Here is a 72089-nt window from a genome sequence, read left to right as displayed (position 1 = left end):
AACTGTGTGCAACAGACTGTGCACAAGCCCGGTGACGTGCTTCCGGTCTCGCGAGTTACAACAGCAAGCTAGTTTCTGGTTCAATCCTTGCTTCAGTCATTACAGCGGCAAAATGAATCAACATCAACACGTGAGCACTGCCACTATGGAATATGATGTCAAGGTCCAGTGGAGACTAAGGAAGAGATTGTGTACATGGTTCTTTGCTAAAGCCTTAAAATTGGTGCTGCTGCCCTGCTGCAGACTCTTCAGGGGGAGTAGAGTTTCAGAGTTGTAGATAGTTACAGTTTTACAGTTTTGATTGTGAAGAACAGGGCTGCTGTTGGCACAAATAAGGTGATAAACACTGAACGCGCCTTAATTGTCCCCATGAGCTGTGTGTCACCTCCATCGCAGTTCTGCGTGTAAGACAGCCAAATCATCAAGCCATACGGCCATAGATAACTCTGCCTCACTTTCAGCACATCAGGATGCTCGTGTTTCCTTCACCTTGCTATGTATCCTCGCCTCCCATCTATCCACCATCCCTCTCTCATTTTCATTGCTTGATTGATGTTAGTGGCGGGAATGTAAAACAATATTTACACTGTGCAAGACAACAACCGCGCAGTCCAGTGAGTTCAGCCGTCAGCAGCAGCACATTCTGTATTCATCGCAGGAAGTTTTTAATGAGCTGTGGAAACAACAAAAGTGAATATAAACAAGAAAATCATAGGAGGAGCAGAAACCAACAGCAATTACAGATTATCACTTAATCATACGTCGGAAGTGGGAGGAGGTTGACAATACCTTAATTAGAATATCACAATTCCATGAAGCAATCAGTTTGGTGGGTCAACCACTGTTAAACCAACTTATTTAAGTGAATGCAATCTAAACACAGTCAGTATTTTTGTCCGCGCTCTGACCTTATCACTGCACAGAAACAAACTCTCGGCTCAAAAGAAGCAGAGAAAGGGGAGTGAAGATAAAATGCCAGCACTGGAATATACTGTATATAGATATGTATAGGGAGACCTCGCCATTTACTGTGTGAAATCTGTATGCTGGCTAGCCCTCCAAGTGGTCACCTACAAACAAAGTGCCTTAACATTGGAAATAGAGCAGCAAGATGTTTGAGAGGAATATGTTCAGTCAGCCATCCACAAGACCTTCAACAAACCCTCTGACAAACACACACACATACTCACACACTTGAGAGAATGGTGGTTACACTGAGCAGTTTAAAACATAAATGGGAATTCAACAGATCACCAGCACAAGAAGTAATAAAGACTGACTTCTATTGTTGTGTAATGTGAGTGAAATAATCACAACACTATGGTACATTTCACTGGAAGCTTGTATTTTGTGCTCAGATTTCAGAACAACCCCAAAAATTACAATTGTTCCTCTGAGATTGTACACCAAATGTTCAGAAATGCAATAAAAAGTTCTGTTTTATCATCATCATTATTACTACAATGAACTCAGCATTCCTCTGACAGACAATTGCTTGGAAGATTAATAATGACAACCAGCAAAGTCGATAAAAAGGAGAAAAATCCGCTCAGATAACTCAGAATATTTGTGAGACATTATGTCTTAATGAACAGAAAAGTTCTGAGGGATAACCAGATGACCTGTTTTTCAGATCATAGGTACTTTTGATAAAAAAAAAAAAAAATCTGTTACCTCACCTTTAAACCTAGAAATCAAAGCCTGTACCACTAAAAGAAAAACAAAAAAAAGTTTCCCCGATAGGCTTTGTGTCCCGAAAATAAGTTGCCCTGACAAGACTGAGGCATAAGTGAGATCCCAGCAACTTAACATCCGTAGGAAATGGAGAATACATTTTCACAGTTGTTTAAAGTCTATGGGCTTCTTGCTTGAAAATAATTCACAGAAATATACATTTTTGACATTGTGCTCTTGGCGGGTGTTCCCCAACTCTGCGTCCAATAGAAATGCTTATGCAGCCGAATGTCGTGTCCTCTGCTGTAACAGCAGCAATATTCTGGGATCACTGCTCACTGTGCTGAGGGGGATGACACACACCTACAGCATGTGCATATGCATGTTACCTATAGTTAGAAGTGATTTTACCATTACATTTTAACATCAACTCTTTTCCACCAATTCAACCAATTGACCAATGAAACCACACAGAGAGCGTTACGCTACAACATGAACGCTTGTATGGACAGACCACAAAGTTGGACTGCTATTATGAATAACTCTGAACTACCAAACCACTAATTCCCAGGGGGATATTCCTGTCCTGACAGGTCATATAACAAGTAGCTCTGTGAGACTTCATGTCAGAACTCAGAACTTGAACTTCATTAACATAATTAAAACGCAACGAAGAGGGGTGGCATCAGTCATCACACAACCTGCTCTGACCAGGGCAAAGACAATTAGAAGGGTGAACAAAGAACAGCAGAAACACACACACACACGCACACACGCACACACACACACACACACAAAAACACAGCTATAATCACAATGGCCTCGGAGCATTTTTGACAAGTTCCACCCTGGGAGCCGTTTTCAGTGGCTCTGAGTACAGTTATCATGGAAGCTGACACCCAAAATCCAACATAGGTTTTCTGTTTTTACTCAAAAAATGTGGTGCAAATGAAGGCTGTGTGTATCCCTCTGTGTGTTCAGGTTCACAGGTTTCCTACCACAGGTCAAAGACATGCATACAAGGTGAACTGCCGTCTATAAATTGACGGTAGTTGTGTCCGTTTCTCTCTCCGTCTGCCCTGCGATGGACTGCTGACCTGTCCAGAGTGCAGCACTCTGCCTTCTGCCCACAATGTCAACCGGGATTGGCTTCAGTCTCCAGCCAAACTAAATTGGATGAAGCGGGTGTAGAAGATGGATGGATGTGCTTGTTTTAGTAGCAAAGTCGAGTCAAAGTTCCTGCAGTGGAGACGAAGTAATGGCAGAGTGAATTCTCAAGCTCAAGCAGCTAGTAGCTCTTGAACATGCTATTGCTTTCCTCTAAAGAGTAATTTTACACATTTTTCACTCTTCTTCAATCACTTATTTTTTTTTTCTTGACCATCTTACTTCTGCTTTTCCTGACTTGTATTTTCCCCCCTTTCCTTTTCGGGCTTACCAGACCGTAGCTTTCTGCACAGCTCTCGTCACATTTTCATTCGAGTGATACATGAGTGTAATAATCCATTCTGTTGGCTGTCTCAAAGGCCCAATGAGACATTGCTGAGGTGACACGATCGGAATGTATGCAGGTTGGATTTTACAGGTAGCAGGTGAAGCTGTTTCTTCCTGCAGCAGCACAGTTTAAAGGGTCGCAAGGGAACAGTATCAACAACAAGGAAGAGAGGTAAATCAAGTATTTTGAATAACAAAACTACACATGGAGTTACTTTAATCTGAACTATCATGCGTCCTTTGCAATTTTTTTTCCGTGTGAACATTTTTCTTTCTTCTTTTTTTGTTTTGTTTTGACAAGTTACATACAGTTAAGAGCAATGGTTTGATTGAATCTTTGGCCCTCCTTCACAGAAAAAGAAACATCACCACTTATCTGTTTTTTTTTAACCAACCCTCCTTTGCTGTAATTTATAGCAAGTTTTTTTTTTCCAGTTAATTCAATGCATCAGTTTTGACACTTTTATTTAATCGAGTAAACTGCTGATTCTACACTTTTTAGCCTTTTTACATATTGCACCAAAGCACATCAATAGTGATACTCAAAAGGTATCGTCTCTTCTGATATGCTAATGTAAATGTTGAATGGCATCAGGTTTTATCACCTGAGTCGTGCTCCAATGGTCCTATGGAGCTTTGAACTTGCATCACATAACTTCCACTTTTTCACATAATTGGTACATTGTTGTATTTTATCTTCACCGCTTGGCAATCTCATAATGTCTTGACTTTTAAAAACCCATAATTCAGATGAAAGATTGAGTGACTCACAGCCAAGCTGGGCTGTTTTCTCCAATGGCCTTTTGAAATTCAGCCAAGCAAAATCTCAGTTAATTAGAAGTGAACAAAGAGGAGGGAGTGAAGGAAGAACAGTGGGTTTGACAGTAGTTTTCTAACCCCTGGAAGTAACAATGATCTGTTGTGGGTGGTGGTTCTTTGGGTGCCCAAGGGGGAGAGACAAAGAAAGAAAAAAAAAACACTGATGGCACAAAGTGATAGAAAGGTAGATACAGAGGGATACTTTGATCTCCAGTCAGTATTAATTTAATTGATTTTCCATGAAAATAAGCAAAGCCTTAGTGATTTTTTTTTTAACATTAATTTGCAGTCTGCATGTATGAAACATTAAAGAAACACAATGGAGAGACTGCTGAGAGGAGTGAAAGAAACCACACGTTACAGATTGAGGCTCATTTTACATTGGGTGCATTAGGAATCCGGAAAGGTTGCACAGCGGAACATTACTTCAAGCAGCAGGAGCTGCAAGCATAGACATGTATATGGCTACTAGCATTAGCACCCATTTAAATAAATGGCTGTATTTTCACTGGATGCATTTTTACCTGTGGCTTAACACAACAACAGAATTGCAGGAGATCTGACAGTGGCTTTATTTTCTCCGCATGCGGCAGCCAACACGATAGGGATTAGATGAAAGATGACGAATTCGTAGAGCCTCGGACGACTGGACGCCAGTCCTCCTAATAAAAATCCTCTCTTGCACTCCGCAACGAATATGCATCTGGTGGGGCCTCTGGATCCGCTCGGATTCGGTGGAACTCCAGACCTTAATTATGATGGAGGCTAAATCTTGTAGCCATATGTCTATGCTTGTAGTGCCTGCTGCGTGACGTTTCGCCGCACATCTGTTAAGGATCCATAACGCAGCCGGATTTGTTCACAGTTAGGATATGCATAATGAAGATGTAAAACTCAGCTAATGAAAAAGTGATGAAGTTACAGCAATAATGCTTGCATCCAGGACTATAGTGATCTATGTAAATAACGCATATACTGTAAGTCCAGCCTCGTTTTAGAAAATGATTTGAATTTACATGATAAATATCTGATATATAGAAACATTGTTTAACAACTGGAAAGTATATTGAGTATGTGCATACCATGCCCTTTTCCATTAAAAAAATAAATAAAAAGCTGAAATGATGAGACACTTCTGAGGCTAATTATGTTGAATTGGTACATTTGCTTGTTCTTATTCAAATAAAACACTTTGCAAATTCCATGTTTAAACAGGTTTTACTTTCAGTCAACCACATTTCTCCCTTTAAATCCTGTATTTGTATTTGAACATTAAGTCTTTACATTATCTTCTGGAGCAAAGCTCCATAGTTCCTTTGTGATTTGTATATTTGCTGAAGCCATGCGCTTTACTGTTCCCATGTGAACATGTAGTAAAAACATCTAAGAAAAAAAAAACCTGGTGAATTATTTGCCACATTTCCCCAAACACGCTGGTCCTGGGATAATAAACGACCGGTGTTTCTGCGCCTTTCTCTGAGCATCTCCACTAATTTTTTTAATTGATGCCCTCTTTCTTCCTTCCTCTTCTGGGTCAAGAATAACTGAGGTTCCCGCACAAATAAATTATGAGAACTGCAGTAGCATTCTGAGCGCATGTTTTGGCTCATCTGGCTGCATGGCATTGAGGCTATTCAGACAAGGGGGCAAGCGCAAATTCATCAAAAGAACAAAATCTTGAAAGATAATTCCACGGTTGGCACAGATGGGCGAGCATTTTCCTAAATCACCATGGTGTGAATGGGGATGTTGATAAATGCATCCTAAATGTTTGGAGACCTGGACGCCACTAAATAGGCCAGCCGGAAATCTTGGCTTCGAGATGAATTGCAGAAGCCTACATTCGCCGTCACGAACAAAGCACATATTCAGGCCTCTTCCAGGGTCTATGAGGAGAGGAAATAAACCTGACAGATCCCTGCAATGTCCTGCTTTTCAAACATGTTTGGGATTGTCAAATTAAAGCACATCATTCTTCGAGAGTCACTCCATTTTTTGCCCTTGATGCGGGAAGACAAGTTGTTCTGTGGGAATTGCAGCTCAAATGTCATCCCCGATCGTCCTTCTTGAACACAAATGGAAATATTACTTTTGGCTTCAAGGGAATGAATTGTCAGAGCGACTGTTTAAGTGTATTGCTCTGAATCTCATCAGACGCTTGGCACTGTTCTGCTTCTCCACAGAAGAAAATTGGCTGCAAAGCAAACAGTTTTGGTAGCTCATTACAGATTTTTTTTTCCCTCCCTCACAAGGGAGGCATCAGCTTAGTGTCTCCTCTATTGTCTCGGGGAATAATAAGACACCCTCAGCTACCTGAACTCAAAAGAAACTTTCACCTTCAGCGTAGCTCTGAAGGAACAGACATTTATCACCATCAGCATCCAAAAGGCTCTGCTACTTATTCACACATTACCTTAATTAGGATTTTATGAGAGGTCATTCCTCTTACTCTGCCACTTAAAGGAGTGCAGTGCCGACGTGGAAGGGGGCAAAACAAATCACATTTATTATCTCCGCTAACTCACCTAAATTCACAGTGCACCACGTCGTGCCATAAGAGATGTTTAGAGTGCTACTGTAAAATTGGACTGTAAATGTACTCACTCTGGCAATTACAGACTAATTGATAGCCTTTGGCGAGATTCTGCCAAGACCAACCCTATCCTCCATCATCATCATCAGACGCACTCACCTCAGATGCAGAGCTGAGGCACGCTGCGTTGAGTTTATCAAACCTTGTTGATGCCTGACACTGTACATCTACCATCCATAGTGAGGATTCTGCTGTCAGAGCAAAGTTGATGTGGGAAATAAATGTAGGTGAAATCCAGTTTTCTTTTTTTTCCCCCACAAGAAGCTAATGTTGGGGGCATTTCATGCTGGTGAAAGCAGGAAAGGCAATGTTTTCACACATAAAAGACCTCTTCTCAGTCTGTCTCCTGATTGAATACATATTGCATTGCTTACAGTAACTTTTCACAAATTCTTGCATTGCTGTTGATCCAAACACACCTGGTGGTTTGGTCCAGTTCATTTATAATACACCAATAGTTTAGGGTAAAAGCTCAACAGAAAGCAGCCTGCAGAAAACAAAGGCGCTGTGCATGATAAATTTATTGCTTATTCCAGTCAACAGGCCAGTGGTACACATCGGTAATAATACAGCTACTGGCGTTAAATACACCAGTGGCAGCTGGTCCGCCTGGCTGTGCAGAGTATATCAGTGTCTGACGATGTGGTTATTGCACAGACTCAGGCTTCACTTGAGGTAAATTCTCCAGTCTCACTGTATGCTAAAAATCTGAGTCTGTTGTACTTTGATGATCGATCAGGAACCAAGAAAATGTGTGAGTTCAGTAAAATACAATACAATGCACAGTAACCCCAAACATGCCAATAGATTGTTTTTCAGTTTCAGTCTAAGTTTGAGTCATGTGGTTGACTCACTCTTTTAATCATTCATCACAGGCTCATGCCTGAACAAGTATTATTGATGGTACAAGCAGAGCAGCATTTTGCGCCAAACATTCCACTGCATCATAATACAGCTCAGCCTTTCTAACCTACACTGAGATAAAGCTGAAGTAGCACAAAAGAAAATTAAAATGCGAAAACAGTTTATCCACATTTACTACACTCAGAAATCAAGCCCTTGAGTTGAAACATAAGTCAAAGGCCACACCTCAGACTAGGGCTGCGCAGTATGACGGTATAATACCGTGTGAAGGTGTAAAAGTGTATACCGGTTGTAATTTTGCCATACCGTTTATACTGGAGAGAGCGCAGATGTCTGCTGCAGCTCTCTGAGTCAGTGTACAGTTGTCTGCACTCGCTAACAGGACAGCTGGAGCGCAATTGTTTGGGTGCATTTGTGCATTTTCACAGTGTGTCCCAACGTTGCGCGGGGTTTGTTCACTGCGTTTCATTGGTCAGGTAAGCACAGGGTGCACTCGCGAACAACACCAGTGTATCCAGGAGAGGTGGTAGCCATAATGGCGGATGCAGAGACTAGCGGCTCAGGGAGTGACGCTAAAAACTCAGGTCTTTTTTTTTCTTTCATGTTGTGATTTATTTTTTTAAATAATTTAAGTTATATAAACTGGAGTTGAAAAAAATAAAAGACGAAAATGAGCAAATGTGTCAGTTTGGTTATTTTTAAGCAATTATTTGAATTTACAGGGGAAAAATAATACAGTGATATATACTATTACCGTGATATGAAATTTCTGATACCGTGATATAAGATTTTGTTCATACTGCCCAACCCTACCTCAGACTCTGCAAAGCTGTGATCGTGCATTGTGCTCGCTGACACACTGATATTCATACACATACTGTATAGATCAAAAGAGAATTTACAGGCTCACACAGAAGGGTGGTACTACTAAGCAATAAAATCACTAGGGCCGGGTCTACGTAGGGGCAAGAGGGGGCCTGGCCCCCTCAAATAAATGTTGTGCCCCCTCAAACTAAATCCCCCAAAATATATTAGCATGAGCACGCACCGCACCATCCTTGCCCCCCCCCCCGCTGAACGCACATTTGTGCTCCCCCATACACTTAATATACCCCCCAGAGACGAATGTCTGGCAACGGGTCTGCAGTGGCCAACTGCTACTCTGCACATCAATGGTGGATTGGCTATTTCAGCACCAGGGACAGCACCTTGGATTTATTGGTAAACAGCGACCCACTGTTTAACTTCACCACAACAGTCAATTGGCTCTATCGGCAGCATGGACACCAACTGGAATTCATCAATGAATTGAGACCCACTGTTAATCTTTACCAAAACGGGGGATTTGGGTATTTCAGCACCATGGACAGTGCGTTGGAGTAAAGAGCGGCCCACTGATTTTCTGCACCACAATGGTGGATTAGCTATTTCAGAACCATGGACAGCGTCTTAGATTTTTACCAATAAAGTGACCAACTGATACTCTGCACCACAATGGTGGATTGGCTATTTCCGCACCATGGACAGTGCCTTGGAATCATCATGTAAGAACGAACGACTGATATTCTGCATCACAATGGTGGATTGGCTGTTTCAGCACCATGGACAGCGCCTTGGATTTTGAATGATACATAATCTGCCGTTAATGGTGGATTGGCTATTTCAGCACTATGGACAGCGCCATGGATTTATGGGTAAACAGCGACCCATTGTTAAACTTCACCACAACAGTCAATTGGCTATATCAGCAGCATTGACAGCAAATTGGAATTCACCAATGAATAGAGACCCACTGTTAATCTTTACCAAAACGCTGGGTTTCGGTATTTCAGCACCATGGACAGTGCCGAGGATTTTTGATGATAGTGCGACCAACTGATACTCTGCACCACAATGGTGGGTTGGCTATTTCAGCACCATGGACTTACCTGTAAACAGAGATTTAATATTAATCTTTACCACAACACTCAATTGGCTATATCAGGACCATGGACAGCGAATTGGATTTCCTCAATGAATAGAGACCCACTTTTGATCTTAACCAAAATGGTGGATTTGGGTATCTTAGCACCATGGACAGTGCCTTGGAGTAATCATGAAAGAGCGGCCCACTGATTATCTGCACCACAATGGTGGATTAGCTATTTCAGCACCATGGACAGCCTCTTGCATTTTTACCAATAAAGTGACGAACTGATACTGCGACCAACTGATACTCTGCACCACAATAGTGGATTGGCTATTTCCGCAAAATGGACAGCGCCTTGGAGTCATCATGAAAGAGTGACCCACTGACATTCTGCACCACAACAGTGGATTAGCTATTTCCACACCATGGACAGTGCCTTGGATTTATTAGTAAACAGTGACTTAATATTAATCTTTACCACAACAGTCCATTGGTTATATCAGCACCATGGACAGCGCCTTGGATTTATCTGTAAACAGTGACTTAATATTAATCTTTACCACAACAGTCAATTGGCTATATCAGCACCATGGACAGCAAATTGGAATTCATCAATGAATCGAAACTGACAATTAATCTTTCCCAAATCTGTGGTTTGGCTATTTCAGCACCATGGACAGCGCCTTGAAAACATTTTGAAAGAGTGAACTACTGATATTCTGCACCACAATGGTGGATTAGCTATTTTAACAGCATGAACAGCGCCTTCGACTTTTAATGATACAGTGACCAACTGCTACTCTGCACATCAATGGTGGATTGGCTATTTCAGCACCATGGACAGCGCCTTGGATTTATTGTTGGTAAACAGCAATCCGCTGTTAAACTTCACCATAACAGTCAATTGGCTATATCAGCAGCACGAACACCAATTGGAATTCATCAATGAATAAAGACCCACTGTTAATCTTTCCCAAAACACTGGGTTTGGGTATTTTGTTTTTGTTTTTTGTTTTTTTTACTATGTTTATTGAATTTTTTTCCAATAATAATAAAAAAAAACACACTAGAACATAACATTTGGAGGCATCAGAGGAGTAAAAATAGATGAACTGAAGAAGAAAGAAGAAAAAAAAAGGAAAAGGAAAATATATGATTACATGGTACAATACAGCTTATAGCAATTACTTTGTTGGAGCAAATAGGTATACAATCCTAAGGTCCAGGGCACAATATCCCACCAAGGGAAAGAACAGTAAGATGATCTATTTTCCCCCAATTATGTAGATTGAGTCAAGTCTAGTATCAAAACTTGTGTCCATTTATTCCACTTTTTATGGAATAATGGCTCCCTTAGTCTCAAGATGTAAGTCAATCTCTCCATTGAATAGATGGATTGGATAATTTTTTCCAATGCTCCATATTTGGAGTGACAGGTTTGCACCATGATTTAGTGATTGCCGTCCGAACTGCAGTTAGTAAAATATTTGTCAGATATAGATCTTCTTTCTGGACATGGTCAGATATATTACCCAAAAACATGATGTGACATTCCCTTGGTATATTGTAGCCCAAAACCCTTCATAATGTATTGTTGATCATAGTCCAAAATGATTGAATTTTAGAACAGGTCCAGAATATTTGTGTGATTTGCGCTCTGTGTATCACAGTCCCTCCAACAAGATTGCACAATTCCTAGTTGTTTACTTTTATATTCAGTGTGGTGAAAAACCTTACGGCACATTTCCAGTTAAATTCCCTCCACTGTTGGGAGTTTGTGGAGGTTTGAAGTATTGTGAGAGAATGATACCAATCCTCCTCTGTGATTTCAACCTTTAACTCTCTTTCCCATTTGGCCTTTACATAAAGAGAAGTATTCTTTTTTTACATTTTTTAATAAAGCTGCATAATAATAATAATAATAATAATAATAATAATAATAATAATAATAATAATAATAATAATAATAATAATAATAATAATGCATTGGTTTTATATAGCGCTTTTCAGGACACTCAAAGACGCTTTACATTGCATTGCATTATTCATTCACTCCATACTGGGTGGTGGTAAGCTACTACTGTAGCCACAGCTGCCCTGGGGCAGACTGACGGAAGCGAGGCTGCCAATCTGCGCCAGCGGCCCCTTCGACCACCACCAACCATTCACTCTCACAATTTTCATACTAGGCAAGGTGGGTGAAGTGTCTTGCCCAAGGACACAACGACAGTTTTACACCTGCGGGAGCGGGGATCAAACCGCCAACCTTCCAGTTATAAGACGACCTGCTCTACCAACTGAGCTACTGTCGCCAAAGTTTAGACACAATTTTACCGGTTTTATTGTGATAGGCACCACACATAACTTCAACGAGGGGGTTGATACCTTCCTTAGTAGTGTGCTCCATGACTTTTTTGTTGAAATAATCTCTCAATTGTAGGTATCTAAAGAAGTCTTGATTTCTCAAATCAAATACTGACTTCAGATCTTGGAAACTTTTCATCTTGTTATTCTGAGTAGCCACACAGAAGGCAGTCAATCCCTTATTTGACCATTCCTTAAAAACAGGGTCATACATAGCTGGTTTAAAATTTTTGTCAAACGCTGCCCATTTTAGTAATTTTTGATCATTTTTTAACTTCAAATTTTTCATCAATGAGAGCCAAATTCCTAGTGAAAATGATGCAATAGGATTGAGAGCCTTACTCTGTGTATCATCCAAACATTCTTCCCCCATCAAATGTTGTATATTAAAATTGGGCATAGATGTCTCAATGTCTTTCCATTGCGCCTCATATGAGCTGTCACACCAAAGAACTAGTGGACGCAATTGAGCTGCCTCATAGTACAGTTTTAAGTTGGGGAGAGCCATTCCACCTCTTTCTTTCGGCAAATTTAAAGTGCAATAGCGTATTCTAGCTCGACTTCGTAGAGGAAGTCCCACCCCACCCTGTCAAAGGCCTTCTCTGCATCTAAACTAACAAGGGCTGCGCTCGTCCTGATATCTGTATTGAGGTTTTCAAGTATATGCAGAGTTCTTCTGATGTTATCCTGTGTCTACCTGACATGAAACCACATTGGTCTTCATCAATCAAATCGGTGACAAACAGTTCGAGTCTCTTTGCAATAATTGAGGTGAACAGTTTATAGTCCACATTCAAAATGGATATAGGCCTATAATTTGCACATTCGTTTTTATTTTTCTCTTCTTTTGGAATCAAAGATACAATTGCTTCTTTCCATGATGGTGAGATTTGACCTTCCCTAATCATAAGGTTTAAAGATTTTAAAAGGATTGGACCCAGTTTGTCATGGAATAATTGATACCATTCTGCAGGAAACCCATCACTGCCCAGTGTTTTGTTAAGTTTCATTCTACCCAATGCCTTATTTAGTTCTTCCATTGCAATTTCCCTTATAACGTTTTTATTCTGAAATTTCCCAATAGATGGCAGGTCTAATGAGGAAAGGAAGTTTCTCATAAACTGTCTGTCAGTTGTCTCATCTTGTGAATAAAGGTTATGAAAATAGTCTCTGAAAACGGCTTCTATTTTTTCCGGTTTAATTTCCAGTTTTTGTGATACTGGGTTTCTGATATTATAGATTGTTGACTCAGATTGTTGCTTGCGCAATCTACGGGCAAGTAATTTTGTTGATTTTGGTCCCAATTCTTAATAGCTTTGTTTAACATACCTTGCTTTTTTCTCTGGGTTTCGGTATTTCAGCACCGTGGATAGTGCCGAGGATTTTTAATGATACTGCGACCAAATGATACTCTGCACCACAATGGTGGGTTGGCTTTTTCAGCACCATGGACTTACCTGTAAATAGAGATTTAATATTAATCTTTACCACAACACTCAATTGGCTATATCAGGACCATGGACAGCGAATTGGATTTCCTCAATGAATAGAGACCCACTTTTGATCTTAACCAAAACGGTGGATTGGCTATTTCAGCACCATGGACAGTGCTTTGGAGTCATCATGAAAGAGAGATCCACTAACATTCTCCACCACAAAATTGGATTCGCTATTTCAGCACCATGGACAGTGCCTTGGATTTTTACTGATACAGTGACCAACTGATACTCTGCACCACATGGTGGATTGGCTATTTCAGCACCATGGGCAGTGCCTTGGATTTGTCTGTACACAGTGACTTAATATTAATCTTTACCGCAACAGTCAATTGGCTATATCAGTACCCTGGACAGCAAATTGGAATTCATCAATGAATCGAGACTGACAATTAATCTTTACCAAATTCGTGGTTTGGCTATTTCAGCACCATGGACAGCGCCTTAATAACATTTTGAAAGAGTGAACTACTGACATTCTGCACCACAACAGTGGATTAGATATTTCAACAGCATGGGCAGTGTCTTTGATTTTTGACGATACAGTGACCCAGGACCGGGTCTGCATGTAGCGTCCATGACCATGACCATGTTTTGGTTTAAAGACACATTTGTTCACAGTGTGAACAATGAATTTGTAAAACAAAAAAACCAACGTCCAAATAACTGCAGAATAATAAAGGTATAACATCTCACAGAAGTTGCACAGTAATTAGAGTCAGAATGGGGCAATGCAAAAAAACCTCATTACAAAAACAAGAACAGATGTCAGAGTTGATTGGTGTTAATAAAAGCAGCCATCAGTTTACAGAGGTGTAGAAATGAGTGATGTGAAATGCAATATTTTTAAGGAATGTTCAAGAGTCCTAACTTGACCCGTATTGTAAGGGGATCTTGTGGGTGTGTTTGCAGTTATATTTCAGGTGCACTTGTTCCTTTTGATGGAAAGGTCACTGCAAATCAATAAAAAAGCTATTTTGTGAGATTGTACCTGCCTTCTCATAAAGCATTTTTGTTGAGATGGGAGTGGTCTCAAACAGTAGTCTCTAATTTCTGATGAAGGAGTGGGGGATTTTGGGCCATCGTTTCCAGTTACTTTCAAATACTTATAGATATGATAAGATCAAGATTTTATTGAAAAAAATATCATGCTATAAACCATTTTGCTATTTGCTGTCTGTCTGGCCAACACACACAAACTTCTTGCTCTTGAAACTTTTCGTGGACTTGCCAATAAATCAAACCTTAAGGAGACAGTGATCTGACCATTTTCTTTCAGAGGGCCCTGCTGTTAGGGCTCAAGAAATGGAGAAGCGCTTGAAGTGGCATATCTTTGATAGATCCTGTTAGTCAAAAAGCGCTTTAACATGAGTCATTAGACTATGTGACAGGTGCAGTCAATACCGAGCCAACATCACTCACCTGTAACTGGAAGCCTTTTCCGATGGCACTAATCTGGCAATCAGGCTGGATCAAATACAGAGGTGTCTTGCTTCATCACTCTCCTGTGTAAGTCTGTCAAGAGCTGTGTGAGTGAGGGGACGGAGAGAAGAAAAGAGAAGAGAAGAGAAGTTAGTTCAGGGATTTAGAGGAGAGGCCCTCTGATGCCTCGTCGCTTAATTTCCTCCCATTAGTCAGATCTAGAATCCAGGACGGAGAAGCGGCAGCAGCAGCCTTTCGCTCTGACAGCTAATCATCTTCACATTCATATCAAATGAAGGCACAGAATATGGGTTCCTCATCCACTTAATATTGTGTTATGGCCAGATTTGTCTTAAACTCAAACAATTGAATACTCATCATGTCAGACTTCCATCACCATCGTCATTCAAAAAATGAGCCCATATCCTCTTATTAAAAAAAAGAAAAAGAAATGAATAATCTAATCTGTGGATATTAGATCTGGTTTATTTGGAGAGGGCTTATGAAGAGAGACGAGGGCAAGCTTTGACTAATACACTTTTTTTCCAGCCCTTGACCAAACAAAGTAGACCAAACAGTTCCCTCTGTTTACACATCATTAATCAAGAGGCACAAAAATGGAAGTTTCCTGCTTTCATGCCAAAAGTATTTCATCAAAACACTGTGGCAGGAAAAACACAGTGAGCTTATTAGCATTCCGGGGATGATACAAGAACTGCAGATCTTTGTTGACGAGACAATATATCTGCAGAGATGCAAACCGAATACAAAAATGTGAAGTCTGTCAGTAAATGAATGTGCTAATGCATGATAAAATAATGACAAATTAATTAAGTCTAAATTAGAAAAGAAAGATGGTACATTAGCAATGAAAAAATAAGTTCAATAATGTAAAAGAAATAAACCAGTTTAACACATCACAACTACTTGGCAAACTATTTCCCACTTAAAAATTTCACTAATAAATAGTTTTTCCAAGTGTGAATTCAAGATTTATTGGCAAATAATTGCAAAAAATAGTCATGGTACATTGTTTGAAAAAATAACTGAGAGAAATGCCATTAAAGCCACAAATATAAAGGTTTAGTGTAGTTGTACTTGTAATAAAAAAATAAATCTGCATATTTAAAATAGCATATACCCAAAGTAAGTAAATGATTTAAGGTTCAGAGTCGATAAGTCTGCTGCCAAATCCTACAGTCATTCTGAAAAATATCATCAAAATCCATTGGAATTTTTACAATTTTATATATAGACACACACATATTTATGTGTTTTCTATTTGATAAAGCATTCCGTTTCGGTAGTTCATGGATGCATTGATTTACAGAGTAAATTTCTGGAGAAAGCAGAGATATCAACAGAAAGGGTGAAAACAGGAAGCATGAGGAAGAATACAAGGCTATTGTTCCCTGAGGAAAAATAAACTATCAAAGCACACTGCAGACCACATGGCTATGTTTTTTATCAGCGTTGTGCTGTCGTGGCTGAGCTCTCCTTTTGAGCGCCTGATGAGAACGAATGGTCTTGTGGAGGAAGAGTCCAGACGCATCCATAGCGCCCGTTATTCTGAATCTGGGACTGCCGAGCCCGTAGCAATGGCCCCCGCTCCCGCCTGGATGAGGAAATGACCTGTCTGTGTTTGGCTGGCATTCTCTCAGTCTCCAACCAAGTCCTGAGACCCCGTCCTCAACATAAGCTCATCTGGACCTTTTGACCCGCTGTGCTGCAAAGTCTCCACTCTCCAGAAACGCTCCGCAACACAGCTGCATCTCCTGACCTGTTGTGTCTTGATCCATGGTGCTTTCAAGAGACTCGGCAGGAGCGCCTCCTCGGAAGTCTCCACTTCCATCTGCTCGGGGGCTGCCAGACCTGGCTCAGGACTCATGCGGCAGATAGGAAGAACTTATCACATAAAGTTGTTCCGGGCACTGCGCCTGTCAGTGATTCAGTATTTCTGGCATGGCCTTTTAACACTCTTGTGCAGCGGGGAGAAAATGCCCTCCACATGAGGGAAAGTGTGACCAAATGTGTGAAAGTAATCGGAGGGTTCTTTAATGGCTCTTACCGGCGACTTCAAAAATGTCCTGTACACATGCCAAAACTGATGATGAGTAAACACACATGGAGGTTTTTACATTTAAGAGGAAAACTGGGGCTTTCCAGACGCTCTGATAGTAGTTAGTGCGGGCCAAATCCATATTTATAAGCGACAGCCAGGCGACATTCTTTGCTTTAGCAGGCTGTGCCGAGCAGTAAATTGAATTCTGCCACGCAGCTCTCACTGACAGAATGCTGAATAAGTGAGAGGATCTGTATTTTAGAGAAATGCATGACTGGTGGTCCGCATACACATTAGAATAAAAATGATATGTTGAAGAAAACTCTCATGGCACTTGACAGACAGTGCATACGCACAATAGCAGCTATTCTAAAAATGAACATGGCACAGAAAGTGTTTTCAGGTTGTCAGTAAAGGTTGAGATTAATAGCGTTAGGATTTATTTTGTCTCAGTGCTCTGCTGACTTTGGAATATTTGACAAAATACTGGAAGGCAGCCAGCATGGATTAATGCAATGTAAATAAATATTTTATTTATTCCTTTTCGTAATTTGGTCAAAACTTCACCGATTGAATTTGTTGCAGCCCGGGAGAAAGAAATTATTCCTATGGGCTTTTCTGTGCAGTGCAATTGGCAGTTTTTTCTTCCCTACATTACATTTCCCAATACTATTGCAATGTGGATTATTATGCATAATTAATAATCGGCACGAACACATAATTTATTAAGTGTGGCAGAAAATAATTTAGAGCTGCATAAATGGGAATTACAGCAGCTTGGTTGTACAAAACACCCCGAATACATCGCTGGCTTCCTTGCATGCATTATCTTGCCATTTATCCAGATCAGGTTGCACAGGAGCGCCGGCTAAATCATATCGCGCTCTCCATATGTTCCTCCTGGCTGCTGCTGGAGACTCCCAAAGCAGCCCAAGGTCAGACCCCGATTATAGTTTAAACTGCGAAGACCACCAACAAACACTGGACTACTGAATAATGGATGCACTGGTATGAACACAACTACTTCCCAGTGCTACTATCGGGGCTGGCTAACGCCGAAAAGACTTCAGCTTTAAGATAGCACACATCATGAACAACAACAATATTTATACACCCTAAAGGGCGTTGAAGACGGCCCTAGACTTTGTATAAGCTGTATAAGCATTGGACTCATTTGTTGATGCAAAAGTTCACCCAGTGATTTAAAGATCACAGAATGACTTCAATTTAGCAAATCAGTACATGTATAAAGGCAGCAGAGAAACAACACCAACAGTGTACAGCAATTACAGATAGCCTCTTTAATTAGATGTTTTGTTCGCTGTCCCAGTTTAAAATTCCCTCGCTGCCAACTTGGGATTGTTCCTTGGAACGTTTTCTGCTCTATGTTTAACCGCAGTGCCTTGATTCTTACATCAGGATAGTTATTTGATCCTTCCCAACCCATTTTATTTTATTGAAGATACTACCGCAGCTAAATTTTGTTGTTGTTGTTGTTGTTGTAAACACAACTATAGAGAGGCAACATTGATTGGCAGTAAAAGCATCAGTGAGTGCAAGTTAAAAAAGAATGAAAGAAAGAATGGCATCCGAGTGCGAACATCGTCACAGCTCAGGAGAACTCAGGCTGGTTTCTCAGCGAGCTTGTCGATGTGGATGATGGACCATAGTTAGAAGAAAGTGAGGCATTTTGACGAAAAAGAAAGGAAAAGGAAAAAAAAAGAACTCTTGAAGACATGTACAGCTCAACGGTCTTTAATCCACTCTGAGTTTTCATGTTTAGTCACCAGGCAAAGGCTTTTGTTTGTGTGGCTCCGGGAGATCTGTCCATCACATGTCAAAAGCGCAGTCAGTCAGTCACTGGGTGGATGGCAGCGTTTGAAACTGCCTCACTCTTTTTCTAGCTTTTTTTTTTTTTTTGTATATTTCTCATCTTCTCTTCCTTTACAATTGAATTACTTAAGATCCTGCAAACATAGCAACACATAAAGAGATAAGCGCTGCTTTTCATTGGATCATAAAGGGCAACCTTCACTTGTCATTTAATAAAGCAAAACACAACATCCTCTTGCATCCTATATGCAATAAGACGATATCCCCCGAGCCTGTCAGGCTGCTAATCAAAGGACTTCTACAGTTGTTCACTGTCTTCCAGCATACAGAGAAGAAGAAGAGAAAACACAGTTCACTTATAGAGGACGGCCACAGAAGTGCTTTAGGATTTTGCTGTGTGATGAGCAGAACAAAAGAAAAGAGGCAGCATATAAAGAAGTACAGCAAGAAGCAGTCATCTTCTCAGGGGTCAGCCTAATGCTTGAAAATAGAACACAACAGAGTAAAAGAATAGCAAATGTTATGACTTGAAATAGATGGCTTTTTGAGGTTATTTATATGATGTTTGTACTCCTTCCCTGAAGACTGAAATATAAAATAACTGGGAGGATAAAAGATGGGGAGAGAGCAAGAGAGGGGGGAGGGACACCTCAAAAAAATGCCAGGCTTGAATCCGTGACATCAAACGACACACTCGTCAGCTATTGGTTCTTCCGGCCCTGTTTGTGCTTCAACCTTTGAAAGCTGTGGAGCTATTTTCTACTCGGAAGCTCTTCAGGTTTCTTTTTCATTAGTCTGCATTTGATTCAGAGTTTCTGGATCCCTCGCTTCCCTTGAAAACCTTTTCACAGGTATTCCATAATCACGAATTGAGCAGCTTTTTCACTCAGGTTATTTACTCCCACTATAGAGGGCTGTGAGAATGAAAACTGAAACTTGGATTTGGGTTACATGTCTTAGAAATGACAGATAATAACCAAAAGCTGAAGAAAGCTGTAGAAACTGTCAAACTCGGTCAGAGATTTGTCTGTTTACGGCTTTGTTGTGGATCTATTGTGCTCTAGCCAGCAGCAACTTGTAGCTTCATCAATCCCTGATATATCTGAAGTCATACGAGGAAAGCCTGCAGAATGGATAGCTAATGCATCTCTTGTTTTGACCATATCAACTTCCTCTTTGCGGGGCTCTCACTGGAAATCCAGTCATCTGGAATCCATCACAACTATACCAAGCAGACAGTGAAAAGTTCTTTCATGCTTTCACACGTAAATGGAATTTTTTTCTAAGGAACAGCGGTGTGCATAGGAATAAAATTAAAGAATAGAAGAGTTTAAAGGAAATTAAATTGATGCCGTGTCGGTAGCTCTTTGTAACTAAACTTTGCAAAGATGAAATCTGTAACCTGGCCCTGAAAACAGAGAAATACCATTATGTACGGAGGATTGCAGGTTGTTGTGGTGAATTGCATCCACCCATTGTCTGCTAGAATGGGCCTCAGCAGTCTGCTACCCTGATCAGGATGAAGAACTATTAAATATACATTGCTTGCAGGTTTCACTGTGGCTTCTGTGGGTTTACTGTAGTTAAAGTCAACTATGAATAGCTTGTACTGAATGTCAAGAATCAATAGACCAAAAGGCATCAAAAAAGCATCTAAAAAAAGTGGTGGTTGGGACCAATAGGAGAGCAGTACTGGGTGTTGGTTCTATTCCGATGTACATCTTTCTGTAAACCTGCTCCATTATTACCCAGCCTACAGCTGCAGCTGTGAAAGACCATAAGAAACATCCTTCTTCTAATCCATACCATTTTTCAACTTGAGGTCATCAGGATGCTGCAGCCAATCTCAACCATGAGCGAAGGTCATGCACACTCTGGACAGGTCATGAGTCCATCACAGCTTATGAAACACTTTGTTCTGAAAACTAGATTTTTCCTTCAGTGTAGATTTTCATGCTTTGAAGACCAGAAAACTAGAAACATTTCTAAATCTCAGCAGTGACTCAGAGAGAATCAATCTCTGTCGAGTTTTGACAGTTGAAAAACTCTAACTATGTGACATCGATTCTGATTTTATGAGGGTAAGCCCATGAGACTGTGGACAGTCATGGAGAGGTGTGGTTTCCAGTGGATTTAACGAATTACGTCTGATGACCTTGATTTTGAATCCAAGACATGGGATAAGATCTCATACAGTCAGCAGTATAAGGGCAGTCTCAGTACAAACTCCAGGGGTAGCAAACATGTTTCTTCAGGGGTCACATACAGTACATTGTTATCTTCAGTGGGCCGGACTAGTAAAACACTGCGATAAAAACCTCTAAGTCTAAACTTGAAAGGTTTTCTTTGTTGTGTTGCAGACGATAAGTGATGGAAGTGTTTATATTTTTGTAAAACCAAACAATTACTTTGAAAAAATGACTATAGTTTCAACACAAAATCAACATTGATGATACATTCTGGTGCCGAATACAGTGAAATATCCAAAAACATTCCCTTGTAGCAATTACATTATGCCTGTTTTTTGTTGGTTGCTGGTTGGTTGTTGAACTTATAAATGAAGGAAAAAACAAAACACTGTGAATCCAGGCCAGTCAAAAGTTGGAGAAAGACCAAAACAGGTGGACGGCTGAACATTGACCAGTCTGATGCACTTTCTGGATCAGTTATTGCAACTTTGCTTTGCATTTTAAATCCAGAACAGACCTAAACCTTACTGGTGCTAATCCTGATGCTTCACTGGCACTGACTGAATAAAAAGCAACTTTTTGTTCAGTGAAACCTTTGCCCTTGGTTGTAAAGTACTGTATCATCCGAGACTTGTCCACACAGACAACAGATCAATACAGCTTGATTCACTGCTGATGTCTCCTGTGTGATGTGAGGTAATATAATACAATTCACTAGAGAATGATGGTAATATTACTGTGTTTGAAACAGCACCTGACTGAGTGTGCATGGGTGTGTGTGTGTGTGTGTGTGTGTGTGTGTGTGTGTGTGTGTGTGTGTGTGTGTGTGTGTGTGTTTGGGGGGGAGCAATCTGAGTTATTGCTCCGTGCTCCATTATGGTTGAACAGAGATTGTCACCAACATTTAATTTTATTTTATTAAGATTCATGCAACTTGAAAATGAATCATTGTCCATATGTCTGCTTTCAGCCTAATGGTATCTTCTCTGCCTGTCATCATATGTAATAGACTGTAAACACATATGCACAGCAACACGAGGCAGACTGTGGTTTGATTGTGGTTCACTCAGACCAATAAATCCAGGGAAATATTTGAAATGCATAGCCAGGGCTTTTATTCTTGAGGTGGAAACACTTAAAGAGTCGAGTGGACAACATAAATACTGGGGAAATTGTTTTGACGATGCCGCTTCCGTCATTTTCGTCGATAGCTTGCCTCTGATGCGGTAAACAGTGGGAAGTAGCAGTCACAGGGAGCTGAGAGGCTTTTAATTGACTGAGTGACCATCAGCCGTGTGCGACTCGCTGCAGTCCGAGCTGCCATGGAGGTACAGTACTTCAGCTCCGAACGACTGAGACAAAACACAACATGCAGTGAATTATGGCAGCGCGCATCTCTGACCCTCAGGCTGTTCCTGTCCAAACTGTAACTTCTGTCCGGTCATCCTCACCCTTTGACACATCTGTGCAATTTTTATGGTCCCGGCATCAAAAATGTGGTGAAGGCAATTTGTGAAGAGTGGGTGGTTCACAAGAAATTATTAAAATAATAGAAAAAAATAGACATTCCTGTGATTATTTTTAAAGAGAATAACTTATTGTTGTTTCAAAGCAAATTTGTGGGAAAACAAAAGCTAGCAAAACACACACTAAAAAAAAAAGCTACAAAAACATGTTTATTCAAAAGTACCTCTGAATGATTTTGTTCAACTATAATCCAAATAACGGTTTTTCAAAACTATAGGACAAAGCAACAAATGAATAAGTCAAACTACGTTCCTCCAACAAACACAGCATGGATTAGGTGGCAGCAATGACGCAGAAACATAGATATGTATTAAAAAGCAGACATAGTCATTTTTTTAGGTGCAGCTTAACTGGACTCGATGGACAACGACTACAAAAATGCCAATGCTATTTTATTTAGAGGCAGGTTTATGTCAGTGTTACTGAAAGTATATTGCAGTGATAAGGACTCAGTTTGGATCAATGTGGCGCTCATCTTCCAGTAATCTGGAGTTTACATAAAGAGCAACTGGTGAAAGAGTCTTGGCTGACGATAAAGTGAAGAATTGGCTCATGATCCGGACGGAGAAGCAGCAGCTGTACAAATGTGTTCATACTTAGTAAAATGAACCTGTGACCAGCCCAGTGAAATTTCAGCTGTTGTGATTGCATGATTCAGGATTTACAGCGTCGAGTGAAGTGTGCTGTTGCTGCCCATTAGGCAGCAGGCATTTTGAAAACGGCTACATCTCGAAAAACTCAAACTGCTGAGTATTTGTATCATATCTCTTTTGTGTAATTGCAGACAGAAAGAGTGATGCTGCCGGAACCGTACTCACCAAACATTACCCAGTAAGGCGCTTCAATAACAGTGACATGTTAAAACTGAGGGTGCAAATGCAGAGTTTACTGCATCTATTGAATTTGATTATGAGCTTACTGAGAAGCAAGCTGTTTGAAGTGATTTACATCAGTTTTGAAGCTGGAAGCTTCACATCACATCTGTTCCACTGCGGTTGGAATATAATGATGGGGTTAAGCGTATCCAGGCTTTGTTTGCTGTTTTACCCTCTCCCACATCATTTCCTGCGGTGATTACAGCAGTGTGTGCGTCAACACTTTACCTTTGAGTTGAAGTACGGTGCAGTTCCTGGCCTCAAGAACTACCGTGCGTTTGTTGATTACTCGTTAGACGTGCATGTGCTCCTCCCTGCTTCGGCGTTGATTGTGAACTGGATTGTGGTAAATGTCTGTTTAGCTTCAGGGGCTTTCGTTTTATGCGCTCTCATTGACTCGTGCATCCAAGCACATGCCGCGCCCCGATTACACCTCTCCCGTTTGATTATCATTATCTGGAGAACATGGGTTGTATGTCGATATGCAAACTGTAATTGGATCCTCGGCTAAACAAACTCCCAGGACTGTTCCACGCAGGTTGTTTCTGCGTTTGACAGACGGTGGTTGTAAGATTGCTCCCCTACAGTATTCTCCCAATTTTGACAAAAGAAAAAGATTTTCTGTGCTGTTTGTTTCTGAACATAATGTAGTTGGCTTACTGTAAATAGCTGATGATAATTCAGTGTTCACTAGTGCAGATTAAAGAGGTGGCCTGGCAGATTTGCATTTAGAATGGAGAAGTCTGGATGTTGAGGATCTGGCTGTGGGGTAGTTAATGATGCAGGACAGGTAGGAGCAGAAGGAGGCCAGCAAGGTCAGGAAAAGTTCAAGACCATCTCTGAATGGTTTGCATCAGGCTTGGATATATATTTCACACATGCTGAGATGTGATATTTCTCCAAAGTGAGCCTAAAGGAACGATGACGCGCCGGCATGCAACAACACTCGGAGCTCGAGCGACGCCGAGTTTAATTTAAGGTCCAGATCAGAGCTGAACATTGCTACATGAACACGTTGAGATAGAAATGTCAATGATACAATGTTAGTGTTTTATTTTGGTGAAACTATCAGTGGCGTTTATCTACAACTACACAAAAGCACTTATTGTGTAACGCAGATACTGATCATAACCTTGTTAAATCTCCATATTTTGTAACCAAACCGTTTTTATCAACACCACTTTCATTCTTACCTGTAAAAACAATGTGAGTAAAGCAGTTGTTCTTGACAAATAACAGTTTACAAGTTAAATGAGTCACACATTCAAAATGTGAACCTTTCACGCGTCAAGATTCACAAACAGATAAAGTGACAAAACAATGTGAGAGAAGCTACAGAGTCATAGCAGGCGGTAGTTAACGCTTCAAAAACACAACATTGGAGATGTCTTTGAAAGAGTTCCAGATGAACTCTGCACTTATATTCTTAACACATCAAAGTCAAGATGGGTAAACATTTGTCAAGAACTCTTTGTACTGTATTTATTCCTCCTGAAAGTCAACACTGTTTAACAAAAAAAAGTTGTGGTTTCATGAACTGTTACACTCCACTCTGAATAAATCAAGTGTTTGTGGTGGAATTACTGTCAAAAAGAAGAACTGAATGAGGAATGCAAAAACAACAACAACAAAAAAAATAAAATGCAAGCAGTGGGCATTACTGCAGTGACACCTGCTTCCCCCATGTGGGTTGAATAAAGTTTTATCTATTCAATGTGATGTGGAAAGTCCAAAGTAGGTCAGTTTTATTCTCGCTCCTGTGTCTTTGTGAATTCAGAGAAGATGAATGGCGGTGGTATTTGGTTATGCACGTCCACTTCTGAGGCACGGCAAATGACGTACGACGGTGTTGAAGGGGCATCAACGGCGGTGACGCCGACCGTGATTAATCTAGAATTCAAGGTGACGCTCCCCCGGCAACATCAGGCTGCGACACGGCGTCCCATTTATTTTGTGCTTAGCGGGACCGCTGTTTGTTTGTTTTAACATGACAATGACCCGAAGGAAGCCTCTCAGCAGACTTCAGGGCTATTCCACCAACAAGTACATTGATGGAAGCTCTTCATCAAACCACTTGGCCTCCACACCCGCCTGACCTGAGCTCAGTTAAGATGAGTTGGAACACAGAGTGAAGGCAAAGTAGCTAATAAAGGCCGAGCGTACATGAGAACTCCTCCAAGACTGTTCAAAGTATTTGAGGTGACAACGTCATGAAACCTTGTTGAAGGATGTCACAATGAAGATTCTGTGGATACCATCTGGCTGCACGAGGGATCATTGTGGTGCTGCAAAAATGAGTTTGGGCCCAATTACTCGCCTCCCTCATGGCAGCCCATTCGATTGATGACAATCGAAAATTTTAAAGTGACATTATGAAAATTGGTGGCCCACTCTGTCTGCCATATATTTGATGAAAATCTTCATTTTTGGGGTGTAAAATAACACCCAAATTTACCATGATTGAAACTGACATTAGTGTTCCCCTATAGTACATCAGGGAGTTGTAAATGGGTTTTGATGCAACGCAGAAAAGCTCAACATCCATCTTGCAATGGGAAAGATTAAGTTTTATGTAGCACATGGGGACTTTTCATCTGTGATGAGGAGACCTTGCTTGGAATGATTGCCTCAAGATAAACAACGCAAGTTTGGGCCATACCGACAAGCTCGGTGCTCATAAAGGACGAGAACGACAGCAAATCAACTGATTATACAGAACCCTCCCTCGCAGCAGGAGCAGCTCATTCTGATGCCTGCTTGCACAAAATCATTAATCAATGAACGCCTCCAATTATGCAGGAGACAACCCATTCATTCATGCTTTGCTCTTAGTTTCTAGCCTGTTTAAAGGGGAAAGACAAAGTGAGAAAAAAACAAAAAAACAAAAAACCAGTGACTGAGTGGGAAGGTAAGCGCAGAGAGAGAAGTATTTCAGTACACTACAACACAGAAGGACTGACGAGTGATCATTTCATAGTTTTCAAGTTTTACATTTTCCAGTCATAAACTGAGTGGATGAAAAAAGTAATGCTTTGCTGCATGTAATATGTAACAGGCTTGAGTGAAAAAAAAAAAAGAAGCTATTCTTGCAGTGCCAAAGGTCAAAGATGTCTTCTTTGGGGAGATTTTGTCTGCATTTCATCTTTTGTTGTTTTTGCAGTCGTTTCAGAGAAGCTTTACGTTTACCCAGCAAAGAATGTTCATTTGCATAGAAATGGCTGAAATGCTGAAAACAACGCAGGCAGCCTGCCAGGCAATGAGTTGACACTGTTTGTTTTTAATGAAACCACACACACACACACACACACGCATGCACACACACACACACACACACACACACACGCAGAGCACAAAACACTATACACATGAAGAATGGTGAGTACACCAGCATTCGTATGGACAGACAACAAAAAGCTGCTGTTATGAGTGACTCAACTGCTCAACCACCAGGTCTAGGAACAATGCAGGCTGGGAATCATGACACTGTGGAGGCCGCCATTGTCACTGTCCATCTACTCGTGCATAAGGAACTATTTACTACAGTGGTGGTGTGCATGTACAGTGGCGCTGTTTCAGAAAAGTGGCGTTTTCTCCCATTTGAAGGAGCCGGAGCAATTTGGAAAAGTTCCACCTTGGGAGCAGTTTTGAAAAAGGTGAAAACCACTGATGTGTAAGGTTATATTTAAAGTGCAACAAAAGTTTCCCAGAATGCAGAATGATTGTCATTTAAATTAATAAAAGCTCACAATTGTTGTAGTTGGATTTGTTTTCAATGATTTTATGTGCTTTTGCTATATCAAATATCATAAAAACAGCAGAAGAAAAAAAAAGAAACAATTTTTTCAGTTTCAAACTTGAAATATGTTGCATCAAAGTTCCCTGAAATAGATTGTTTTTTAGACCATACCACCCTAAAAATTAACATCTTTTACAGTTTGTGTGACAGCTACAGTCACAATAACTACTATTAGTATTGTTTTCATAGAGGCCTTAATATTGATCGAGTTTGAAAAATATATGGCGAGAGGCTCTTTCTTTTCAATTTCAGTGTTTTCAACAAATATTTCAATACATAACTTATTGATTCCCCGTTTTTTCTGACCTATGTTGAGGAAAAACTGTTCACTTTGACCGATACAGTACTGTTGTACATTGTAGTGCTGTGTGGGAATTTTATACACTTTCTAGCGCCTCACGATGAAAATGCTGTAAAGTTCATTAGTAAAGCCAGAGAAGTGTGACACCAATCAACTGTAGTTTCATGAATCACAAATCATGTGCACCATCGCACTCGTGTTTGGGTCTTTTATTCCCGCCCGTCACTGCTGCTGGTGCGATCCAGTATATTCCACACGATGGCTGCGACGTCGGGAGGCAGCGGCGAAGACGAGGAGAGGAGCAGATGGTGGAGAATTCTCGGGGTTTATTTCAGGAGAGTTCAGTCTTTACGGCTCATATACTGACTTAATTATGAGACAGAGTGGAGCCTGAACCCCTGGAAGGAGGATTTAAAGAGGCAGGGAGATCTTCAATAAAGCCAGGAGGATTCCAGATTTCTGATAAAAATGACTAGAAACCTGAAAAAAAAAAAAAAAAAACCCTCTGCTAATACATCACTGACAGTGGGGGAAATCAGGAAAAAATAAATAGAATCTACCATCTCATATTTAATAATGTATACAGTACAAAAGGGAGGAAATTTTAGGGCTATATTAGACAATGCTTTTATGTAGTTCTCTGCATAGTGCCTTGTCTTAATTTATTTTTAAGACAACTGGGTGTGTGTGCCGCGAGCCACTGACTGTACCAACGGTCCCTGCAGGCAGGGACTGCGTCCATAGTTTTAGGAAGCTGTGGGATACGATCATGTTATGACTTCCCAGCAGCCCTGTGCTCCTCTCAAATCTCTCATAATTTCTCGGCATTTACAGCAAACAGAGAAATACCACCCCGTTTATCACGGGCCGCGCTGCAAATTCAGTTTGTTTTAGCTGGCAGGCAGGCAGCCAGGCAGCCAGGCGCCCGTCCTGCAAAGCCCAGCTTATTGTTTGTTGCTTCACTTACCAGTCTCTGCAATTGTAATTGCGGGGTGGTAAGCATTTTTCCATTGATCCGGATAAATATTAACTGGCGGCGCTCACAGTTTTTGATCGTGGTTTGCAATTATACGCATAAGCCCAGATTCTTGCCAGACTGCTTCCGTAGCCCACGATTTGCATTCATGCATTTTTCATGTATGTAAAGTACAGTACTAGCGAGAGCGATTAGAGAGAGAGTTGAGGGATTTTGATGTCTAATCTTTTTTTTTTTCATCATGCAAGTGTTTAAGTGGCGATCTTATAGTAGAAAACTGGATGCTAAAAAGAGCAGTTAATTAACATTAAATATCTCAATAACATGAAAGCGAAGCATGATGTTGCAGTGAATTTCATGGATTTGACCGCTGAATTGAGCAGTGAAAAACAAGTCATTGTCTTTCATGCACTCTGCCGCAGAGGCTCGATTTCCTTGCAAGTGCCATCCTCAATAGTGTGATGACACTCACAGCAGTGAAAATAAGCTCCTCATCGCTCAGGGTATTCAAACAGCTGCTCCAATTTACACTTTAAATAGCGTAAAACGCTGTAAACATCAAGTTCACAAATGATCTGTAAAAGCCTCGACATTAGAGCAGAGCGATTAGGGCAGAGCCATGCCGGGATGTTATTTACATTTGAGCCTTAAATAACGGGGAAGTGCCGGAAAAGTTGGACAACTCTCAGAGGGATTCGACGTCAGTGTCTTGATGGCGTGATAAAATCTCATATTCAGTGAGAAGCCTCGGAAAAAAAAGAGCGCCTGAAAGTACCTCTGAGCCATTATTATGCCGTATCAAAGATTCTTGAAGTCATCAAAAAAAGACCCTGAACGTTGGCTCATTAGAGCAGCTTTCATTAAAAACATGGCTGCAGCCTGTTACGTTATCATCCCAGGAGCAAAAGAGTGGAGCCGGGCTCCAGCCAAACAGGGACGGAGCGGGAAAAGAAAGGGGAGAAAGCAGAAGCAGTCAGTTCGCAAAGGTTTAAAAGCTCTGAGTGACACTGCTGTACAGGGCATTCAAGGTTTTTTTTTTCTTTTAACTTTAAAATGGCATTACAGATCAACATGCCATATTTTTCAATCAAAGATGTGACACTGACGTCCGAGAGTGAAAAGTGTCCGTCTTTCTGTTCAGGTGAGTGGAGTGTTCTCGGTTTCAGACCTCTGAAGTGACCTCTCTGTTCTGTTCACCCAACGTTCAAAACGTCACAGGCCGAGAGAATGACTGCCACACTTAACTTAAAAGATGGAAACCTGTTAAAGGTGTCTACAAACCAACAAACCGTGTTTATTAGTGAATTGCTCCTCCTAATCTTCCACTCTTTCTCTCATTGGCTTAGGAAAACTGAAAATGGAAAACTTTCATTATGTTTTTGTGGGGGTCTGTTTGTGACAACTGTGCTCAGAGCAACTGAAAACACTCCGTCTCTGTGTAAATGGTGAAAGTGTAACCCTTCTGAAATGTTGATGCAGAGCAAGGTTTCCACTTGAAGCACTGTTGTTTGAACCAGGCCTAAAAATCGCCAACAGCCTTGAAGAAATTAAAGAGGTAATGCTGTGATTAACTTAACAAGGTCTTAAACATTAGCACTGAATTTACAATCGTGAGTTGATTTTTTTAAAAATCTGGAGCAGCATCTCCATGTGACTATTTTTCTTTGTTTTACTTGGCAATAATAAGAAGTTCAATCATCAATGTGTCATTTATTTGCTGTAATAAAAATGCTCTAAAAAAAAGTCAGTCTAAAAATGGTGCATTCGAACACACTTATTGAAGCAATAATGTAATTGTCACTTCTTTAAAGATAGCAATCCCAGATAACCAAAAAACACAGAGAAATGGAAGTAAAATTACACCTCAAAAAATAAAATTAATTCCAGTTTTACACACTGCGTATCCCACTGATAAGCACCACTGGCATTTGTTGCAAACATACAGTATAATTGCAAGAAAAATTGCATTCAGTGAGCTTACTGAGTGAGATCAAGATGATCTCTGGAAGATCATCAAGCTGGTAATGCTCAGGTAAAAATACAATAAAAGTTTTGATTTGGTTGAAATGATCACGATATATGTTAGGCTGGATATTAACGCTTAGTTCAGTTATATATGTTACTGTGGTCATATTCACTCTACCTATTGTCTAGTTTCCAGGATTGCTATTTAAAAGTCTGGATTGATACAGCTGGTTTATAACCCATGCAACACCCACAGATAGAGCGATAAGCAGCACGGAGCAACAGACTTCCCCATACATGCCACGAAAAAGCTTGAGAGCAGCCACGGTGCTGAAAGAAGAACGGATCCAGCTCAGTGTTTGTGCCAGAAATGCCACACACCCACACAACACAACACTGATAGCCAGCATAGTGGTTGTTGACATTCCTCACCAGAGAGCGTTGGATGTATCAGTGGTTTCTCTGTTTGTCCTCATATTTCGGAGTCTCTCACACACTCAAACGTCCGCTCTCATCTCGTCATCTTGGTTCATTCACTTTTTTCCACAGAGTGTCACCCAGTGTTACTCTCTCCGGTCCGAGAGTTTGGTCTAAACCCGGAAACCACAGAACAAGTGTGAACGCAGCCTCGAAGACATGAAGTAACTCACACTGCAGCCAGTCTGTCACTGGACGTTTACGTGTTGGTGGCTAAAGTTAGGTTTGCACGACCTCGGCTGGGAACAGCTTCAGTGTCCCACGATGTATTGAAGACATACCATTAGCAAGACTACAAACTAAAAGCATTACATGAGACTACATCACAGTTACAGCACCATTTACAGTTGAGCGTTTTTTTACTCATAAGAGCTCCATTTTAAGTGCTGCCAACTCTCATGTTACTGTGAAACTGATGCAACTGCTGAGAAACTCACGCTGTCATGCCATACGTGCTTTGTCTCAAGTTCTGGAATTCCAGGCCTCATCATATGTTTCATTATCACATCTACTGTTGGGGAAAAAAGCCAGAAACAATGACATTTTGTGCGGTTTTGTGACGTGTGAGTACACAGCGTGAAACACAGGGGATTGTTTCTAACATGAAAAGCACTTTGGTTAATAATGAACTTTTATTGATTGACTGAAAGCCAGGTCTTTTGCATTAGAGCCAATTGTATAACTTGGATTTTCCCTTGTTGCATTCATCACAGAAATTTTAACCCCAAATCAATGAATTTATAAAAATGAATATCACTGCTAACATTACTGAAAATGGAAAACATTTGTTGCATTTTGGGTGTTTGTTTCCATGCCAACAATGCTCAAAACCACTGAAATAACACATTTTTGGAAACTGCTCCCAAGGCAGAAAGCTTTGAAAATGCTCGAACTCAGAAATGAGTAGAAAAGCACTATATAAAGCACTGTAGATGGACAATGACAAAGGTGGACTTCAATATCCTCCAGTCCCTGTATATGTGTATTGTTTCATTACAAAAACAAACAAGACTGCCACTTTGTGGCCTGACATGCTAACCACATTGTTTTTAGCATTTCTTTCATTTCCATGGAAATAAATGTCAAAACATTGCCATGTAAATGTTAAAAGTCCAAACAAACAAAATCCTAATGCCATAATCCATCTTTGTCCTGGAGCTTAAGTTCTTTGCTTTTTGGCTCTTATAGTGAAAGTGAAATATCTTATTGGAAAAAACACAAAAGGAGCCATCATTCCATTGGCAGGTCACCTGGCCAGCTAAATATTGATCAGCGTAAAGGAAGAAGAGGTTAACGCATGCAAATGCAACAAACTAAAATCAATGAGGTTCAACATGATAGCTTCAATCTACAACCCACCAGCTGTTTATCTAACTGTTTTCTTGTGAATACAAGTGACTCATTTCAAAATCTGAAGAACTTTTTTACTGTTTTCTGTCAAAGTCTCTGGTCCACAATGGATGACACATTTAAACTGGTGTGAAACATTCTCAGACACCCTAATGAGTCCAAACTTCAAGATAATAGGGAAAGATGGCGGCGCGACAATAGCTTCACCTCGAGCGATGATATTTGCCCTTGACCCAGATTCATCCAGCATTACAGATGTTGCCATAATCACTGCAATTATTTTCAATTTGCCACCATCTCCTTTTTCTTTGGAGGATTAGCGAGAAGTCCAAATGAACAAGACTGCGGAGATTGTCCCTATGAATTTTAAGCGTCGTTCCCTCGTTTAGATTAGATGAGCTGTGGGTCACCTTTTCCAGTGTTCACAATTTCTACAGTCTTTAGCTCGTCTGCTGGGGTACCATCATCAGCTCTCTGTGGAATATGTACGATTAGTTATGCAATGTCAATTACATCAGTCATCAGTTATGCCACGGTGAACATTAGATCAGCTCTGAGTGATGGTCGGGGTATCCGTCGTGACCTTCGGCTGGTGAAACCTCTGTATTCCTTTCATCCGCGGTCTGCACGGAGCAGCCCAGAGGGCGCGGGAGGTTTCTGTGTGAGGAAGCCACAGTGTCAGGTCCTTTCCGAGCTCCAGGGACAGAAACCAAAGTGGACAGCTGCCGATGTCTGAACGCCCGAGCACACAGGAAATGGCTAAGAGACACACACAAAGCTGTCTGCCAGCATTAGCATGACTGACAGTCTCACCACCTTCAGAGTCGCGCGGACATGCCTCTCCAGTCTCTGTGTCAGAGGAGAAATGATACTTAACTCCAGGTAGGTACAACTGACATGTATGGTAACTCTGGTTTCAGGCAGGCGTTATGCCTCAGGACGCCGCAAACAAACCACAGTGGACTCGAAAGGACTGGAGCGCGGGAATTCAGGGAGGCGTTGAAACAGGACAAGAGCATGATTTAATTTCTGCTTTAATTATTTACAACCTCAATGTTTCCCTTTCAAAAGATTAGTGTAACCAAGCATGGCAAAAGTGTCTGGATGAGATTCACCACACTGGGCACCTTCTCCTCCCTCCATGTGGCCCTGAAGTCTTTGCTTTGAAGTAATCATGGATTTCACTTAGAAAATTTGTCTTAGTTTTTCACTACTGATTTCAAATGGAGGGGATCAATCTGATATGCTGTTTCCATGAACTTTTATTAGATCTTAAACAGGGTTCCTGAGTTGATCATAATTTTAATCAAATTGAGCTAATGTAACACAACGGATTTGTTTACTTGATGTGATTTTTATCGGATCGGGGTTTAATTGGATCGCATAATGTCTGTTAAACTGGAGCTATTGTGAGAAACTCCAACTGCAAGATGACATGAACAGACACTCAACATGCCGCTAGTGGCAATAACCCGGATTTTAATTTCAATCCCAAGAGCAAAGCTGGTGTAGCTGACAAAATACCAGTACACTGAAAGTTAATTTGTACAGAAAAGCTAATAAGATAATATACTGTGCGTTGAATGGCAATAAGACTCATGTTTTCTAAAAGTCACTCGTCAATAACCTTTAAATTTAAACAAAGTTTTACTTTGGCGCAGACTATATGTGATGAAAATGTCTATATTTTCACAAAACCAAACAATGATTGCAATCTTAACATAAAGCCAGATTTTAATGACACCTTCTGGTACAAAATACAGTATAATGTCCAAAAAAAACCTTCTCTTATAGCTGTTTCATTATGCCTGCTTTTGCACACTCATCCTCGCAACGTATTTGAGGCTGCAAGGAAACCATCTTTCATGGCAGCATCACTTTTTCTGATAAAAAAATACATTTTCTTTGAAATTCCTGCAATTTTCTTGGTAGTTTGGCATTAATGAGATGTGGAAATATAACCTGTTACTCAAGGGGAAATAGTTCCTTTTGTGGTGAAAAAACTTAACTTAAAATAGAGAATTCCTTTTAAAACGAGAATTGACACATTTAGGATTGAAATTATAATTTTTTTCCCCTCGTCAAATCAACAGCAGCGAGCTGTTCCTGTTCAAAACATGTTTAAAATCTATGTTGAAATCTTTTGTGGGGCGACTCAAGATACCACAACATACACACGTTTACAGAATATAGCAGCTTGATATAAAGCAGCAAAATCACACACGGTTAACTACTTAGCTGCTCACTCGGCAATGGATGGGTTGTCACTGCTGGCCTGAGTCGGTGCAATGAAGTGAAAACTTCACTTCAAAAAAAAAAAAAAAAAGCACTGTGAGTCAACACATCTGTTCAATAAAATTGCCTTGGTCTTTCTGGCCCCGATCCTTCCAAAAAAAAAAAAAAAAAAGAAAAAAAAATGTCTGCTGGTGAGGAAAGAGAGCTTTTTCTCCAGAGTAAGTCTTCATTCTAAATGACTCTTTTTCCCTCCACCCAGAAACTTCACCTGAGGTTTGCTTTGCTTGCATCATCCATCCAGGCTCTGTAAATACACGGCTATATTGATTGAAAACAGTCAGAGTGAGGACTCATCCCTTGATCCTTCTGCTGCTCTCCTATGCAGTATTTCCCCTCTCCACCGTCGGGTCATTAATCTTCCCGTTATTGGAGAAATGCACTGACATCTCTCCATAAAATGGCACTTAATTTATGCATTATTTATGCCTCATTTATGTGCTCAGGTCCTCCAACTATTTATCAAATGTCCCCTCTTATGTCAAAACATGGAAATTGAGTGCCGTTACTCATGATACTCGTAGCGAACACATCAGTGGATGGGAAGTCACTGGGGATCTCTGCTCACTGTCACAAGAAAGTCTAATGCAGAAGACCGCATGGCAGGAGGAGCCGCTTCTCAGCCAGCTGGTAACCACAAGAGGGTGGTTGCAACACGCTATGATGCAACTCAGCTTAACTGCAACATGAATATAGAAAATGCTGCTTGTTTTTCTCTGAGATTAAAGTATTTTTTTATGTGCTTTGTATCAGACTGAACTTCTTTGTTTTCTGTGTCGGGGCTGCTATCTGTATGCACAGATTTTCTGACAAGCCCAACAAATGAATAATTCATGCAGTACTTTACCTCCATAAATGGTCCATGCATGGAGAGACCCTGACGCTGACTGCACCGAGCAGTGCAGCAGTGTGTGACAAGCCAGAAGGCAATGCTACTCCATCCTTTGGCCCCCCCCCCCCACCTCCCTCCTCCCAACCCCGACTATCTTCCCCACATCGCCCTGGCGGGCATAGGTGCGTCACACTTGGCGGAGCACCCGGGCGCTCTCACCTGCACTGCCACCGCCGCCACGCATCACCAGCCAGCAGCTCCACGGGAAGCGAACCCTCTGGATAACCTCCGCAACCCCGGCTGTCGCTGCCTCCACGTCAATCTGAATTCAGCTCCGACTGAAAAGCCCGTTTCTTTCACACATTTCACTTTGGATTCTTCATAATGCCTCAGTATGAAGCTCAGTGTTCCGCACTCTCAAGACCTTGGAAAATAGCTTTAAATGGAGGTTAAAGGGAAACAGAATGGGAACTATTAAAGTGCAGATGGAGGAATATACTTCAGCAACCTTTTTTCACAGTTTGGAACAAAGGATTTTTTTTTTTTCTTTCAGTGCATATTTTGTACGGGAGCAAAGTGAGAGACAGTAAAAAAAAGAGAGAATGTGTCGGCATGTTTTTAATTCTAACTTCACAACTTTTCACCTTCTCTCTTTTCACAACAGTTTGACCTAACTCCGTTCTCTCACCAAATGTTTGGTAGTTAAAATCAACACGTTTTCACAGCAGTGTTCCTTTAGAAGTAAAGTTTTCTTTGACCGTTTGTTTGTTCTTTGAAACCACAGGAGAAAAGACGACCCTGACATGACAGCAGAATATGAGCACACCGAGCTCAGGACTGGGAAGCCCATTCAAACTTTCAGAATGGGAAAAATGTTGCTGCTCAAAGAGCATTTGTAAATAAGAGCTCCTCTTCAGTTTCTTTAGTTTATAGTTGTGCCACAAAAGTTTTGATTGATTAGCATGCACTTTTCTTTTAACCAATTTCTATGTCTTAATTAGGGCTGTCAAAATTAGTACGAAAATAACGAGTTCATTCAAATTCCTATTGACGCCACTAATTTATTTGACACGCAATTAACTCTCGCACCGTAGTTTGGGAAACTGACAGGTACATGATGTGATGCTGCACATTCCTGTACAATAGGTGGCGGCATGCACCTTAAAGCTGTTTGTGATCTGCCAAAACAAAAGAAGAAGGAGAAGCAGTTTTGAAAAACAAAAATCAGCCATAATACGTTGTGAGTGGCAGCGAGTGACACTCCATAAGATGGCCGCCGCAGTGTGAATGAAGCGTCTACGTCTACGAGTCTGTTATTGTGATGCATGAGCTCAATCAGTCTGTGTTAAAAATGTTTGGAAAACTACAAACGTAGTTAGTTGGACACTGCATGGTCAGATTATTACTAAATCATGTTCTATTCAGGGCAAAGTAACCTTCCAGCCTATTTTCCAAGCCTGCAGAATGTTTGAGGTTATGTGGAGATTACTGTGGACAGTATTCGATATTGTTCTGGATTGTGGCAATAATAAACATATACAATAATAACAATAAACATGTATTTACATAAAGCAAGCATATTGGTCCACTCCCATGTTGATGAGAGGATTAAGAGTTTGAAAATTTTCCCTTTAATGTAAATTTAGCGTAGATTAAAAAATGTGTGATCACTTTGCGATTAATTGAGAATTAACTATGGATAATCATGCAAATAATCACGAATAAATATTGTAATTGATTGACAGCCCTAGTCTCAATAGATAAGAAAACAGGATATTTTAGACACTGGTCGTAATTACCTAACCTTGCATAGCAGATGGGCCTGCCTGATTCAGTTCCTGAAATCCTGCAGTGGCGGACATATGAAACTGTCCATCTGGCGTGTCAAGTTAGTAATTACCAGCATCTGAGTTATTTCTTTGGATAAATAAGTTTTGCAGTACTTTTATTTAAGCCCTTTAACTAGGTTTGCATGCATAGCATGAACTAAGTTACATTATGGCAGTGTTGCTCTGTGTTATTCTCATGACTGATTCTTTCTTTAAACTGAGCTGAAGCTGAATCAGTGTAGTACAGATCAGTATAGTAGTGTCAAAAACATTGTAGATCAGGCATCACACACAGTCCAGTTTCAACTTGGGTGTAAAGGACCAGTGAAACAGTGCCATAACAACCTTTAAAATTTTAAAGGTGCATTAAGGAGTTTGCACGTTTTATGCGAAACAGCGCCCCCTGCAGGCCTTGGGCGTAATGCAGCTTAGTGAAAAACTCGTGCCTGTGGCTCGCGTGCACGGAAGAGGGGAACTCCTTCCTCACTCTTTTAGTAGCGCTCAAGTAAAATTTAAGTTTCTTTTACCTGGTGGAGTCTGTGCTGGAGCTGTGGCAGTGCTAGAAGCCAGTCTTTTCTTACTTTCTGGAAGATCCTGCTCAGTTGTTGCTCACTAAGCATCTGGCGGCGTAATGGCAGACAAAATGAAACCTAAGGAAATCAGGCCTTTCAAATTCTCCCCAAAAAAATATCTGGTGCCGGACCGGCACTGCAACTTTCAAGTGACAACTTAGCGCTGTTAGAGGTACTTGCAATGAATATGTCAGGGCACATTGTACACATCATTAAAAGTGTGTAACATATTTATGGTGGAAAATAAGTATTTTGAGTTGAAAAACTCCTTAATGCACCTTTAACTTTAAAGTTTTTTTTGTTTTTCTTTCCCTATGGGGGCAGAGTGTACTTAATGAATCTGTCTATACATTCACAAAAACAGTTAATTACTACCAAAAATGACTTCAGTCTCAGCATGAAGCCAATTTTGATGATACCTTATTGTGCAAAATACAGTGACAAGTCCAAAAACTTCCCCCATAGCTTCTTACGGGCTGGTTTTAACCCACGAGCCACATGTACGACGATGTTTAGAGCTGGAAGATGCTTTATAATCTGACCGGATCAAAGTGCACCTTCCTCAGTAATGTGAAGCTCAGTGAAATAACGTAACACCAGCTGGTTATTCGCGATGTCTAGAACCATCAGTCTCGTTAACTTTACAAACAACAAAGTTCACTCACCATTCAGCACTTAATGGCAACTGTTTTATTAACTACCTAACAGTCACTGTTTGCCGTGCTACTGACACCAGCAGTGGCTGTACACACATAGTGAAAATCAGTAAAAGTAGATCTCCTTTGTTGTCACTTGTGAGTATCCACACTGATGCTGGCGGTGTTTGCATTTTGTTCCTATACGCGGAAACATTGTTAAAGAGGTTAAACAAATCCCCTGAGGCCAATTCAACAGACCTTATGTTTGTGTTTACACAAACACTGTTGTGTTCTTTGAATGAGACTCGGGCTGGCTTTAATGAACGCATGTGAACTTGAGGCGGCGCGCAGCCTATGACCTCTTCCTCCCCACACAGACAGATCCATACGGTCCTCTTACACAAGCGAAGGGTCCAATTTGTCTCTTTTCCCTGAGAGCATGAATCAATGATGAGAAGACTTAACTCAACCACAGAGCGTCTTCTCCCCCAGCAGATGAGGCAGCTGCAGCTTATATAAACTGTAGCAGATGTGGAAGCACTTACAGCACTTGCCCGGCATAAAAATGACATAAAGCAGAGGGGTAACAAGGGCTCAGATGTTTTCTTTATGAAGAAAATAAGCATCTGTTTACTCTTTGGCCTGACTTACTCTATCTCCACATTTTAATGACTTTCGCTGGTCTTAGCCCCATACAGGTGAAATGTATTGTTTAATTCATTTCACTATGAAAACGGGTTGAGTCTGTTTGTGATCCAAGTACAGAAAGAGCAGAATGCAACTAAAATGGTATTTTTTTGGTTCTAATTTACTTTTTAATATTACAGTGTGACCTCTGGTGGAATTCAAATCTGGTGAAACGCAGTCATTTTTAATATGGTCTGTTTCATTATGTTGATATCGATCCAGGAAACACAGGGGACTTTGAGCAGGCGCGCTCGCCCCGAGGCCAGTGATTTAGAGGATGGAGAGCCCAGGAGGGAGCGCGCGCTTACTCATATAAGTAATTAACACTGTAAACTTCAGGTTTTGGCCTTCCTTTTAACCATTTGTTCAAACTATGATAAATTATTAAAGCATCACAAGCCGCTTTGAATGTTCGTAGCCTTTACATTTATAAATAAATCCTTTGTGAGGTGACATGTGCAAACAGAGATCCTCAAGCATCATTGCATGTTATTATCATTCAATCCATGCGCCAAAAGCAATTAAGATTGCATTTGGGTGTTACTAAATTTTCAATTTCTGCAATGTAATTGAAAGCCAGAAAGCTAATATGAGATGCAGCCTGTGGATATCTGGAGCTGTGATACTGAGACCCGAATGATCAAAATTTCAAGAAGTGGTTGGTCTTTTTTAGAAAGAAATCTTCTCGGATAAAGAAATGATTTATTTCAGTGTGATGAGGGGTCCAAAACTTCCTTCACCGGTTAAAAAAAAAAAAAAAAATCCATTCCCTTCAGAATATGAAAAGAAATAGAACCATATAATTTTAATCAAGTTTACTGAGTGTATTTGTGAAAATTAGGAAAGGAAAGTACTGCTTATTGTCCTCGGCTGTGGAGGCTTAAGCATTTATATGCAGCTCTTGTTTTGACAGGGTTTTTTGGTTTGTCTGGTATATGTTACAGTTTTTGAGTGGATCATGGAGTTAAAACACACACACGCGCACAAAATCTATGTTGGACTGTTCGACCTTTGGTTCAGAGGTGAATCTAGTGAAACCAAAGTATTAGAGAAGCTTGAATTTCAGAAATAATAAAAAAAAAAAAACAGCATCAAACACTTTTCTTTGCTGCTTCAACCAATGAGGAAAACACAGAATGCAGAATGTATTATTAAAATAGATATAAAATAAAGATTGATCTGCAAAATAAAACATTTCCACTTTTAATTAGACATGTGGAGGTGAAAGGTTGGTTTGTTTAACTTCATTTTAGTTGCATTAGAAGCTATTGAATGCGGCACAATAGTGCTAAAACTACAGTTGTCCCCTACAACAGCTTCAATATCAAAATACTAACTGATGTAATGATCTAAGGATTTGAAAATCGGTTATTAAAGTCCTTCCTTAATTTATCAAAGGCATCGTTTTGGTGACCATTCCAGTCAGATAAGTGGACAATGGAGGACAAAAAACACAACAGCAGCAGGAGAGGAATTCACAGCTAACAACAACAAAACAACAACAACAAAAAAAACCTCAATGAACAAAATGGATAATCAAAAGACTAACTGAGCAAATATGATTGCAGTGACGGCCATTATAACTCTCAGCAGGGGCACTGGCGAGAGACAAGGCCCCCGAGTGTTGCTTTTGCCATACATTTATTATAAAGTGTCTCTTTGATGAAAGCAAGGAGAAATATGGCTGGATTGCACGTGTTTGCGCCCCTCTGGCCTTGGGCCTGTTTATTAATACACATTACTTTTTAATGTCCCGTAGTAAATAATGTATTGGAATTGTGACAATATGCAACTTGGCTATTACCTGCAGGCGATCAGATTGATGGCAGAGGCCAGAGCAGGCCTTGGCCCCTTGATGACAGCATTAAGCTATAAATTAAAGCTAAGATGCTAAGCATGAGAATTTATAACGCAGGGTACGTGGAGGGGGGTGGGGGTGGATGAGAGCGCCATGTGCAGCTTACAGTGCAGGACTTACTGTATGTTCAAACAATATCTGGCCCAATGGGTGATCTTGCAAAGATTAAGGCTGTCAAGACAATGTTATTTTAAGTTTTCCAATATAAACGTTTTATTTATTCATTAAGTAAAGAACCCGCTGCAGTAAACACTGCTTCTTGATGTAGCACTAAAAGCCAAAGCGAGGGATCAGTGATGCAACAGTAAAAGCATCAGCATTAACGTCAAAGATCACACTTTTTCATCACATTTAAAATCAAACGGTATCATTTTTGATGCAACATTATTCAAATATGAAATAGGAATCACATATGAAAGACATCAAAGAATGTACTTTCATCAAGAACTGTCAGTGTTAATACTGCGATGTATTTATTTATAAAGCACCTACTTTCCTTAAATTTCTTCGGTTGTGTCAAAAGATAATTAACTGGAAAATAAAAATAAGAATCGCTTCGGGTTTTAATGTCATTTTACTAACCCAACTTTCTCAAGATCAGACTGAGCTGTTTGTGGCCTCTCGACCTTATAGAGTCACCCCAGTTTATATTTAATAATGGACCCAATTAGTGATTGAAAATGTTTAGGGTTAGGGTAAAAATCAACACCTCTGAATTGTACTGCTCACAACAATAAACATGAAGGCACACAAGTCACAATAACAAGAATGTTTACGAGGAGGATGCTTTAGGATTGGGACTGAATCTCCCTCAGCGGTCTCTTAGTGTACGTCCATTGTTGTCAGCGTCTAATACAGTAGCTGGCAGCGAGCCCAACAAACACTACAGTCACTGTGTGCATATATATACTGATAGATGCCAACATTTTATTAGCTTGAGGCTGTTAATGTTTGAAACACTCCAGTTTGTCCAATCTTTGCCAAACAAACCTCTGAAATCTGACCGCAGATCAACATCTTGTTTGATTATTCAGCAATAATCTTTTTTTTTTTTCCATGAGAAACTTAAATGATTAACTCAATGACCTTCTGATTTGCTCTGTGTTCCACTTCTCTACATTGATTCTGTCATAATTAGTGCAGCCACCACAAGTCACTATGAGATTTTATATCTATCATTAGATACAGTTGAGTCCAACCATCTCATTTAAGTAGAGTTTATAGGAAAGTACCGGCGGCCTAAATAGCTTGCCAAGAACATAATCGACTTAATGTTGGAGCTCAATGGTCAAATAATATTTTCTTCTCACATCATTGACATTTTCTTTTTCTCCTGGCTAAGTGGAGCTCCATCATCTCTTTTATGCTTTCCAATGCAAAGAACAGTACGCGTTGACAATATGTTCACTCAGCAGTATTGCTTTGAATCTAGCTTGAATTGAAGTACAGACGGCTGTGAAGCTTACGCAATGAACAGCATAAGTTGGGAGAGTATTTTAGAGAAGGCTGCTTTTGATATTGTGGGGCATTGTTTATATAAATGCATAAGAGGAGCACAATGTGGGCATGACTATGTTTAAAAAAAGTACAGTGTGTGGGCTGGCATCACCCATAATGTGGAATAATGCGTGAGAGACACAGTGAGAGATAAAAACTGCAGACTTCTGATGGTTTTTGATATAAAAATCCTGAGAATGTGTCAATAAAAGCAGAAGAGGGAAAAAAAAAAAAAACTGACATGCGCCAGCCGAGCGTGGGCAGTCTTGGCATTGAGCGCTGAGCCTAAAAGCAGCAGCGATACGGAGGGATCTATATGTATGTAGTCATAGTGGGGGCACCGAGACGGGCTGGCAGGGGTTAGTTAGAGCATCTGTTCACAGTATAATGAGTGTATGTGTTCCTCAGTCCCCCGCCCTCTTCCTCACTCTCATCATTACCAGTGTTTAATTAGAGACATTCCACTCTGGTGACGGTTAGATGGGAAAGAATGATGCAAACACGACAGACCGCCGGACAACACAGATAAATAATGCAGGGCTGAGGCCAAACAGAGTGAAGGACTGATGTGAGGGTTTAATATCTAAAATATCCAAAAGTCCAGTTCTCCTTAAAAAAAGGTGAAGCAACAATACAAACTCTCAGTCTGGCAAGGCCACCACATCAAATCCGAATTAATACAATGTGTTCGAACATCAAAATAAAAGACTTGCTTTCACTGTAAATGAATAAAATCATGACTGCAAGGTTGATTATATTCATTTGATGTCTTTTCAATACAATTGCCCAGCTGTAGTTATCCTGTTTTATAATGTTCTCAAAACACAAAAAGACTTCAAATACTGACTTTTGGCAATTCTGTCATGATTTGCTTCATTTTTTAACAACCAAGTTTTAGACTGTCATTCTAAGACAGCTGTGTTTTGTGCTCAAGCCTCAAATAGCAATAGGAAGGGAAAGTGTATTTTCTTCAGTTCCATTCATTCTGTTATGTCATCCCTTTTTTTCCAGTTCAGTGTCGCCGATCCTGGTGCCGATCCCAGCAAACACTGGGAGACGAGCAGGATCCACTCTGCAAACCAATCACTGTAACACAGCAAACTGTAAATACACTAGAACTGTTCCTCCTTCAACCGTTAATCTTTTTTTTCTATTCTAATTTGGCGGGTTTTGAACTTCTGCTATCGCCGCATTATCCATTATCCATTCATCGTCATCCATACATTCTTCAGTCTTCAATACCTTTTGCTGCAGTGTGCATTAACTTTAAAAACCAGGTGGCAATTCAGTTTATTATTTTATTTTAATGATTTGATGAATTGTATCAGAAACTGAAGCAAACAGCACTAAAGTCAAATAAATGTCAGTGCTAATAGGCAAATGTAGGCTAATGTGGCGATCAATAAAATTTAATCTTATGTTATCTACAGAGCTATATCACAGTCACACCATAAACGATGGCATGTGGTGGTTTTTATTGTTTTAAATCTTTCATCAAGCTTCATTACTCAGCCTGACTTTTATTTACACATGGCAATTTTCCACTTCGTTGCTTATTTTTATTACAAGCAGACATTCAGCATCCCAGCCAGCACATCTTTATCGGCCTCATGGGATTTACCAATGGTTCTCCTGGGACTGAGAGCGCGTGTGCTTAATATGGAACACTTACTTAAGATCCAGGCCTGTTAAGGATTGCATTCAACCCCAGGGAAGCTGATAACACCGGATGCAGAGAGCACCGACGGCTGGTGGACGGCTGTGAGGTGAGGTGAGGCGCATGGCCATCTCAGATGCTGCAAACTCACAAAACTGTGATGCTTTCAGTGTTGGGGGGGGGGGGGGGGGGGGGGGCGGAATGGAGACAGGACGTCAACCTCCCCTGTAAAATCTGTTTTGGTGAATGTACTATGTGAGATTAGTGACGGTAGCACTTAAATACTCAGTAATACCCAAGTAATGCGCGGTAATGCCGCTGCTGCCTGACGCTGAATAACTTCTCTAATGCATCAACTTTATGATGAATGTTTAATAAAACACGATCACCAGTGTCTTGTTTATGTTTTGAGTGTGTGAAAATCAGTTAATTCTATATTCAAAACTGAAAAGAAAAACATTTTCTCTTAAGGCAAATAGGCTTGATATGTTGCAACTAGAAATACTGGATCACAAAACACATGTGGGTGAAGCAAGAAGACAATGCAACACAAAAATTTTACATAAAAAGCAGTGCCAAAAGGAGACCACTAAGTGACAAACGGGAGCAATCAAACAGAAAGTGTTGAGAAAACGTGAAATCAGAACGCTACAGGATGGAAAACCTGGAACAAGGCCAGAGTCTCCCACACTGAGGAGGACCACCACAAACATGGATGATGGAGACGGTCGATATGAGGAACCGAGGCCTGAGGACGATGAACTGGGGTGAGGGAGGCTACATGCTGTCGCACACCTAGAGCAGCGTCCTGACGGAGCGGACAGACGGCAGGGGGTGTGGCTGTCTGTCAGATGTGACAGGCCAGTAACACCTCTGTACCACCAGCTGATATGAAAACAGTCATCCGCCACCAACAGATGACATTTCTGATTAGGACGGGAGATTCACGCGGAAATATTTCACGGGCTTATTGCAAAAGCTGACTTCCTTCAAGAGAAGGAAAATAAAACACTAATCAACAAACTAAAGGCAAAATTAACTCAACTGAACTAAAATGGGAGCAAAGTGTGTATATTAGCAAAACATTTTTGTTTAACTCAAAAATATTCAAATCATGGGGAATATTTACTTTTTCAACATGGTTCCCATCTTATTTTGGGGAAAAAAACAAAAAAAAAAAAAAAAACTTTTTTCCCCCATTCTGGAAGCGTGCCAGTTTGGCACCTTGACTACTTTACTAACGAGTCACACAGTTGTGGTTTGTGCCGATCCTCATTTGAACTTCCTTACTCCAAAAAAAAAAAAGAAAGTACAGTCCTCATTAATACGTATGATGCCTGGAGGCAGGACCTGTCGCTCCAACACTCGTGTGTTGCCTTCAGCATAAATGTTTTCTTCACAGATGTCACGCTGTGCGGACTCTTGCACTCGAATTGAGCAGAATTTCAAATGATAAATTTTTGAGCAGAGTGCTGAAAACAAGCTGAACGGTCCTTCTAAGTGGATTAAAGGACATCTTTTCTCAAGAGTTTTAATGTTTCTTAAATGAGCAAGCTGAAAAAAATAGAGTTTTTTGGGGGGATACTGTTAGTATCTGGTTTCTTGTGGGAGAGCTTTCACTAAAGAACAGTTTTTAGTCTTTCATTGTGCATGTTTTACATCGCATCGTTCGGGGACGTCTGGTTATAATTAATGGTTAAACGTCTAAGATGAGGATCTTGAGCTCAATTTAGGATCTCTTAACCTGATATAGTGCCTCACCTCTCTCCACATAATGTCCCATCTGGACAAGCAGCAGAATCGGCGGCTTGATTATCCTCTTCAAAATTCACCCGCTGACCTCCTTAACACCCCCCTTCCCACGCGCCTCGCCGCGCCTGGCTGTTCGAGGACGGTTACAGAAACGCTGAGTCAGCTCAGCGTTGGAGGTGACAAATGTTTCTCCGCCGATGTTGTGCTGGTGATTTACAGGCCCAGTTAATCGGAGAGGTCTGCCAGGCGCGGATTGTGCGTGTGTGTGTGTTATCACAAGTGTGTGTTGTGGAAGCAAACTCAGTAATGCAGCACAGAGCTAACACGTGGCTTTAGATCAGCTTGTATAGGATTTCTGCTTGAAATTAAACTGATCAGATCTTATAGTAAAGGAGCACAGACTGTTAATTAGTTAGGGATAAAACAAGACATGGAAATCTACTTCGAATAAATACTGACAGATCAAACCATCCTATGCTGGATACAGTGGAATTGTTGCTGGAATGAACATTCAAACGACAGTGTCTATACTGCTCACAGCATCAGCTGTATTTCATTATCAATATTTCAGTTTTTTTCTTTCTTGTTTTACTTTGCACATTAGTACTTAAACAGGACAGAGCTGAAGGAACAAAAAACACCAACATTCCAACACAATGGGGCCAACCGAGGAGCAGCCGAACGCAGCATCACACTCACGACCGGCGCTGCAGTCAGACTCCGTTCTCTGTTCTTCAACAAACTGCTGGATCTAACTTCTCACCATCAATGGCTGACAAAACGTCCTCGTATCCAAACACACCCACTTCAATTTGGTCTGTTTGTCATCCAGGAGGGGACGATTGTAAATCAGTCAGTAGCTATCAGATTTATCTTGGGTGTGCTGCCGATGGAGAGACGGCCAACGTACTTCTGTGATTGGGGAGATTTAAGGTAAGCCTGGAACATTTTCTACAGACACAACTTAACCCTAAATATCCTGTTTTTGCGTGCGGGAAGTTGAAATGAATATAAGCACTCTTCAGAATATGAATTCAAAAGGAAACCGTCGGTGAAGGGCAGATTGGGTCCTTCCTTGCATACATCTTTTAAAATTACACCATGACTTCCCTCACTGACTTCAGGGCAACCTTTTGAGATCACTTTCCTCTTTCCGAGGCGTGGGTCTTATCTACTCAGAAGTCCAGATCAAGGGAGGGTTGAAACTGTTTAAAAAGTTTTTTTTTTTTTTTTTTTTTTTTCCATTTCAACAGGCAGGCAAGAGCGAACTTATTTTTTCTTTTTCATTTTTACAAGGATCACACTGGAGATGATAGCTTCCAAAATGTCACCGAAACAAGTGGGAATATCTCCCCAGCTGGGGGACGACGTTTAATGTGACACCGTATTAATAGAAACAGTAAAACTGAAATGACCTTCTGATGATCTTTGGAGCTGCAGTTCTAAAGGTTTATGGAGGAGGAAAGTGGTTTGTTACAACAGGTGGCCGCAGACTGCATGCATAAAGACCACTGATTTATGTCTGAAGAGGTAAGGCACTCAATACATTTAAGGAATATGGACCGGTTCTGGTGGGAAGGGTCACAGTATAAAGAGTCGAGTGGCAGTAATCAAGGGAACCGGTACAATTAATTCTCAACTACATCACAGTTACAATATGATGTTATGGTGGAAAACTTCCGATGATACTTCAGCCAGTAAACTTGTACAAACCACAATCATGTTGGCATTTGACTGACTTGATACAATATTGCTATGGGAACCACTGCACTGTGACAATTGACCTATTGACCTCTAGTAGTTTGTGCCACTGAATGCAAGCAGGGTGAAACGTCCAAGTAAGTTATCAGAGATGAGACTTTTTTGTTTATGAAAGCAGACAGATTGTTTTTTCAATTTACTATTCCGTGCGTCACTTCTCATGCTCAACTGTAATTGGCAACACATTTAATTTAGCGCTTTGAGCATCTGGCACAGTAACTTTATTTTATAACTTCTAATCTTACTTTTGATTAGATTATGGAGTTATTTGCACAAGCTGAAGATACGTGTACGTGTTTCACACATCTTTTTTTTCCAAGGCTTTCCTCACCAGCTATATTTACACTTAATTGAGGATTTCAGCACAAACAATTACAAGGAACAAAACAATGTATTACATAACAGAAAATGATTGCCATAACTTTTGTAACTATCCTATATAATGAAATATAGTTTGTGCTATATCACAATATTCTTACATAATGTCATATCCTCTTTTTTTTGTAGCTGTTCTAAAATAGAAAACTGGAATTTGAGCAGCCAAAAATGCTTCAAGAATTTAGGATATTCATTGTTTTCTGAAAGATTTATGGCACTTTCAGTGGACGTGGTTGCTGGTCTTCCAAAAGTGTTTGTGTTGCCGAAACAAAAAAAGTACTGCTGCAGCAGAGAAGTTAAGTTTTGCGGCCATGAGACCTCAAGGAGTCCCAGTGGACCCGAGGTTTATTCAGGCCTGTTGGCAGATCTCCTAACGACTCTGCAGGGTTGAGACAAGGTCTGACTATCTGCTGTGACACCTTCTTATTAGCATGTTAGTGCTTTTCTCTCGCCTCCTCCTTTATATCTTTCTTTTCCCGTCCCAATGTTCCCCCTTATTCCTTGTCTAATGGTTGGTGGAGGACTGTTTTGCTTATGGGAGAGGACATAAATCCACAGAGCGGCTCCAGGCAAGGTCTTCATCAGGAGCTCATTTCTCATCACTTTCCATGGAGTCAGCAGTCCTAATTCATAATTACACAGGGCATCAGCAAATGTTGCTAAAGAAAATTGCGCAGGTACGACTGCTTCAAAGGCACATTATGATGCCCCGAGTTCAATGTCTTATCTTGTACACACACACTCGTGTCCAATGGAGATTATTCTGGGCTTTAGTAACAGCCTCGTTAAAACATTCTTTTTAGCATATTATTAATAAAATGCACTGCCTCGCATCCTCACACTAAAATGGCAGAGGAATTGAGCGTCCAGTGACAAGGCATAAAAGAAAGTGTCCCTAAGAACAACATGTCCTCAACACTTCAGCAACAGACTGGGTAGTTTGTCTTGCGAGGGCACAACACGTACACACAACAGGCAGACTGATATTAAATGTTATAGTACAACTAAAGCTGATAAATCCTCAGTTATGTGAGGTTATACCCCACACCTGCACGCAATCTAGTGTACATTGGGCACATATTTTATTTGTATTGCACATGCTTTTAATCCCATCTACCAGAAGGCCAAAGGCAAAGAGCTAAAGAGCTAGCTGATTCAAAGTTTATGCACTGGATCATTTCTGCCATGCATTTACTTTCATCATTGTGAGGAACAGTTGCATTTTACACTGGGTTCAACATATCGGGAAATAATCTCACAGCTATTAAAAAAAAAAAAAAAAAAAAAAGAGAGAAAAAGACTACTGCTGCTTGCAGTCCTGCTCAGTCCCTCCATGTCTGCAGACGGGATAACACTGTTTATTTTGTGTACTGCGGTGCAGAGCTGCAGTTATCACCCGCTTTTCAGCAGAGAGCGACATCATTCAGTCAAACATATTGTTATATACAACTTTACTGAATCCATGTGGCACAGTGTGGCAAAGAAAGAAAGAAAAAAAAAACAGCCTTTCAGAGTCTTCTCTCGTGTGTATCTGAAGACTTTGCTACAGATTGAAAATTCCCCTAGGCTATGGAAGCTGCAGTGTGTGACATCGAATTATGTTACATATCTGACCCTAAGCAAATTAACAAAAGGAACGCACAAGGCCAGATAAATGGAGCATTTAGGTTAGATGAATAAATCAACCTCCACAATCCTAACAGCAACTGATAGGTGACTGTTTTAATTGTTGACTGTGTGAACAGTAACGATCCTTCGCCAGTTTTGAGACGGCTGTGAACGTCTCTTGCGAGCGTGCCGCTGTTGACATTTTAGCTCAAAGCGCTGTCGTGCCGAAGAACGTCTTCAGAGCCGAGAGGCTGACTTCAGATTCCATAACAAACCCCTCACCCTGACCTGCGATGCCGTTCGTTCAGTCCTTGTAAACATTGCTCAAGGTTGTTATCAGTGAGCGAATCGCTCCCTCGGTGCGCGGCACGTGTTTATTTGTTGTTTGGATATGAGGTGGAAAAGCCAACAAACCCCACGGTGGCTTTGACCTTAAACATCTGTTTGGAGTGAGGAAAAAAAATGTCTAAAGCAGGGTCAGTTTAGGGTTTGACTACCAAATCTGTTTTCTGCTTCTTTTTTTTTTTCATGTATTCACTAAATTCAAATTAAATTATTAAACTGAGTTTCAGACCGCAGAATGTTTCCTGTAGGTCCCTTTGACATAAAGAGTCCAACGTCATTAATCTACACTGAACTGAACTCTCACATGTTTTTGGACAGCTAGTGAACCAAATTAATTGGGGAAAGGAGAACGCAGAGAGAACCGGGAAATTATACACTTCAAAGACAGCCAAATATTCTAAAACCTAGCCAAATTGTCTTTCTCGAGCCAAAAAAAAGAAAAAAAAGACAACAAGCAGCCAATAGGGTAACCAGATTCCCCTTTCTTGAAACTAGCGCAAAAAAAGAAAAGACTGTTTCCCATATCTCAAGCAATGAAAATATTTTTGAGACAAACTTCTAATTCACATTGCATGTGATTTGATGAGTAATAACCTCAAAATTGACAAAGAAAATACTTGTATTACAGCATACTATAGTTAGCTAAATGAATGAAAACAACAATACACCAATCACAATCTTAAAATACAGCACCAGCAATAATCTTATCTTTTAGCATTTAATTAGAGCAAAAATAAAGTTATGCATAGGCTCCAATATTATTCTCGCTATGAGGCGAAGGCTTTGTATAGTCGTTTCTATTTTCATGATCACTGCCTCATAAAAAGAACTGATTTGTTGGCTGGCACTGTAACGGCACAATTGGCAAGTGAAAACTCATTGTAAACACAAGGGAAATAATGTGTGATGCAAAACAGAAACGAGGAGAGGATAAAAAGAGGAAGACAAAGATATGAAAACTACCTGGAAAGATATATATTTTCTTCTTCTTCTCCTTCTTTTGGATGAGTCAGCATTCACACTGTGTGCTTAATTACTTCATTAATTATCCTGCCAAAAAGGGAGGATATTTAACAAGTAGTCATTAGTTAATCTTTAGTGACAATGCACATTCACAAAGGACGATATTAAAAGTCATTTTAAATGGAAAAACATGTTTAGTTTCAACGGTTTTTTTGGGGTTTGTGCGTGGATGGATTTCAACACTGCCGCCAACAGTAATTTGTCATTTTTATGCAGCCGCAGCAAAGTACTACTGTGAATTTTCACAACAGCAAAAACACTGCAGGTTTCCTCGACACTCTGCTAAAAATATTAAAACCATGAGTTTGATGGATAGTTCTTTGTTCGTCCCTTAAAAAGCGTGTGAGCAGAAGACCGGCCGTCTCTGGTGGCGTGCGCGAACCTTCGCCGTCCCGTCTCTGCAGCGCTTCTGGATGTGCGTTACAAAGCTTTTGCCGGTGATTAATGTCCCATGTCCCACTCGGTGATGGCAGATGATATCCTGTAATGGCCTTTGGGTTGTAATTTAGCGCCTGCACTGTGAAGGTGTGAACAACTAACAACAGCTTTGAACTTAGAATAAAGCAGCAAAAGCCAAAAGAAGAATCCGGGAACAAGGTTTGCCACATGAAGATAAATTCAGTGGATCTGTTTAAAACATTATTTATGCTCTACGAATGCACAGATACAAAGACAACAGAAAATACACCAGCAGTGCTTTATTTACTTGAACTTAACAGCCAAGTCCTCCGCCGTTTCAGCAAACAACAACAACATAAAGGCAGCGTCTCAGAAAGTATAAAGTGAGAGTGACAGCTCGCGCTCAGGACCGACGACGGTCACAGTGCAGCAAATGAACTGTGATCGTTTGACAGCTCACCTGTCTGAGGGGAAGAAGGCTCGGGACTTTCTCCCTTCAGATGCTGACCACTCCTGTCCTCCAGCCGAGGATGAATCAAATGAGAAAATAGTGAAGCTACTTCTGCCGCACAAATACTCAGGTCAGTGTTTGAAATGCATGTAGAGATTCTGCTGCAGGTGCTTAATAAGCTCATTTCAACACTAGATGAAGACAATGTCACCGACTGAAAATGTTTTGGGAGAACTCTTGAGTCTGACGGGCGATTGTGACACACTTTAAAGTGTCGATAAAACTATCGTCTGCAGTTTGTGCCCAGAGGCACTCTGCTTCCTAAAAACGGCAATGACTAGTCGAGATCAATACAACAAATACTTGAACTAAATAAGCATTTTAGAAATGATTCTGGAGAGAAGAAGATCAATATTTATACTTTACATTCTAATTTAACAGAAATGACTTTTTAAAATCGCCAAGGAACGTGGCTATGCTACCTGCATGACACATTCCCTGCGACCAGAAAGTTCTACAACTACTACTAATAATAAAACAGTATGAACAGCATTATCAAGTGAAAATGGGAAGAATTTTTGTTGCATTTTGGGAGTCAGTTTTCATTACACCTCAAGTTTACAGTCTTGGTCTTGATCAAAATAGTTTATTATTGTTTTTTTAAAGGTTAAACCTGCATTGTTTGATGTTTCTAATCCACTTGTAAGTTTCACTGTATCCCAGTTCTTCACTGCCGGGCTCTGTGCTCACTGCGTCTGTTCATCTCTCAGTAACTGTTGCCTTGTTTGGTTTTTCGTACAGTGTAATGTAAGCTGCATGTAATTATGCCATCATTTGAATACTCTTGACTTCCCGCAACAAATCCTATTGTTTGCCGCCGTTATCCGATGTATGTAGCGTCCCGCGGCTTCGTGTCGCCACTGCAGGATTTCTGCAGGCTTAGCGCTCACTGGCATCTGCACCGCTGATGGAACCATGCGATTCATTTCCCTTCCTGGGAACAGGACTTACAAATGTGGTGAGCAGAGAGCAGATGGTTTTTGGGTCGGCTTGTTTATTAATGGAAATTATGAATTAACTTTGATTTTAGTCTTCACGGTACAAGGTTGTAAAAGTGGCTTGACACATAAACTGTATTTTTTTTCAACAGCTCTAGAAGTAAAGCCATAAGGAAATATTGAATTTAGCCTTTAGCAGAAAAAGAGAAAGCATAACGTTAAAAAAAAACAAAAAAAAAACAAATTCAAAGGATTTGGAGACAAAGTTAACGACTGTCAATCAATAGTTTGCTTTCTTTAAAGTAATCCTGCACACTCCTTTCAGTTGTACCCACTCATTTATGCATCACGACGACCTTGAAGTCTCCAGTATTACCTGCAGTACAAGAAATTTCTCTGCAGTTTTCATCTATATTTGTATGCGCCTACATACCAGCCTTTAACGATCCCAATAAGGCCAAATAACTGGACACTTTCACCCTGCGATTTTCTCTCCCCCTTGATCTCGGCCTCCGTCTCTCTCATTGTAACTCATTGAAGTTCTTGAACGATGTTCACAAGATTTAATGTAACTATTAATCCATTCTGTGTACGAAGTGAGCAGTACGTAACAAGGTTCCCTGAGGTTAGATTATAACGGTAAAGACAGGGATCATAAAGTTCAGGATGAGCTGGCAGCTGATAAAGAATATGAAAATCCAGCCCATTTGTCTCAGTGCTTCATGGAGCACCGGAAAGCAGAAATAAGATGGTTCAAAAGTGTAAATCAAGGACATATGAAATTCAGCGAGACGGGGCCAGAACACACACATCCCGTGTGAGCGAGTGTGAGAGAATGCACATAGGAGTACACCTGTGAAGTGAATAGGATGCCCAAAGGCAAAGGCACAACGGTCTGTGGCAAAATCCGGTGAATTATGAATGCAGGAAGGTACAAATGGAGTCAGAGTTAATGGAGCCTGCGGACTTTTTGAGCTTCTGCCTGTGGAATTCTTAATTATGGCCACAAACACACTGACAAGAGACATTAATGCCACGTTGACCTTGTATGCTTGTAAAAGTTTTAAAAAAATATATTAAAAGAAAAAGCACCCTGCATGTTTTTCAGATATTCAAATATGAAGAGGGTTTGGTCTAACATTTTGTCACTGTTATTTACATGCATAGCAAATAGCTATTCCTGACTGAAGAGTGTGTGTGCATATAGGGATTAGCCATGTAAATATAAACTACATGTTAAATAAACTGAAAATATAATACAACAGATTTGGTGATAATAGATTTCATCTTCTTCCTCCTTTCCAGGCATGACTAATGTTCGTGTCCACGTGTCAAGAGTGGATGTAACTTATAGCTGTGGGATTCCATACATTTGGACCTTAACTCAGTAGTTAGTTGTTTATACATTTATCTGTAAATATGTGAATTTGTTCTGCTCTACATTTCTGAAATTACCATTAATCATCATCAAAACAGGCTGGATGAGAGATGCTGTGGGGAAAAGGTTCAGGCTAAAAATTCACCTTGACCCATTTAAAATAACACAAAAACCCTGCTATTGACCTCAAATCTCTCTCTCTCTCTCTCTTTTTTTTTTTTTTTTTTTGGTCATTCTTGCTGATGCTGTGATGTGGCACTGACATTTTAATGTGTCAGTGGGCCTGCAGGTGTGCATGGATCAAATTACATTGGCCATGGTGACAGAACATTTTCATTCATTCAAAATGGACAAGTCTATAACCACTGAAAGCGGCCATTGTGATGAACGAATGCAAAGCAGGTTTGACAGTAAAATTACTAATAACTCTGTGTGTGTATGATCTTTTGAGAAGCTTAAGCGTCGGCCTACATGTGTGGGATCACAGAACTTTTCTTGTATCTGTGGTATTTAATTGGATCTTTTTATTTGCCCTTAACCTGTTTACTGTCTCCGATCACACAGCGGTAAAAGCATCCTGCTGCTTTCCGTCTCTCACTACCTTTAGTCTGAGCCTGGAACGTTTCAAAGTACAAACATTTACTGATGTTGTGAGGGACGGCGCTGAATAGCATGGGAAAATCTTCACTTTTCTCCACAGAATGTGTGTTACTGATGCAGTAGTTGTGGAAATGTCAGGCAGAGCTCTCATGGGCGGTTGTAATGACAACTACATGAACACATCGGGCAAACAATGAATTGATAGTATTTGCTATGAGACAAAACATACATGAATCAAGCAATTCCTGCAGAAAATGAGTACAATCTCAACATAAAGTCAGTTTTAATAAAATTATCTGGTGCAAAAATACAGTGAAAAGTCCAAAAACCTGTTCCTACACATAGAGATAGATAGGCCGGATTGGAACCTCTTGTCTACTTGTTTTGGCCCACAGGCTTTATGTTTAACAAAGGGGTGTTAAAGACAGAGTGTCAGATTTATTGTTCTCGATTTCAAATAAATAAATCTCATGTTTCATTTTTGTTTGTCTTTCCTGATATCGGCTTCTAATGCCGGAGGCTCTATTTGGAGCTATCATCCATTCTCTCTGTGCTACATAGAAAAGGCTGCAGGATTTCCACTGACGTGTTCGTGCTGTCCTACATATAACCCACATGCATCACCTTGCTGTAATTTCTAATTGCTGTTCAAACATTGAAAGAACAACAGAAGATAATTCTCTGCTCCCCACTGCCAAAAATAAATGAATAAATAAATCATTAACATGAGATGGGGATGTTTCCTCAGCTTCCAATTACGCTCATGAGCTTCTTTATGCCCCTCGTAAGGATCTTGCTATCATTAGATGTCATTTGTTTCGAGTCGAGTACATAGGTAATTGCAAAATGATGCACACGAGAGAGAGTTGGCATCCTTCTTCCCCCACATGCAGTGGGTCAAACCGGGAATTCTGGCCCAGCTATGGACCTCATCAGGCGCAATAAGTCATCTTGTCCTTATTCCCTCTCGAAAAGTAGAGAGATGGATGTGATGAAACTGGACAGAGTCTGGTGGGAGACAGAGCGGTGGTGTTTTCTAACCGAGCCGCTGCCTCTCCGGCGTGCGCACGGCGAGCTGCTTTGGCTGTTTTCACGGACAGACGAGACTGAATAAACCTCGCCGTGAAATCTCATTGCACTGCATGATGTTTAATAAAGTAAGACAGCCTTGCTTGTAGTTGCCTGGTAAGTCTTGTACTGCGCTCAGCACAGCCGGTGCCCCAATTTAAGGATTTGCGTGAGCTCTTTGTTTCAACTTAAAACCAAGGAAGCCAAGTCACCTCTCCAGACAGTAGTTAGAAACCCGAGGCCTCAACCGGGTGGGGTATTTCTTCATGATCTGACTTCAGTACATCATTTAGGTGTTCCACAGGAGCTTTTTCAACAAGGCAGAGGTCAGCATATTTGAAATAAAAACACTGATCAATCAGACACAACACTTCCACTGCCAAAGGAATGCTGGAAGTAAAAGGCATGAGTAGATCTCATTCTAAGAAAGGAAAAATAACTTTTTTTTTTCTTCTTTGGATATACTGCATGTGTAAGTTTTTTTTTTTTTTTTTTTTTTTTTTTTTCTCATGCATGACTTGCTTTGCTTCTCAGCTAAACCACACCAAGCATTGACATTATGTTGCTAATTTTAGAGCAAAGACTGTCAGGCTTACCTTCCTTTTCATGGTTGAACACCTGAACTCAGTAATGGGCCTGACAGCTGAGAGTACGTCTGACTTCAGTGTGTGTGTATCCCATAAAGCAGAAACAGGTGTTTTGACTTAGTCTGCCTCTTGGACTGAAGGTGGGCGGAGCTTCATTGGAGGATTTCTGATTTCACCACGCCACATGTACCAGTAGGAGGGGCGAGGGAGTAAGCTACGTTGTTGTGACAGTTTCAGAGAGGAGAGGAAAGTGTCAGTCAAGCGCTGAGCTCTGAAGCACTCCAGCGAGGCGGAAGAAGTGAAAACATCTGTGTGGGTGGACCGCGGCATGTAGATCCTGTAAGGTTAAAAAGAAATCTGATGGAAAGCAACAAATGAGAGAGCGAGAGAACGACGGGAGAAAATATCTGCAGGGGGTTGACGGGGTCTTTTGATCAATAGCAGTGACTCAGCGAACACTTGACTGTTCGGTGAGAAACAATTTCCTGACTGCATTGTGTTCTGAAGGGAGTGTCTGAACACCAGAGGGAGGATGTTTACTTCAAAAGGAGAGGGACTTGCAGGAAAATACTCTCCACATTTTGACACTCAGCTCCTCTCAAACGAAATCACCACGCTTATTAAATGTTTAATTCTTCACAAAAGGTATATTTGTTCCTGACTGCACCGACTCCAAAGCTTTCATGTGTCAGGGATTAAAGTCTCCCCACCTCCTTCTCAAAGACAAGCAAGTACTTAAGATGTTTTTTTTTTTTCCTTCTGCTTAACAAATGACTTCTGTTTCTTCAAACCTTCAAAATCATCCAGAACGGTCCATGACACGCAACCTTTTTACACATTTTAATTGCATTACGCAGTGCTACATGTTTGCATAACTGTCTCTAGAAATGAGAATGCGTCCATGATCCATCGCAGTTAAACGGCATGATAAGACAGGCACATAGCAGTCGTGAAAACAGCAGCTCGCTCAAAGAAAAAAAAAAAGAAAATGCACTGCACTGTAGATAACTTGAACGTGCTTAATGAGGCCACGATGCCGCTTCACACATGCTTGCTAAGACACACAGCGGAACACACGGGGTCTCCGGATGTCACTTTCATAAATCACATTCCTCCAGGTCGGGATTTAGGAGTTGCGCAGATTCTAAAATCCATTTTGATTTCCAAGGTGGCACGAGGTAATAAATCATTAAGTGCACTCCCTTATGCATCCTTTTAAAGAGCAACAAATGCCGCCTCGTAAATCTCCCATAACTTTTCCATCGTTTCACCCCCTTGGTTTCAGTATAAAACAAAGCCCCCGATTCACCCTGGGATTCTTCTGGGTTGTGTATAATGTCTGGTGAGCAGTTGTCTTGTAGGACAATTGAAAAGGAAGGGAAAAAAAAGGCCACATACCACAGAACAGCTTTTATTATGTGCTTTGATTCTCCTTCTCTGACTCATGTCTTATACCGTTGCATACGGCAAGCCTTTGAAGGTTTGAAAAGAGAGCTGCTGCGCTCTTTTAAGCACGCTCACACACAAAATATAAGACTTTGATGAGCAGAGGGAAAATGGCTGTTTTTCCACAGTCACTTGTATGTGATGAGGAAATGCTCCTGAATGTATTGCACTCTGCTGAGGACACAAGATAATCTTTTGGACAATGAATAAAATGAAAAAATAACTTTCCTTCGACGCAAACAATACATGTCTACAGCATTAGTCAGTGCAGCAATTCGAAACCGCTTGCAAATATCTTAGAGTTACAGGTAAACTGATGATACACAGATTCTTATGTAGCTCGGCAGATCTGACTGACTTGCATCTGCAATCTTAAAAAAAAAAAACAAACAAACAAAAAACACATACCTTTCTTCATAAACCCACCCAGAAATGCAATCTGAATTATGCAGACAGACAACAACTAACTGAACAAGCAACTGTTGCAAAGACTCCGGAATAGACAGCTGTTTAGGCACATGTAAACAAAGCAACATCTGTTCAATGGGGAAAGAAGATGTAACATCACTGGCGAGGTAGTTAGTGAACGATCACGTCTCAGGCGAGCACACAAATCACTCGAAACATCATCACCACCTGATCACGTTGTCCAGATCCCTCTTTTGTCACTTTGTGCATTAAAAAGCATCAGTGGCTTCACTGCATCACTTCTCTTCCATCCTCGGACCACTTTTGATACATCCCAACCCGAAGATCTGCCGTTTTTAAAATGCCATCACAAATTAGTAGTTGTCAAACTCGATTCCCTGGTTTTCCTGCTCTGAACACTTTAACTTTCTGCCTGGTAAATTCCACCTTCGAGTTGCCAGTACAAAGGGATAATCACTGTAAATAATTTCACCTGTCAGTGGTAACAGTGTTGTGGTTTAGCTTTGTGAAATTCACCAGTATAAGCTTCTGATATCATGTCAGAATGGTTCTGAATAAGTTCTGAAAAAGAAATGTTTTTCTTCACAAAACAGTCATTATTTTTCAACCGCACCGAGCTGCTGTCATGATTAAAACCCTCGCTGATCCCTACACTTTTACAGAGCAGCTAGAATGAATTTTGTTTTAGAAATGTAGATTTCCAAGATGCCCATGCTTTGCAGAGATGTGCAATTAGGTTAGTCACCGAAACACTGTCCTTACATTGAACTTGATATATTCAGAATAAACACCTGAGTTGGGGAGATTCAGTCCCTGCTTATGTGACAGTGTTTTCAAGTGAAATCAAGAGAAAAACAACAACTGTCACTGTGTTTGAGGTGTCTTTTTCCACAATAACAGTGCTCAGAGCCACTGAAAATACAACATTTTGAAAACAGCTCCAAAAGTGGAACTTTCTGAAAATGCTCCAACTTGAAACGTAAAAAACACAATAACAAATCATTTCCACGTGGGATATCGTGTGAACACTTTGTAATACCAGACTCATCAGTGCAGATACTCAGTCATGATCATTTAAGATTTTTGAAAGGTAAACCTGAAACTTTGCATGATCATGTTTTAATGTGTGGCCCAGTGAATTTGTAGGCTATTAGTCGGTCACTTCACGCTGCTCCCGTATTTTGGTAATCTCAGGAGTAGCTTGTGTCTGTGAATCGTTTGTCTGTGAATTGTTGCTGCCCACAATAAACTGCAATGAAAAACGGAAGAAGAATAAGAAGGAGAAGAAAAACAATACATAAAATTTTTATTGTGACCTATTCTCCCTGGTTCATAAATACGTCTGATCAGGTTTCAGTGTTTCTCAATAGACCCGTAAATAATTGTCTTTTTATCGTCTGTTTGTTGCCGTGTTCTTATCCATCTGCTGCCAATGCGAATGAAGTATTCAGTACATTTAGCACAGCTATCAGTCTTAATGTTCTTTCAAATATCAGATAAACGCAGCACGCTGGCACTGACTGGTTTCAGCCTCTTATAATAATGCTGCTGCATGATGCATATCAATTACGAATACTGCGAGGCCTTTGTGAGAGTGAATATTTAACACATATATAGCTGTGAATTAAGCAAATATGCTCCTGTGCATGTACACAGAGTTGTACGCTAATGAGTCAATCAGCGGCAATGTACTTTCACTTCAATGTGGAAACAGTGGCATTTGATTCCACCAGGAATATTCACACAAACACATGCTGAAAGCTTGTGTAAAAAGTAACACATATGCATTCCAAGTTTTTCACTTCACAGAGTTAATTGGGATATGAATAACACAGCCAGTTTTCAATGGTTCAATTAAAATGCCAAGTGCATAAAAAGGGGCCTCACAAATCCAACGTTTGTGTGCTCATTGCTTTCCAACAGTGTGCGTTATAAACATGCCTGAACTTACTAAACACGCAACGACGCAAACGTCCACAGCTGCTGACGGAAAGCGAAGTAGCAAGCTGTTTTTGGAATTAAAATTATACATTCACACAAATTCAATTACAAATACATGTCCTTTAACAAAGTAAGGTCGGGTAATCACTTGGGGTTGGCTCCAACATCCTGCGAACCTGAAATCGCTGAAGAAGGTTGATGAATCAAACTGACTGGGATTCGTCAACAATTACCAACACCTAATTGTTCTGAGGATATATTTACAGAAAAACAAAATTCTCCTGACACGGGCATCAAGGAATGATTGATTTAGTGGAGCTACTCAGCTCTCAAGTGGTAAGTTTACCTGGTGTGTTATTAATTGTACCAGTGAGCTTCATTGGCATCAATACTGGATTTCTTACACAGTGGAGCAAAAACCATCAACATATTAATCATCATAAAAAAACAAATCTATAAAAGCTGTGTAATTTTAGCAGCCTCATCCGTTTATCCATACGCGTTTGACAGTAAGTTTGACGACACACTCTTGCTCTTGACCTCATTCAACGTGACGACCTGTATGCCATCCAAGTATGCCACCTGTCTTCAGGGAAGACATTAAAGTGAATAAAGAATTGAGCTGTCGTGACAGTCAAATTTATGTCCAAGGAGTGTAAGGAATCTGCAAATTTTGACTTTGTTGCTTTTTTTTTTTTTTTTGACAAAGTCAGTATATTATCTAATGTAGTCTTATAGCACAACCATGAAAACAGCCACTGCAAACCTCACTTACTGTAGGACATAAGAAAGAGGAGTCTAAGACTGATTGCAAGATTTTATTTTTCTGAAACAATTTTTCTTTTATGTCCATTTACACAGAACTTGCAGAAATGCTGAAAACAATGTAGTTAATATGCTATGTTGGAGGTGCTGGTTGTTTTTGTAATAAAATAATACACATATATGGCAGATGAGTTAGTAAAGTCCTGATTTTGTTGTGTTTTATTAATAGTAGTTACAAGTAAAACTGATATTTATGAGATATCTTCTTTTCATTTTGTTCCCAAAGCATGTTACACCATTTCCCAGGACTTCAATAACCACTAATAAAATGGCATACTATATCACCATTCAAATTTAAGCTGGAAAGCTTAAATCGCATACATGACTTTGAAGCATGGTCGCTCAATAACAAATAATACAGCAGCCTTTTTCTGATGTCCTTTCTTTTATCGCAGTGCGAGCGTCACCTTGTTTTAAGTAGAACGTAAAGTCTTTGTCAAAATGGATCCATTTATAAATGTGCAACCGTGAGAAGGCGACACAGGGATTTTCTCTTTTCATCACCAGACAGTGACATAGTAAACTGCTGTGAGTTGCTTCACCAGCATTGCTAATGGGCTCTGCTAAAACGAATAAAAAGGACAAATAAATAAGTCTTCATTTGTTCCAGCCAAAGCTGCTCATATTTGTTATGTTTTCCTCTGTTGGTGATAAAACCGGTTAGTGAGACTGCCACCATAACTGATTACCCACTCGTCCCACTGTGGAGCACAGAACAGCCTGCAGTGACACGTCTCTGCTCCGACTTGTACATTTAAAATGCAGGATTGCTAAGAGCTTTATTGTAAAAATACACAAATAAATATAAAAAGCAAGGTGCAGAGAGCAGACAGAAAATGAGACGTACGGATGCACTTGAGCCGTTTAACTGAGCTCTCCTATGAACCTATTTCCTCACACGACGAGCCAGCCCAATTACAGTCTGTTAAAAATAGAGCTATGTACTACATTAAGTGCCATATAAACCTGTTATGTAAGTGTGTAGGAAGAATACCTTATATCTTCTAACAATACAGCTTTGGTACTATAATAGCTCTCCTACTGAGACCGTTCTGCATGATACAGCCAGTGGGGAGAGATGCATTTACAAAAATACTCCTCTCAGTAGTAAAATTCAATCAACACAGTCATGAAGAAAGGTTTGCTATGAATCGTGAGACGTGTTTTCATGACAACGTCCTCAAGTGAAAACGGAAAACCATTAATTTCATACTTTGCTGAGCTATTGCACCTTTGAAGAACAAAATATGAATGGGTCATTCTCGGGTGAGAGGAAGAATGTTTTCCAGGTTTGAAGAACTGCACCACTGAATACCTCAGATATTGTGTTGAAAATCATTTGGGAGGTCATAATGGCTTTTGGTCACCAGCATTTGTTCAGTTTTTCTGAGTCAGAGTAATTTGTGCCAAGAAGAAATTCCATCAAGCCATTGAAGAACAAGAACATATTCTTGCTGCAGTAGTTAGACATTGTGGGATTGTCTGTCTGACGTTCCAAGGCATCCTGGACTTGGCATTAATGACTGATTGTTGTTAAAACTTATTTTCTTCTGAGTATTTTTCATCAGCTGTTTTTTTTTTTCCCCCTCATTATTTGTGGGATCTTTCTATGACTATGCAATAATGGTTGAACCTTTTGTGTTTGAAGAGGAAAACTGTTTTGGCTGTGAAGTGAGAAATAACATGACGGCATCAGTGAAGTAACTGTGTGAAAAAAATCACTCTTAATTTTAACAGAATATTCTTAAAAAAGTTACTACTTTGTTATATTTTGAGTGGTAGTCACCCCCCCCCCCCCCCCCCCCCCCCCCCCCCCCCCCCCCCCACACACACACACACACACACACACCTCCACCCCGATCACCCCCTGCCACCCAGGCTGCAGAAAAGTTTTCAATAAGTTACAAACTGATGAATCTGTGAGGGTCATAAATACTTTCCATTTGATCTGGATAACATTTTGAATTATACACCAGGTTCCTGAAGTTGCTGGCGTGGTAGCAAAGACAGGAAGTACTTTAAACGTACTGACATTAGGGTTTTGCCGGTCTTTGCTTAAGTCAGCCTGTTCCTGCTGTCTGTCAGTGCAGCCTGCTCCTGTTTAGACTCACCAGGAGTGGTAGGGTTTTTTATTTATTTATTTATTTATTTATTTATTTATTTACACCTTTGCCAGATCTGCTGAGTGAACGTTCAGAATTGCTGCAGCATAATCAGCGCTGTGGCTGAAGGAAGTTGGTTTTTCAAGGCATCTTTCAACCCCGTCTGATCCCAGCAAGTGAAATCTAATGACATGGAGCGCGGCGAGTCTTCACAGTTGCTCCAAGTGATCCTGCACAGGAATTAAAGGGGGAAAGAGTGCCCGCAAACCTTAATTATTCACAGCGGGGAGTCTGTTGTGTGGCACAGAGGATGGAGGCACAAGAACTAATCAGTAGGTGACAGTCTCCAGTGGACCCGTGGGATTCAGCATCCTGGAGTACGGCTTTCTCCTTCAGGCCACTTCAATGGAAAATGTAACCTTCTGCTTAGGAGTTAATTAGTTTTCCTTTCTTTCCCTTTTTTTTTGTGGGTTGGGTATTCAGCAGAGAAACCTGACATTTACCTTACATTTGCAGCTGTTAATGAAATAAATTCACAAACAAGGTAGTTTACATCTCCTCTGCTGATGTAAAAACACTGAGATGATAAAAGCTCAGTCAGCCACTCCAGCACCATTGAAAAGCTTCCTTTTATACTCTGTCTCATACCAACTAGCAATTTTTCGTTGTATGCCAGACTTCCTGTTAGTTTTTTGCCATTTTAAAATAACATTGTTCATGAGGTTAACTCTTATCTGCATGTTTTTAATATATTATCTGCAGTACCTGAAACCCATTCCGATGATTTTCGTTTAAGTGTTTTATCCTCCAAGTCAATCTTCTTATCCTATCCTTTGCAAAAATTAAAACAATAAAAGAATAAATCTACACGAAACACGAATTCATAAACAGTGAGACCTCTGCTCAGAGTGCGTCTTTCACAAGTCTGTAAGTGTTTGCTCAAAACCTTATTAATGGCTGCGTGGTTTTCAATCAAACAACAACTCCTATGGCAGAAAGTAGATTGGGAGAAGAAAATATTCAGCTTCAGGGCAAGTTCAAGTATTTTGAAGCTGAAAAAAATATCCTGAAAATGTCAGCGTAAAAAAAAAAAAGTCAAACTTTAGCCTCTGTAGGTGAATACATTAAAAAAAAAAAAAAGGCAGAACTGAAATGGAAATCACTTAACTGATTACATACTGGACACAGACATAAATTCTCTTATACTTTTTCAATATGTGAATATAATGTTTTCATTGGGTCTGACAAAGATGATCCTACTTGTGCTAATAGCGCTTAAAGAGCACCTTCATGTGGTGCCACTATTTGTTTTTCTTCCGAATGGAGTTGAGGATAAAAAGTTTGAAACACCTACACAGTACATTCATGATGGAATGAAGACAAATTCTCCAGATTTAGATGAAACAACTCAGGTGATCAACAAGAGCTTGCTAACTTCTTTTCAAGTTGTTTAGATCTAACTTCTCTCATGCCACATTTGCTTTTTTGTTGGTGGGAAAACGCCGCGCTTCATAAGTCATGCCTAAAAAAAAAGTACCTCCATTAAGGCAATCTTCAAGGTTGCAGAGACGCTGTAAAGATGCAACAAAATGTTACAACTCAATGAGCTGTGACAACGGCAGTCAAACTGGAAGAAATATGCACCACGCAACTTCATAAAAGGAATCAAAATGAGACGGAAACACTTTGTGGAATCATGTTGAGGTAGCAAAGCTTTCTCATTCCATAAAAAGAAATGTACAGACAGTCCTATAAATCTAAGTACCAAGCTTTTGCCTGAAACAGATGCATCACCAGTATCCTGAAGGAAGCATCAGACTAAGAAAGTGCCCCCCCCCCCCCCACCCCCCCACCCCCCACCCTGAAGAACAATTATTGATGGTCTTGTAAATGGAAGTGTGAAGTATTTGCACATATCAGCATTGCTCAGATATTCACAGAGGGAAAGAAAGTTCTTGCTCTTGCCTGCACTGCTAATTTTAATTTGGGTCCCTATATTTTTGAAATTGCAGTTCTTTATGTGTTTGTATGGGAAAAAATTAAAAACACGTATTTTCAATTAAAACATAATTGCTGTATTTGCAAAGCTTTAGAGTTAAACTTCAAATTCACGAGATGTGAAGGTTAAACAGATGCAGAGTTGGATCATTTTAATTTGTTCATAAGCATTTGTTTGCTGAAAACCTTGAATATAAGTTTAATGAGTCTACTTCAGAAGTGACGCACTCAAGAAAGTAATAAGAGATGCTGTCATTGACATGTTTTATTTTCACTTAATTAGTAAAGATATGCATGCATGCACAAAACTTGCAAAAAAAAAAAAATTAAAATTGAAACTCTCTGAAGAACTTAAATCGAAGAAAGTAAAGTGAATAATGTCATTGACATGTATTATTTTTCACCAAGGTTGAAAGATCATTCCGTTAGAAATATTGATATTTCACACACGTCTCAAATGACTCAAATACCTGTGTTTAAGGAGCTCCCCTGTATTCCTGTGTAAATGCAGGCTATCGAGCCACTTGGGATGCAGGTCTGGCTGTCAGACCCCCACAGGGGATTCACAGCGGGAGCGCGACTTGAAGCACATGTGCAATACGGGTTACAGGTCTCGCTGTGATTCTTTTTTTGAAGACTGCACCTGGCCGTACCCACTACTGGATGTTCCATGGTCCTGACAGTGGTGCAGCGTCTCTATGTGTGGACAAAGTTGACAGCAAGGAACAACAACAGAACAAAGGCCGTTCTGTTTGTAAGGGAGAAACCCGGGATGCATAATTCAAAGGTGCTGGTGAAGAAAAGGATTTTACAGTTCCTGGGACAATTTTATAGTCCCCGTTTTCACTCGAATGATGGTAGGCAGCATTCAGTCCATTGATTCCTAATCAACTTCAATTGTTCTCTGAGTTTTCTTGTTAATTTCCTGATCTACACTGTGAACTGGAGAACAGACGCAAAGTCTGTGGTGTGGTCTCACTGTTCAGAGACTGAAATCATCCCTCTGGGTCAAAACGGGTCATAATGAAGTTATGGCGTTTTTGTTCATCATGTATGCATAGATAGTCATTTCACCACCAACCAGCCCATCATCGTTTTGACAAACATTTTATGAACAGTAGCTTAAAAAAGCTTAGAAAAGTGTTTTATTTTTCTTACTGTACAACATCACAGTGACTCGACACGTTGCTTCTGGTATACAGTGAAAATTTCAACATTAAACATGCTGAAGCTAGCGCATTAGCTGGCATTTGTACGAAAATGTTTTCAACAGCACCCACTAGTGGTCGTACGTCTGAAGTTAACAATAAGCCAACAATGTGTTAATGATGGGGTTTTCAGGGTCACCAGTTCATCCCGGAAATACACAGATCGACAACCTTACACACAGATGTTCAAATCTACCAGTGAGTGACGGTAAGCTGAGTAACTTGAAAAAAAAAAAAGCAGAATAATAGCACAAAACAAAGTGATGATTCAAAAATGTGAAGGGAAATTAAAGAACAGAAAAAATAAGACAAAACATAAAGAAAGAGTTCCACATGCAGTGCAGCACTAAATGAGTGTTTGTTGAACGACAACAGAAAACTGGAACTCATCTGGACTTGGCAGAGAGTTTATAAATCCTCTTAGAAAGCACCCCAGTTTGAGTCATCCTGTCGGTTTTGGGAGCTCCAGCTTGTTCCAAATATTCGGTGCATAAAATCTAAAAGCAGCATCTGCATGTTTGATGCTGACTCTGTCGACAGAAGGCAGATTTCGTCCAGATGATGTGAATGTCCTGGATGTTTCACATGTAGAAAATAAAAAATGCACTAACCATCCAGATATCATAATTAGTAGTTTAAAATAAGGTACCACCTAAGAATTGTAGTTAGTTTCCTCAGTCTTTATAGTAACAAGATGATTGTTTATTCAGATCCTGTTGCAAAATTAAAAACATGTTATATATCTTCAAACAAAGCCTATTATTCCAACAACAAAAACGCTGAAGCTAAAATCCTACTGTTGACCAAGTCTGGCTGAAGTATTCAGGAAAGTCATTGTTTTGTGAAAATAGATGGATTGCAAAGATCCGTGAAACGTTATGAGAATCTTAATGCCAAGCATCAGTAATCACCTAAAGAGACGTCAGCATCAGAGATCAATGATGACTCGATAATTGCTGCGAGGAGAGAAAATGACTCTTCATGCTGCTCTGACAGCTGACCATTTTGTTTCTGAGGGAATGAATCACTATATTTGCTTGCCTGCGATTTTATCTTTGAGAATGACTCACTGTCACATTTCTGAGAACTGTTGATGCAAACACACAATTCAGAGAAGAAAAACTAATCCAGTGAAAGTTTCTGCAGGAAAAAAGTTTAATTTAACAACTAACTTTTGCTTGACATGATTTCATGACGAGATTTACCTGTATTACTCCCTGCTCGCTGTGTGACCGCTGCACTGATGCTTGTGTCTTATCTTTCCTTGACCCTCTTAGTTTTGCTTTTTTCTGCCTGTCTTTCCCCATTTGCCCCTTGAATTCCTCAATCTGTTTGAGTCAACTGAGCAAGGCCTCAGGCAATGAAAAGAACAGCTCGACCAATCTTGTGAGAGGATTTCACTCACTTTCGGTTTCCTCCCGGATCTTACAGACTCCACATCATCTATTTCAAGTCGGCTGCCCTAACATTTATATCCCCCCCAAAAAAATACAAGCAAACTCTGCTTGGAGAAAACTAATATCTGAACTACCTGTAATAGTCCCGAGTGACTCAGGATACAAAAACCAGTACACGGAGATTGAACCACATCATAAAAAGGAGACTTTCAAAAACACTTTCCACTCCTGCCTTCACAGATGAATGCTGCTGAATGTAAGCTGACGGTATATTTTCTTTCCACCGATGATGCTTGATCTCAAATCAAATTCAATAAGAAATATCTTTTTCTAAAGAAAATCAACAAGATTTAGCAACGTAAAGGCAGTACCTGTGTTAAGTAATTGGGTTTTGCACCAAGTCCCAGGAAAGTATAACCTTGCATAGCAGATGGGCCTGCCTGATTCAGTTCCTAAATCCTGCAGATCCCATCTTGTAGCGCTCCATAGACCAATGATTTCACGCTGTTAAAATTTTGCCGGCCCAATCAGGGAAAAGAGGCGGGAGCTGCGGGAGGAGCGGAAGTGACGACAAGACGTGACGACAGCAGGAAGCGCCCAAAAGTTTGAAAACAATGGCGGCATGCGAAGCGATCTCCGTGGACACGGCAATATCTGCAGTTTTATAAGAAAGCGACTCAATTTCTTCTTTGAAAGAGGAGCACAGAACATTACTTCAAGTCTTTTTGTCAGGAAACGATGTCTGCAGCTTCTCAGCAGCAGCGCACGTAAGCTACGTCACACCATGGTTTGATGCAGATTGGTCTGTGGTGAGTGTGTCGCGTGTCAATCAGAACGGTCTTCCAATCGCCGGCTACTGATTGTTTTGAAGGTCCCGCCTCTGAAATCAAATCGGAAGAGCAGCTACCCAGATGGACTTGTGAAATATTTCCGTGGCGGACATATGAAACTGTCCATCTGGCGTGTCAGGTTAAGGAAAGTATGGACTAAGAGTCCTGTCACTTTGGAGGCCACCATTGTTGCTATTGTCAGTATTCTTGTACTTGTGCGAAGCGTTTCAGAAAAGCTGCATTTTCTCACGTTTCCACGGAGATGGACTCGGAACATGTTATGTAAAGTTCCACCTTTGGAGCCAAAGTTTTCTTTTTCCACTTGAAAACATCATGTAAATGGTGTCAAACATAGTTTCTGCTGCATGTGGCACCTGGTCACTCCCAAACCTGCTCCATTGTCAGTCAGCCTGAGACTCTAGAAACAGCTCATCCATACAAAATGCAGCAGCAGCTGTTTGTATTCCAGTCTCGGACTGAAGCACTGAGTGAGCTGACGGGCAAACACAGCTGTCAATAAAGTTAATGTGGTTCTTGTAGTCACAGTGTTTGGGGGGGGGGGGGGGCATGGTGTGTATTCCTTTGAAACCAATGATATGGCTCACTATGCTTTGCAGAAATATTCATGAAAATATATGTGTTTTAAAAAAATAAGTACCATTTAAATATCGGAGCATGGAACACATGTGGAATTTATAATGGTGTTCAATATGGAAATTGCTCAAGAGTTTGCAGCCCTAGTTAAACAAAGGGTCCTAAGAAGAAAAGTAAATGTGAAGTTGGAACTGAAAATTCAGCAAGTCTTTTCGCTTTATTCTCTGCACATAATTTTAAAACCAACTCATCCTATATAACAAGCAGAGATAATCTAAATCCTATTCGAATTATGCTTCTTTTTGAGTGAACAAATGAAACAAACACTGAATGTTGGCATCAGTACATATTTTAGGTGTTTCCTCATAACCTCCATTGATTAGCACCTTCAAAATTATAAACCGCCAGATGCTCTGTGTTGTAGTAAGTGACAGCGACAAGGAGAATACTCTTTTCTAAAACAGATTGTTTTTATATTAGCTGGTATCCTGGAGTAACCTCATATTCACGTATTGTACAGCGTTGGATTAGTGGCACATCAAATATCAGCTGATAATCAGATTTCACTCAAGAAGTCACATCAGTGAATTCTTCATGGAGGAAGGTTCAGTCTTTATCAAGTACTCAATTTCCCAATCAGTATCGGACTAGATGGGAACAGTCCTCATTTAAGCTTGAAGTCTCAGTCCCGAGGCTCATTTATAGACTCATTCCTTTAATGTCTTATACTCTCTCCAATTTGCTCTGTCAATGACATACATCAGCATAACACACAACTTCTCCAACAGCTGCAGTTCAACTGTCAGTCCAGCCTTTTTATGCTTTCCCCTCACACAGTCAGACAGCGGCCTTCCTTAATTCCCCAGTTGGAAGTCTCCACATGGTCTCAGCCTGAGCTTTGACAAGATGAGATCACATCAGGATACACTGATGACTGTGATAATGAAACACTACATCCCATGAGAGGTTGACTAGTTCTCAATCATGTCCATTACTGCCTTTTCCTGCTGATTTTCTAAACTCCCTCCCTCAATCTCCCCGAGCAAAATGTGATAAGATTATCTATTCCCATGGCAGCGCATAGAAAATATTGGCAAATTAAACAAAATATATCTGGAGGCCACCTGACCTAAGAGGCACTGAGTTGTCTGAGCAAGCAGTGTTGGATTTAGAAAGATGTACTGTATTGGAGGTGCAGTTGTTGAGGCAAAGAAAAACAAAATCAACCAGAACTCACAATGACGAGCAAAAACGATTCAATTGTGCATGCTGAGGCTTCTACAGTGTTAATGAAGCTCTTTCAGGCCCACTTCTTTTACTGGCCTCCATACTTGCAGGCTGCTGCTGTATTCATAAAATACCAAATGCTGCGCTCCTTCTTTGGCAGCCTTGTGAACTCTCATATGATTGGCTCAGGAACCAGGAAGTAATGACGGGCGACACAGCCCACTGAGGTTGTTCCGCTCTGTCCCACTCAGTTTGAAAGGAGAAAAACTTCACGTTGAGACCACTGTTGTTGGAGAAGGCAGATTGTTCAAAGGGAATGTTTCTTTCATGCCAGGTGACAAATGGAAACAATTTCCAATACATTTGATGCATATGCAAGAGTGACTCTGTTTAAATAGGAATTCACAGCCTGGGTTTTACTGTGTACTTGAGAGTATTAAAGTAGGATCCACTCACTTAACAAGGTTAAGATACATGGACTGATGACCTGAACACACATAGGTATCTTTATCACCAGCATGGGTAATTCTTGTAAGATCAAGTGTGAGATAAAACAATTAAGAGAGAGAAAAAAAAAAGGATGGGGTTTGTGGCTCAGTATGCAGCCAGTGTTCCTTTCTACTCCAAAGTAAGCAATACGGGGGATTTTAAAAGCTACCTACCAAGTTCAGATGATGTTAGTACCTGATCTAAAAGCTCCTGTTTCGAGGCAGAGGAAGAAGGAACAGAAAGAAGTGCATCACAGAGAACAGCTGCCTGCCGCACTCGACAGGGGGCAAACTTTGAATGTGAAACATCTTCGTCATGTAAATTTACACATGGTATTTCAAGTTTTCAGAAAAAAATCTCACTGCAAACAGCAGTGTTTTTTTTAAAATCACTTTAAAAAGTAAATATTTACTTTTGTCAAGCAATATGCTATTAAAATGTAACATCTAACACAAGGCTTTTATTTCAATAGCTTTAAAATACATCTCCTAATGAAGTCTAATGTGTTGAAAGTAAGGAATTTTATTCTCTCCACTTTTTTTTTCTCCAAAGTCGTTCTTTATCAGGGAATACATGTGCAGCATGTCCAATCAGATGAACATCAAAAGCATCCAGGCAAACGTTGAATATGCTGCACTTATATAGCCGTTACCATATCCAACGGACATAATATTGGATGGTTACTGGATCTCAATAAAGCCTCCGGATATACTTAAGAAGTGGGTTCCATGAAGAGCACTTCTCTCTCACTCGCTTTTCTCCACAGATGCGTTTGGAGTTTGTTTGTATCTCACAACCAATTACAACACAGATTGCTGGACAAGTCTGATAAAACTCCTTTTCTGAAAAAGGGAAAATCATCTCTCCCCTCAGGCACATTGGTCTGATTTCCCCTAACTTATTGAACTTGGCCATGGGAACTTTAAACCATGTTTAATGTTCCACTAAAGATGCGCTGCGGCTCTACTGAACGGAGGTGCTTTTTTTTTTTTCTTCTTCCAGGAGCAGCAGATGAGTCCGTCCTAAATAAAAGTCAGTATTAGATTGATATGACCTGCAACAGCCATGCAAGTAGATCCTTAATTAAAGATGATAACTTGTTATGTCTGGTATGCTTGTGTGTGTGTGTGTGTGTGTGTGTGTGTGTGTGTGTGTGTGTGTGTGTGTGTGTGTGTGTGTGTGTGTGTGTGTGTGTGTGTGTGTGTGTGTGTGTGTGTGTGTGTGGGTAGCAAGGTTGAACACTGTGGTCTTATAATTGCAGCATGCAATTAACTGTGAGAAGAGCAGTCAGTCCCCTGTGTCAGTCAAAGCTCTGTTTCTATTAGACGAGGGGTTTAGGCAAAACTCCAACAGGGATTAGGCACAAGATGAAGAGCAGTGAAGGAACCTTAGTCTTCTCAGCTAAAT

Source organism: Salarias fasciatus (assembly GCF_902148845.1).
Source record: "Salarias fasciatus chromosome 7 unlocalized genomic scaffold, fSalaFa1.1 super_scaffold_4, whole genome shotgun sequence".
NCBI lineage: Eukaryota > Metazoa > Chordata > Actinopteri > Blenniiformes > Blenniidae > Salarias > Salarias fasciatus.
This window is presented reverse-complemented; position numbering follows the sequence as displayed.